This window comes from Pholcus phalangioides, unplaced genomic scaffold (genome assembly GCF_987345545.1).
Source record: "Pholcus phalangioides strain wild (caught in Gottingen) unplaced genomic scaffold, Ppha-v1.0 ptg000008l_1, whole genome shotgun sequence".
NCBI classification, from domain to species: Eukaryota; Metazoa; Arthropoda; class Arachnida; order Araneae; family Pholcidae; genus Pholcus; species Pholcus phalangioides.
The window spans coordinates 12,625,840-12,687,769 of NW_028301601.1; the positions used below are offsets into that span (position 1 = coordinate 12,625,840).

At 47.6% G+C, this 61,930-nt stretch overlaps 2 protein-coding genes and 17 non-coding genes across 19 annotated transcripts in view; 18 read left to right on the top strand and 1 right to left on the bottom strand.

Annotated features, from left to right (window-relative positions):
- Positions 1 to 6,893, top strand: part of LOC149083741 (tubulin alpha-1C chain-like) — a 13,281-nt gene extending 6,388 nt beyond the window's left edge. Inside the window, exons 2-6 of the mRNA XM_089234223.1 lie at positions 2,182 to 2,404; positions 2,515 to 2,816; positions 2,930 to 3,192; positions 3,297 to 3,561; positions 6,518 to 6,893. Of these exons, the coding sequence (XP_089090349.1) occupies positions 2,182 to 2,404; positions 2,515 to 2,816; positions 2,930 to 3,192; positions 3,297 to 3,561; positions 6,518 to 6,814 (1,350 nt within the window). The 3' untranslated portion in view covers positions 6,815 to 6,893. The remainder of the gene's footprint in view (positions 1 to 2,181; positions 2,405 to 2,514; positions 2,817 to 2,929; positions 3,193 to 3,296; positions 3,562 to 6,517) is intronic.
- A 4,352-nt stretch (positions 6,894 to 11,245) lies between these two features.
- On the bottom strand, positions 11,246 to 12,376 carry LOC149083742 (uncharacterized). The gene has a single exon (XM_089235219.1). The coding sequence runs from the start codon at positions 12,374 to 12,376 to the stop codon at positions 11,246 to 11,248; it is 1,131 nt and encodes a 376-aa protein (XP_089091345.1).
- Positions 12,377 to 20,019: 7,643 nt separating this feature from the next.
- LOC149083743 (small nucleolar RNA U3) lies at positions 20,020 to 20,225 on the top strand. Its single transcript, XR_016193132.1, has one exon. It is a non-coding gene; the product is annotated as a small nucleolar RNA U3 (small nucleolar RNA).
- Positions 20,226 to 27,484: 7,259 nt separating this feature from the next.
- On the top strand, positions 27,485 to 27,690 carry LOC149083744 (small nucleolar RNA U3). Its single transcript, XR_016193134.1, has one exon. It is a non-coding gene; the product is annotated as a small nucleolar RNA U3 (small nucleolar RNA).
- Positions 27,691 to 28,125: 435 nt separating this feature from the next.
- On the top strand, positions 28,126 to 28,331 carry LOC149083745 (small nucleolar RNA U3). The gene has a single exon (XR_016193135.1). It is a non-coding gene; the product is annotated as a small nucleolar RNA U3 (small nucleolar RNA).
- Positions 28,332 to 29,415: 1,084 nt separating this feature from the next.
- LOC149083746 (small nucleolar RNA U3) lies at positions 29,416 to 29,621 on the top strand. Its single transcript, XR_016193136.1, has one exon. It is a non-coding gene; the product is annotated as a small nucleolar RNA U3 (small nucleolar RNA).
- A 1,084-nt stretch (positions 29,622 to 30,705) lies between these two features.
- LOC149083747 (small nucleolar RNA U3) lies at positions 30,706 to 30,911 on the top strand. Its single transcript, XR_016193133.1, has one exon. It is a non-coding gene; the product is annotated as a small nucleolar RNA U3 (small nucleolar RNA).
- Positions 30,912 to 35,891: 4,980 nt separating this feature from the next.
- LOC149083748 (small nucleolar RNA U3) lies at positions 35,892 to 36,097 on the top strand. Its single transcript, XR_016193137.1, has one exon. It is a non-coding gene; the product is annotated as a small nucleolar RNA U3 (small nucleolar RNA).
- A 1,084-nt stretch (positions 36,098 to 37,181) lies between these two features.
- On the top strand, positions 37,182 to 37,387 carry LOC149083749 (small nucleolar RNA U3). The gene has a single exon (XR_016193138.1). It is a non-coding gene; the product is annotated as a small nucleolar RNA U3 (small nucleolar RNA).
- A 1,083-nt stretch (positions 37,388 to 38,470) lies between these two features.
- LOC149083750 (small nucleolar RNA U3) lies at positions 38,471 to 38,676 on the top strand. The gene has a single exon (XR_016193086.1). It is a non-coding gene; the product is annotated as a small nucleolar RNA U3 (small nucleolar RNA).
- Positions 38,677 to 41,711: 3,035 nt separating this feature from the next.
- Positions 41,712 to 41,917, top strand: LOC149083751 (small nucleolar RNA U3). Its single transcript, XR_016193087.1, has one exon. It is a non-coding gene; the product is annotated as a small nucleolar RNA U3 (small nucleolar RNA).
- A 1,730-nt stretch (positions 41,918 to 43,647) lies between these two features.
- Positions 43,648 to 43,853, top strand: LOC149083752 (small nucleolar RNA U3). The gene has a single exon (XR_016193139.1). It is a non-coding gene; the product is annotated as a small nucleolar RNA U3 (small nucleolar RNA).
- A 1,084-nt stretch (positions 43,854 to 44,937) lies between these two features.
- On the top strand, positions 44,938 to 45,143 carry LOC149083753 (small nucleolar RNA U3). Its single transcript, XR_016193140.1, has one exon. It is a non-coding gene; the product is annotated as a small nucleolar RNA U3 (small nucleolar RNA).
- A 1,407-nt stretch (positions 45,144 to 46,550) lies between these two features.
- On the top strand, positions 46,551 to 46,756 carry LOC149083754 (small nucleolar RNA U3). The gene has a single exon (XR_016193088.1). It is a non-coding gene; the product is annotated as a small nucleolar RNA U3 (small nucleolar RNA).
- A 3,035-nt stretch (positions 46,757 to 49,791) lies between these two features.
- Positions 49,792 to 49,997, top strand: LOC149083755 (small nucleolar RNA U3). The gene has a single exon (XR_016193089.1). It is a non-coding gene; the product is annotated as a small nucleolar RNA U3 (small nucleolar RNA).
- A 3,360-nt stretch (positions 49,998 to 53,357) lies between these two features.
- Positions 53,358 to 53,563, top strand: LOC149083756 (small nucleolar RNA U3). Its single transcript, XR_016193091.1, has one exon. It is a non-coding gene; the product is annotated as a small nucleolar RNA U3 (small nucleolar RNA).
- Positions 53,564 to 54,643: 1,080 nt separating this feature from the next.
- On the top strand, positions 54,644 to 54,849 carry LOC149083757 (small nucleolar RNA U3). Its single transcript, XR_016193141.1, has one exon. It is a non-coding gene; the product is annotated as a small nucleolar RNA U3 (small nucleolar RNA).
- A 1,729-nt stretch (positions 54,850 to 56,578) lies between these two features.
- On the top strand, positions 56,579 to 56,784 carry LOC149083758 (small nucleolar RNA U3). The gene has a single exon (XR_016193143.1). It is a non-coding gene; the product is annotated as a small nucleolar RNA U3 (small nucleolar RNA).
- Positions 56,785 to 58,517: 1,733 nt separating this feature from the next.
- On the top strand, positions 58,518 to 58,723 carry LOC149083759 (small nucleolar RNA U3). Its single transcript, XR_016193144.1, has one exon. It is a non-coding gene; the product is annotated as a small nucleolar RNA U3 (small nucleolar RNA).
- Positions 58,724 to 61,930: the final 3,207 nt, after the last annotated feature.

The window sequence follows — 61,930 nt, forward strand, 5'->3', positions numbered from 1 at the left end:
ACACTGGAGATCATCAGTTGTCATCAAAAACATTGTCAGAAGTGGACATAATCACCAATCGTGATTAAAATTCCGGAAGAAATTGTAGACAAAACGTTAAGCCTGGATGAATAATTTATAGCATGCCCCTAATTATCATGATACAATTTGCATTGTAAAAACGCTGCGTGTATCCACGACTTTAGATATTAAAAATTCAAATAAGCATCGTTGAAAAAAACTGGACAAATGAATTTTAAAAAAATCGGAACGAAAATTACAGGAATGTCCCGTAATACGGGACACAAGTGGTCCGTCTAATTGTGTTTAAGACATTTTACTGGTCCTTGTTTTCAGATAGGTTGAGAAATACTGATTTAGAGACCTCTGCACCTCATTTTAGTTACTAACATCTGGATTTCCAGGTGTTGTTCACCCATTAAAAGAAAAACGTGTCTTGGGGAAAAAAATGATAGCTGGTGTTATATCGAGAGAGCGTAGGAAGATCTAGGCCTATGCGTGGGATGCAATGTCTGTACATTGTATGGAATATCGTGTGTGGGTAGGAAGTAGTCACCTTCGAAGACGATGCTGTTACTCCTTCGCAGTAGGAGGAAGAGGTCGATCACACACATTTGCACTATTTTAATCCATAAAAGGCAGTGATGGTGGTGCGTTTTCGAACCTCGTCGGCCTTGATTAGAAACGTGTGGGCCGTTTGCTCCACGGGATGGCCCAGTCTATCTCGCTGATTATGATAAGTAGTAGTTATATAGTGGGCGTTAATTGAACAGGAAAGAATCAATTCTGATATGACAAGGAACGGAAATTTTGTAGCGTTATGTCTGCTGTTCCAGGCTGGACGCTGAATAAGGGGGAAGGGGCCTCCAATTTTTTTTTTCCACGGGCGTTTTTTTCCAATATCTAGCATGAAAAAAGTTTTATTGGGGTACATTATGACTACACAGTGTAATATGCTGGTCGGCGTCCATACGTGAAAGGTCTCCGCTGCACTGTGTGCTAACCTGAGATAGACTTGAAGGTCTTGGGGGCATGATGATGTGAGATCACCCACACACGTCTTTGATATTAAGGGGGGGGGGGACACCTATGACTTCCTCCCCGACTCTGCAGGCTGCCTTTCTCAGGTTTATCTCACTGGCTCACGTGGACAGCCCACCAGATGTGCTATAATTCGTCATTCACTTCACTCTATCACTTTTTTTTTTTGCGCACATGGAATCAAAGAAAATGGTTATTCTGCATAGCTCGGGGGTCTTCAACCTTTCAGGCATAGCGGGCCAAACTGACACTTTTCACGAAGCCCGCGGGCCACCATTTCGTATTTAGAATTCTAAGACGGAATTCAGATTCAAAAGGGCTTAGCGTAATGTTAATGGAAAGGTCAGTGGGTTCCCGATTTGAACAGGCCCCCCCCCCCCTCAAATTAATTGAAGACTTTAACTTTATTTTCTGAAATTATTTCTTTCAACAATTCTGAAACAGTTTCTGAATGATTAATTCTTTTATTAATTCTGGTATAATTTTAAATAGTTCTCAAATTATTCATTTTGTTAATTCTGGAATTACTTTTCCATTGATTCTGATATTGTTTTCTTCTTTAATTCTTGAAATTATTTCTTACATTAATTATGAATTTTTTCACCAATTCATAATAATTATGAAATCATTTCTTTTACTACATCGTTTTTCAAAATTTTCAGTAGATTCGGTGATTATGTATGACTTTTTGGATGCCATAAGTTCGACTGAGGCCCCGCCCTGTCTGTCCTTAGAAGATACACACAGTATGTCCAGATGGACGTGGGCCACTGTGGAAGGCTTTTTTTGTGGATGCCGACTTTTCTTTCCTTAATTACATGAAATCAGGGGCCTTCAAAAGGTGTTTACCTCCTCTACACCCCCCCCCCCCCCAATACTTACTATAATATTAATTTACCAAACTCACATATAGCATTACTGATGAAACGTGGAAAGCATCTTAACATCAGGGCATCGATTTATTTTTAATTTAATCGTCTTTCAATGTTTTAGCTGTTGAGAAGAGCTCCGAGGGCCACACGTTGAAGACCCCTCACATACCTAATTGATTAACGGCTTGGAGGTGTGCGTTGTTTAAATTTTATCGCTTTGATATTTTTGTACCGAATCGATTAATACACCTCCCCCATTTCTTTCTAGCGTGAATGTATCAGTGTCCACATCGGCCAGGCTGGAGTGCAGATCGGCAATGCATGCTGGGAACTGTACTGCCTCGAGCACGGAATCCAACCCGACGGCAACATGCCCAGTGACAAGGCAGTCGGAACCGGTGACGATTCCTTCACCACCTTCTTCAGTGAGACTGGAGCCGGGAAACATGTCCCCAGGGCTGTTTTCGTGGATCTGGAGCCCACTGTCGTTGGTAAGTATTATTCCATATAATATTCACAAATCGAATCCCATGGAACAGTTCATTCACTGAGCTGTTGCAAGTATAGTGACACTGACCGTGAGTTTTCCCCTTTTTCACAGATGAAGTCAGGTCCGGTGGGTACAGGCAGCTCTACCACCCCGAACAATTGATCACGGGAAAAGAGGACGCAGCTAACAATTACGCAAGGGGACACTACACTATCGGCAAGGAAATCGTTGACTTGGTCTTGGACAGGATCCGCAAGCTAGCTGACATGTGCACCGGTCTTCAGGGCTTCCTCATCTTCCACAGCTTCGGAGGAGGAACCGGTTCTGGTTTCACATCGCTGTTGATGGAAAGGTTGTCTGTGGATTACGGAAAGAAATCCAAATTGGAATTCTCCGTTTATCCGGCTCCCCAGGTAATCATAGATCCACATTGAAACATGTTGATGGCAGCCATTGCGTTCGCGAACCAATTTTCCTGCTTTTCGGTAACGCAACGCTAATTCTTGTTGTGTATATATATCCGTAGGTTTCCACAGCTGTTGTAGAGCCGTACAACTCGATCCTGACCACGCATACCACCCTTGAACATTCCGACTGTGCTTTTATGGTAGACAACGAGGCTATTTACGACATCTGCAGGCGAAACCTTGACATCGAGCGGCCGACGTACACCAACCTGAACAGGTTGATAAGCCAGATCGTATCTTCCATCACCGCGTCGCTGCGATTTGATGGTGCCTTGAATGTCGATCTCACTGAATTCCAGACCAACTTGGTGCCATACCCAAGGTTATTATTGTCTTCATTCGCATCTCTCAACCAAATAGTACTCGTGTAAGTTCATCCGTTTGAATCTTGAGAGGTCTCAATAATTTGTTTTTTCTTGATTACAGAATCCATTTCCCATTGGTGACTTACGCCCCTGTGATTTCGGCCGAGAAAGCGTACCACGAGCAGCTGACCGTTTCGGAAATCACCAACGCGTGCTTCGAACCGGCCAACCAGATGGTGAAATGCGATCCGCGTCATGGCAAGTACATGGCCTGTTGCATGCTGTACAGAGGTGACGTCGTACCCAAGGATGTCAACGCTGCGATCGCTGCCATCAAGACCAAGAGGACCATTCAGTTTGTCGACTGGTGCCCTACCGGTTTCAAGGTACAGATATATAATTTTATGCAGTAATTTGAACGGTGCGATGCTTTTCGTCTGTGCTTGCGCATCTGTGCCAGCGAAAAAAAAATCTCGTTTTAACGAAAATTTTTCTAATCCCCCCCCAGATAAGTTTACATTAGAAAGATGCAGAGATCTGAAATTCCTTTATAACGAAATGATTTCTCCTCTCTCTTGGAGTTCGTTATAACGGGATTCGACTGTAATTGATCTCATTTCTCTTCACAACTTCAAATGATGTGTAGTAGCCCTCTCTGTAAGGCCGGCCGTTCCTGGCGGGAAGGGGGTTCCAAGGGGGGGGGGGGTAGAGGAATATTCAGGACCGATTTCCCTGAAATGGAAGTGACGTGATCAAGCTCACCAGTTTGGCACTGTTTTCTCAAAAGTGGGGAGATATCGCTGTGTGGAAATGTGCTGGATCTTACTAGGAGGTTGATAGCAGATACAATATGTGATCCTGTGGAGAGGCCCGACTTTGACTTGATGAGGTTCCAAGTCAAATTGAGCATTGGGGAGAGTGCATGGCTAGGGCCAAAGATGTTCAATTTCTTATTGAATATATGTTGTTTTAATTTTGGGTCCTTGGACCAATGCCACGCTTGCTGATAAAGACATGAGGCCCAGCCTATGGGTTAGTTCAGTAAGTGGCAAAACTTTGCCCTACTCATGGTTCATCTGCGACTCCCCAGAATACTCTTGCTTTATAAAAGAACCACCTCAAAGCATAAACAGGCACATACAGATCAACATTTCCAGTTCGTCGTGATGCCCCTGACAAAAGTTGGTGATGCTTCTATGAGCCGCGACGCACACTGAGAATCACTGGGTTAGTTCAACAAGCAAGCGATGAGAAAGATTCTAGTCAGGATCCCATCTTATAGCCGACAACAACGCAGGCATATTGCCTTGGGGTAAATTTTGGTTAGGACAGGACTATCTCCAAAATACGCAAACATTGGCTTTTACAACAAATTATAGTTGTTTGCAAGCATGTCATTGCTTTACGTTTCTCGCAACGTTGTTTTTTATCATGCGTAGTTTTACGCTCTGGATTGACAAGATTAAGTTTCATCTTATTGTTAATTAGCGATTTGTTTTGGCGCATTTTGACCAAATTGGACCTTGCGCCAATGAACCCAAAATCCAATCCTCTCCAAAATACCTAGGAAAAGATATGCAGCTGCAGTTTTGAGTTCTGCAGAGAAGTTGAGTTCTTAAGATACCCCATCCCTAACCAGGGCAGCATTATCAATATAGTCTAGCGGACTAGGAACCGCTAGACTACATTGATAATGCTGCCCTGGTTAGGGATGGGGTATCTTAAGAAAATCCCTGACCAGGAGAGGTGATGTCTATATGTTAATGAAATATATTTATAATATGGCATTTATGAATCGACAAAATTGTAAGCTAGGGCTTTGGGTTTTCAGTGCCTTTTTAATTATTATTATTATTTTTTTTTTTTTGCTATTCGGTGCGGATATTAGTGAGTGGAACTAGGGGGGGGGGGACAAGGGAGCCAACTGTCCCCTTTTAGGGGGGAACAAAGAACACTAAAGTTGTGGGGGCTGCAAAATAATGTTTGTCCATGGCAGCAGAATTATGTTTGCCCTTTGCATCAAAAATCCTAGTTTGGCTGAAGCAATGAGCCGAGGGTACGTTCAAGCCTGAAAAAATTAATATTGATTGCGATTAAAGTTGAAAAGTCCCTCATGAACCAAAGGAGCCCCCATGGGCTTGCATTATTGCTGTAAGGCAACCCTAGATCAAAATAATCGAAATGTTGGATGGATCAACTCTTCTGACCTTGTTAAAATTTGACTCGCACTGTAGAATGAGAGTCGCGTGACGCACTATACGTGTACATGTACCGTTTCATTCGTGGGGCCATGAAGCGGTGCCGTCTGCTACAAATCTTAAGGCATGGGCTCACCCGCTCGGGGGCCTCAAGAGAAAAGGGGACCTTACAAAAATGGGATCTGGTTGAGATTTTCGAAAATTTGCCTGGTAAGGCCTCAGAAAAATCATTTGGCCCGGGGGCTCATGATGCTCTTAAGACGGCCCTGCCATGAGGAGGAGCCCCACACGAGGCTGCCCCGGGATGATTCTCGTCATTTTTTTTCCTTCCTATTTTTCACACTATAAATTTACCTTGGACTGCCAAAGATTCCAGTCTAAGAGCCTAGTTGCAGGTTGTCACCGCCCAGTCGCTTAGCCGGGGCAATGGCTGAATATGGAAATTGTCCATAGCGGTGGCCTAAAAGGAAAAAAGTTGTCGGGGGGGGGGGGAAAGCACGGTTTAATTTCATCACTTTGCTTCTGTTATTAAATATTGCACTATACTTTTCATGCACATATTAGGACCATCTTGTCTTTGGTAAGGTCCTTGCACCAATCAGGGCCGTCTTAACGCATATGACCCACCCGGTATTGAACGGAGGGCCTCATCATGATTGAACCTGGCACTATGATTTTCGAAAAGCATGCTAATTGGTGGGCTGATACTTCCGAAAAGAACCGTAGACCAGGAGCGTCTGAGGTGTTTCACACCTTTGGGTGCTCATCTTGAGCATTGTGTAGGAAATTTTGATTTCTGAATTAATTCTGGGAGGTAGGTGGGTGCTCGGGTCCTACCACAAATTACTCGTGCGATCACAACACCCCTGGCTCCGACACCACTTCATTAGACCAACACCACCACCACCGTGGGACCATCGTGATGGCTTGAGACGGCCCTGGCACAAAAAGCATGTTATACTCAAATTCATGCCAACATTTCTAATGAATTTTCTTTTCTTCTTTTTTATGGCTGTCATGCAAATGTAGTACAGTATAACAGTGTGTATCATTTTAAATTGACTTTAATGAATTTCATTGTCGTTGATTGTCTTCTTAACCGAACGGAACTGAAGAGTGTCGTTTCTTGATGTTCCTTCTGCAGGTTGGCATCAACTACCAGCCCCCGACCGTGGTGCCCGGTGGCGACCTGGCGAAGGTACCCAGAGCCGTGTGCATGTTGTCCAACACCACGGCTATCGCCGAGGCTTGGGCTAGACTCGACCACAAGTTCGATCTGATGTACGCCAAGCGAGCTTTCGTCCACTGGTACGTTGGCGAAGGTATGGAGGAAGGTGAATTCTCAGAGGCCAGGGAAGACATGGCTGCCCTCGAGAAGGATTACGAGGAGGTCGGAATGGACTCTAACGATGGGGTTGACGATGAGGGCGATGAATATTAGTGACTAGTATCGATTTGCCTCTTTTTTTGTCACCTCGGTACTTACGAAATGGAATAAATGAAAGCTTTTCAAAAGTGAAGTCTTGATTGATTATGAGTTTGTTGTTTACCCTCCCTCTAGCGGGGAGATCAATAAATTCTAGGCCAGTGGTCTGGAGGCCAATTTTCGTTCAGTACAAATTCACTGAAAAAAAATCATTTCAATACGCATAACGTGTCTTGCTTCTAGATGAGAGTTGAAAACTCTGGGTAAGACAGGGGAGCCACGAGAAAAAAAAATATGGTTCAAACGGGGCCACGGGCAAAAAAAGGTTAAGAAACACTGCTCTACACCATCGATTCCCAACGTGGGCGTTAACGCTCCCTGGGGGTGATGGAATGTTCCAGGGTGTGGTAGAAGCTACGGGATTCTATGAGTAGGTAAGCATAGGATTCTATGGGTTAGATTGGATCATTCAAGTGATCTCGAAATGTGCCGCGGACCATTTAAGTAACGTGAAGCTGTATCGCGGGTCACTTAAGTGATCTGGTAATGCGCCACTTGGTTCATTTTGGAAAAAAAATAAATAGGTTTGAGGTTCCCCGGACCCACATCAGATGACTCCTCCGAGGGCCATGCGTTGTGGACGCGCATGCTTTATGTATTACCATCTCATTAAATAAAATTCCACAAAAGTTGAAGCTGTAATTTAGTGCAAAGCCCGTTCATTTGTTAAGACAAGGTAAAAAAGTTCAAGAATTTTCTACCAGGTGGCGTTTTGATCGATATGATCGTGTAGCGCATCTTCGATTTAGTATACCTACACACTTCTTCCATCGCTCTTTCTTTATCCATCCAAAAGTTATGACCACTCGAAGATCTTGCATACAGTGACGTATGCGCACACAATCATTTTCAACCTCTAAGAATCATTTTGGGATGTCCGGGAGCAAGAAGGATAAATACTTGAGAGATAAACAACACTAGAAATTTCTCTTAATTTTGAATAACTCCTGAAATATGGCAGATATAATCATGAAAGTAGCGTAATGGTATAGCAATACGAGTAAGCGCCAAATGGTGAGGAAGTTTGGATCGCCGTCTGGTGGGAAAACTTTTTCCCCCACTATCTTCAAATCTAAGCACAAGATAGACAAAAAAATTTCAACAACCAGGTCGTAGATAGGTATTAAGTTACTGACAAATATACTTGGTTATGAATAATGTATATAATATACACTGAGTAGCCGTTTTATAATATGACCCACAGTTTTAAACAAATCAGCTATATATGGCATCACCCTGTTTGGTAATTTAGTTCTGCAATTTCGGGCACGTAAGCATAATACAGTGATACCTTGGCTAACGAAGGTGATTCGTTCCGGAATCGCGTTGGTTAGCCGAAACGTGTTTTCCTTTCACATACATTTCTATAGGAAAATCGTTTCAGCTTCCGTCCGAAATTTGAAGGTAAAACACCAAGGAGTGCTGTAAAAAAAACCCAAAAACTGATTGAAGGCTAGAATGAACAACTCCAAATGAGAATCTGCAGGAAGATTTTTTTTTTTATTTTACACTAACGTATTGTATGCCCATACTGAGTTGGCCTCTGACCTTGACGCGTAAAGGGAGGGTTCATTTTTGAAGGAGGGGGGAAAAAAGCTACCTAAAAGACGCCAACGAAAAATACTAACCTGCACCTTTTGCCTGCGACCTTTTTACCGAAAGAAGATGCATGGAATCGCCCATCGTGACGTTTCATGACATAGCCAGAGGACAACTCAGCGTGGGTGTACAATACAGGGGCGTAGCCAGAAATTTCGTTCGGGGGGGGGGGAACCACTTTCATTTCGGGGGTGGGACCAAAGTGAGAGAACAATGGATTTGGCCATCTTTTTCCCTTTTTTCGGTCATTTTCTCACGTTTCGGGGGGGGGGGGAGGACCACACCCCCAAGTCCTACCCCCCTCGCTACGCCCTTGGTACAATATACACACACAAACAGCACTAGCTTTAGTCTACTAAAGCTCGTATTAGCACAGCCCAATCGAGTTCGTAGGTGTGTCCCCCCATCCTCTTTTCTCAGCTCATTTCTGTGTCTTGTACATGCATGGGGGCCATTCAAGTATTACGTAAGCAGATTTTCACACCATTTTTGACCCCCCCCCTTGTCAGCAAAACACTGACTTCCCCCCCCCCCCCTGTCAGCAAAATTTCGTCAGCAGCTTAGAATATTTCATATCTTCAAAAAGGGTGGTTGATGACGTAAGCAACCTTCAAACCCCCCCCCCTCCCGTCATCAAAGTCAGCAAATCCGAAACCCCCTCTCCCCCCTCGATGCTGACGTAATATTTGAATGACCCCATATAGAAAGTCCAGACTGTTTAGTGGTTAATGCTGTAAAAACATAGGCTACCTTTTTTTTCAATGTATTTTCCATTTTGGCTGAATCTTTTCATTCTACATTTCGGGCTCTAAGTGGCAGTAATTCGGCTATTTTATGTGTTAGCGTGTGCATATCATATCAACGCAAATGTTTGTTAGCCGAGGCAGAAAAATCACGAAAAATCTTCATTATCCGAAAAATTTATAAGCCGAGGCGTTCCTTAGCCCCTCGGCTAAGTAGGTACCTTCGAATTCCTGAGGTATCAGTGTACTTGAATTTACACTTTTCGGTACAGATTTGGACACGAATTTGTTTAGGAAACGGACAAAAAAAGAAGGTGGGATTAATGTTTCTAATTCACGTTTCCGAGTGCAATATTCGCAGAGATATTTGAATTCAAAATTTGGAGAAAAGTTGCGAAACAACAGTATAAACGAGGGGAAAGAAACGTTGTCTGTTAGTTCATTGGGATAAGACCGGCTTAATGCGGTGAAAGGGCGGGCCGGATAACAGAAAAGCTCGATATGCCGGTTCTATAAATGCTCACTTCCTACCCCCCCCCCCCCCACCATATCATCAAAAGCACCATTTTAATACCAAAAACTACTCCTATTCATATTTCTGTGCCTATTACTGCAAAAGCCCGAAGTTGGACACTTCGTGAACTGCCCGGCCTAGTTGACCCGACCGATGTACAAAAGTCGGGCTTTGGTGTATAAAGTAAATGTTTGTTACGTACTGTAGTGCAGTGTTTCTTAACCTTTTTCAGCTCATGCCCCCCCCCCCATGGATCACATTTTTTCTCGTGCCCCCCCCCCCCCCGTCCTATCCAGGGCCCCCTCTACCCTTATCCAAGAAGTGAGATACTTTCTATTTTTAATTATGAATGAAATTTTAATAAATCAGATCAATCTCTGGAATCCTGGCTAGAAACGGATTAAAAAATGGCAGATTATCATCTCTCCCAGGAGTCAAATTATATTGTAAAAAACGGTCTGTATAAAATACGGGACGATCCAACGAACATGCACGATAAATCGACCCTCCCAACACATCAACCGTTGCCCTGGCGGCCCTCCATACTTAGCTGGAAGTAACAGCTTACATATGAAAATTAGATATAGTGCAGTCCCCCCCCCCCTCCATTATAGACATGAAAACCCGGGTCATGCCCACATAGACCCAAGGGTTAAGATGCTTCTGGTTCTATGGACGGATCTGATGAATTCTGAAAGTAGTAATATTTTTCAACCATGTTTCACTTTTAAAGCTTTTCTCTTCACAGTTCTCTGACATCCTTCACCACCTGTCGTGGATCACCTTTCTTCTGATTTTCTCCCGTGGCCCCCCCTAGAATATCCCAGGACCGCAAGGGAGCCATATGGCCCCAGGTTGAGAACCACACATACAAATTTTTAGCCATTTTTGACCCCCCCCCCCCTTGTCAGCAAAATTTCGTCATCAGCTCTGCCCCTCTGAAACCTAACGCATATTGGTGGGATCAGAGACGTACACGGGGGTGGGGGCACGAGAGGGGGGGGGGTTCTCTTGTGCCCCCTTTCCACGATCAAAAATTTATTTTTTTAATGCAAAAAAATAATTTTTTTTTTAAATTGAAGCTTCGGGAGAAAATACCTTTATATGTTATTATAATTAATCAATTTCAACGCCATTTGAAGGCTATGAACTCAAAATTTATCTTTAATAAATTCATTGCGACCCACTCTTCAAGCCATATAATGATGAATCGCATAAAGGCCAATTCAATTCAATTCAATTCGCCGACAATAGCCCCGGCAAATCGTCTAGGGACAATTTACTGCCGAATCCCTTTCGGGGGGGCTAATGCGGGTTTTTTATTGTTTATGAAAAAATATTTACAAAGCAAGACAAAAGAAAAATATTTACATGATATATACATTATATACATAAAGATTTCACGCCGCTATGTAAACCGACATTTTTCATTTTTTTTTTTTTTTTTTTTTATGCACAACCATTCATAGCCCTGATCACAGTTTGTCCCGGGGGGTCTCTTGGGCCGTGACTTGGTCGCTAACTTATTGTTCAATGGCGCCGTGTTGCTGCCAGTCTGCTGGATCTTCTCGTAGGCTGATCTGGTCTAGTTGTGTGGTTGCCTATGTCTATTCTCCTCCTGTGGAGTTTTTCAATGCCCTCTTTTTCGAGATAGCGCACGAGATTCTCAAGAGTTCGTGATTCTTTTTCGAGCCGGCTCATCCTCCTAAACCACTCCTTCACCAGCTCTTGCCTTGGTTTGATCAGGTGGAAGACTTTTGTGTAAGGGCAGCTGGTGGCATAGTGGAGTGGTGTGCCGACTTCTCCGCACATACATTTGTTGTTGTTAGATATTTTGAATCTCTCGAGGTAGCTGGGGAATGGTCCATGACCAGTAAAGAAAATGGCTTTCTCTCGGGACCATCCCACAGCCCTCCATCCGACTCGAGGTAGGATATCGTGAATCAGTCTGCCTGGGTGTTCAGGTTCGTCCCAGTCCTCCTGCCACATTTTTAATAAGTGACTTTTCAGAAGTCTTTTGGCATGGGAAGGGGGAAGCTTAATTAACATTGCGCTCTGAGCAGATTTGGTGGTTTTCTTGGCGAGCTTATCCACCAACTCGTTGCCATGGATACCAGAATGACCTCGCACCCAGTGCAGACTGACATTTCTGTTGGTGGTCAGGTAGTTGCGGATCTGTCTGGCATTGTGGTGTCGTGTGAGCGGGTCTCTTATTGCTTCCAGGCTAGCTCTGCTATCCGTGAAAATCCTTATTCTGTCCTCTGTTTTTATGGCTTGCTCTGTAGCCATTTTGAGGGCCCACAGCTCCGCTTGGAAGACACTGCAACCGTCCTGCAGCCTCGCGGCCCATTGATTGGTAGTGATTCCATCAGTCAGCCATATAAGGGCTGCTGCCGTCCCGTCCGCTGTTTGGGAGCCGTCTGTGTAGATTGCTTTGCATTTGGGGTCCACGAGTTGCTCATCGGTTGTTATCTGGGCATCGATGGGCTCACTGGCAGGGTGTTGGGTCCATCCTATCGCATTTCTTTCATAATTGGTTGAGTCAAGGTGTATTCCTGCTGACGTGATGTTTCTTCCCAGCCTGGTGAGTCTGGCGGATTTTGCAAGGAATTGCGTGATCAAGGCCAACGGAGGAGTACCTGCCAGCACCTGCATTGCCATGGTAGACGTCGTGCGGTAACATCTAGTCATGTACAGGAGAAATCCTCTTTGTGCGGAATTCAGCATGTGCTGCGTTCTAACCGTCATAGAGGACCCCCATGCGCATAAAGGCCCTTGGCCCGCGGACCAAATATGGCCCCGGGGGTTATCTGATGCGGCCTGCCCTCCTCAAACCTAATTTTGTAAAGAAATGAGCTAACCGGCACATCTACAGATCGCTTAAGTGTCTCGTGGTACAATTCGAGAACATTTAAGCGGCCCGTGGCACATTTTCAGATCACTTAAATGACCCGAGACACAGTTCCAGAACACTGAAGCGACCCGAGACACAGTTCCAGAACTCTCAAGCGATCCGAGACACAGTTCCAGAACAATTAAGCGATCCGTGACACAATTACAGATCCCTTGGGTGACATGTGACGTAGTTTTAGAGCACTTAAGTGGCCCTCAGTGCGGTTCTACACCACTCAAATTACCCGTGGCACATTTCCAGAGCACTTGAGCGGCCCGGGCACATTTCCAGAGCACTTAAGCGGCCCGGACACATTTCCAGATCACTTAAGCGGCCCGGACACATTGCCAGATCACTTAAGCGGCCCGGACACATTTCCATATCACTTGGATCCGCGAAACATTTAGAGGTCACTAAAGTGGCTCTGTAGGGCACTTATCAATAGGGGGGGGGGATGTTACTTCAAGTAGCCACAAACTATCGAAAGGTTTTTCTCGTGTTTGGCGCACCGAGTAAGATGCCATTAAGAATATTTCATATCCTGATAAAGGGTGGTTGATGACGTAAGCATCATCCAAACACCCTCTCCCCCACTTGTCACAAAAGTCAGCAAATCGGACTCCCCCCCCCCCCATCGATGATGACGTAATACTTGAACGGCCCCTAACATCCAGAAAATTCAATTTCTCAGTATATTTCAGGCCGAAAAAAATACCATCTCTTGATACAGAAACGACAACTGGGGCGAAAATTGTTGTATTTAATCCGTATGTGTCTCCACTCGGCGCTTCACGCTACTAATACGTGTTGTAAGGAATTGAAAAATGTCTCTGACGTATTGGTTAACGCACTTGCCCGGTATGCAAGGGGGACCCGGAGAAGACAAATCACTTTTCATTCCAAATATCAGTTTCGACATAACATCCACAAACTTCAATTTCTCACGGAGAAGGATAGTCGAGATTTTACTGTAATTAGAACACACTAGAATAAGAAATAATAGACGTTTTTCCCTCCGTGAAATACATTTCAATACATTGCGATTGGCTGTAGCTATTTCTCGCCATTGGCGATTTTTTTTCAGTGATTTCAGCGATAACTTTGCTTCAGCGCAGCTTTGCGTTCAGCAACGATTTTCCGCATTTAGTATATACCGTATATACTCGTGTATAAGCCGAGTTTTTTTTGTGGAAAAATTCGTTCCTCAAGTGGGGGGGGGGGGGGGGGTCGGCTTATACTCGGGTCAGTTTTTGATGAGAAAATATCGACCCCACAATCAGTAGTCATTTTTGTAGCAGTGTTCGAGAATCCGGCATTATTGGTATGGGATATGTTCAAACCCCACAGAACTGATAATGTCGAAGCCGAGGCAAAGAAATCGAAAACAACATCATTGGCTTTGATAGGGGCCGTTCAAGTATTACGTCATCATCGATGTGGGTGGGGGGGGGGTTTCCGATTTGCTGACAAGGGGGGGAGGGCGGGGTTTGGATAATGCTTACGTCATCAACCACCCTTCATGAAAATATGAGTTAGGATTCAGAGGGGCAGAGCTGATGACGAAATTTTGCTGACAAGGGGGAGGAGGGGGTCAGTAGTTTGCTGACTTTTGCTGACAAGGAAGGGGGAGGGGGTCAAAAATGGCTAAAAATTTGCTTACGTAATACTTGCACGGCCCCCATACCAGGTGGGCCAACGTCGATTGTACAGCCTTTAGATGTGAGCATCAACAAGCGTCTCAAAGACAATTTGAGGAATGATCAAGAAACTACAAACAGTGGTGCCTTGAAGAAACCTGACATTGGCCTAGTGTGCCAATGGGTACATGAGGCGTGGAATTCTGTTTCTGCCGATCCTTCAGAAAGTGTTGCGTCAGCAATGCGATGGACGGAACTGAAGATGGCTTATATACATGGGTTTTCAATTTATTGCGGTTTTGGTGGTCCTGAAGTTGGGGGGGGGGGGGTCGGCTTATACACGAGTATATACGGTAACCCGATTTCCAGTATTTTTCTCGAGGAAATATGACCCGCTCAGTCACAGTGATGCAGCTTTGCTCACCTTGGCATCGACTCTTGGAAAAAAACAAGTGATTTTCCACAATTTCCCCCGTATTAGAGATCTCAATATCCAGCGAGAAAATGTCGTCACCCCCTGAATGAAACCGAATCAAAACTCCACAAACATCCCCCCAAGAAAAAGAAAAGGTATGGACAAAAGTTCTCTCGATGCCCAACAATGCCCAACAACAAATTCCCAACAATGCCTTCAATACAACAATCGAAAAATAAAATCAACAGATTTACGATTCACGTCTTTGTTGAGCAGAAGTCGATTGAAGTCGGACGCAGCATCTGTTGGAAGTCAACAGACGGAATACGATAGCGGATCACAACAAGGGAATCCTCAGTTGGTCCGAGTCTCTCGAAGAGTGAAGACGTCCGCGTCTTGTGGCAGATTCCCCATTGGACATCTAAAGATATGCTGAACGGGGTGAGAGATTTCCATTTTCCCCCTTCATTTTTCACTAAAATTACTAGTCTTTAAATAACATTGGAATTCTTTAATTATCATAATAATCCGCGCTGATTATAGCCAAATAAATCGGTTATAACGGTTCTGATAATAATCCGTTGCGTTGATAGTTAGGTGCGACCGCGAATCATATATTTAGTGGTCTGGATATAACTTCCAACACAGCCTAGAGTGGAAGCCATATTATGGTTTAGTGGTGGTGGAGGTACGTGGTACCGTCTTATAGCAGGAGCCCGTTGCGGTGGGGGGGGGGGGGTGGAGGCTCAAGTTCAGACGGGCCCATGATGATGAGATCTCGTTTTAATTTTGCAGATTAAGTATATAGACGCTATGGTGGTCGAGTGGTCATAGTGACGGACTAGCGTCGCGAGGTCCCGGGTTCAAAACCCTACCGTCGCCACAGTGGTGGTCAGCTGAAGTTGGTTTTCTGCGGTTCCCAACTTCGAGGCGCGAATGCGAGCCGATCTCTCCGTTAAAAAGTATCGCCGAAACAGAGCAACAGGCCTACAACGTTACAATTATATTCATTCACTACACTTCATTCACTATGAGTTGAGAAAAAACTCGTAGTTTAAGAAATTGATTACAGATGGCAGCACTACACATAACAAGCATTACACAAAAAGAAACTTCACGGAAGGTTCACTATACATACACACACATTCCAACATGTGCCAATTCGTTAGAAGTTCCGCAGAGGAATATGGACGAGGTGCATGTTAGTAGTAGGTCAGGACATATTGTGGCTACAAAGCCAGTGAATTTTCATGGGTTCCTCTACAGCAGGGATTCTTAACCTTTTGTGTTTCACGGATCCTTTGTGCCAGCAAGAAGAAGACCAGGGACCTCCCCAGCGAGGACTCGGGTTCGAACCACACCATCGCCACAGTGGTGGTCGGCTGAAGTTTATTTTTCTGTGATTCCCACCTTCGAAGCGCAAATACTAGCCGACCTCCCAGTTAAAAAGTGTCGCACCACAGCGAGTAACAGGCCTACAACGATTCAGTCATTACACTTCACTCATAGTTGGAAAAATTGATGGCAGATGGCAACACTACACATAACAAACATTGCACAGAAACAAACTCCCCGTTAGGTTCATAACACGTACACGTGTAATCGTAAATTCGTAACATAACACGTACACGTAAATTCCAACATGTGCTAGTTCGTTTTAAGTTCCGCAGAGGAATATGGACGAGTTGCATGTGTGTGTGTGTGTGTGTGTGTGTGTGTGTATAGTAGTAGTAGTAGTAGGGATCTCCCCTCCACCAATGAGATTAAAGCAAAGAACTCCCTTTACAGAATAAGCACATAATAATGTAAAAATGATAACTTAATTGCTGTATCCTGGTTTTAGACCAGAAGTGTACGACCTCCGGCCCGCGAAAGGTGTTCGAGTGGAAAAGTATCAATAGAGTAAAAGGCTGACCACATGCATCTCTCATAAAAATACGGGAAATCGAGATCCATACGGGCCATCACCAATCATTGCCAAAAAATTGCCAAAATCAAGTATAATACTAATTATACCCAGGGAAAAAAAATTGTCAATGGGGATTAAATTAATTAAAGTTGCCAACTATCGCTGAAAAAATCGCCAATGTCGTTTGACGGCTACCGGAACCTTGAAATTGATTCAAATATCATTCACCAAAACAAAAAAACGTTTACGTTTCACAAATGTTTGAAATTAATATGTATTTATATTTGAATATAATTATTATAATCAGAGTCATAATTACCATCATATATAGCATAGTTTCCCAAACTTTTTGTTCCATCGCCCCTTTCTTCAGATAAATTTTTCCCTCGTCGCCCCTTCAACTCAAGCGAACCCATAGCATCCTATGTTATACCCGGGGCTTCTATCGCCCTCTTGGACCTTTCCATCGCCCACCAGGGGGCGATATTGCCCACTTTGGGAAACACTGATATATAGTTTACAATCTCAATCCTTCATTTCAGTCAAAAAATACAAATTCAAATAAAACTCGTTGCGAAGCGGGGGAAAACGGGACAAGCGAAGAAAAGGATTGATGAAATTATGGGAATGTGTCCTGCGAAATTATAGGGGTCGTATATTTTTCCAGTTTCCGAAAAAAATTGCGGTGCCCTGTCTGGGCACTAATGCTTAGTTAGGACCACGTGAAATCGGTACCAACCATAAGCTACTTCACTGGGGGGAAAAAAATGCTTATTGCAATTTTAAGTCGGAAAATTAAAAATTCAGATAAATTCGCAAAAATAATATAAAATTTTCAGTTATATTCCGTCCAGTCGAGTAATCTCGGGGAGTAGGGACAGTTCGAGCGAAGCCAAAACACTTAAAAGCCAGTCAAATAATTTCCAAAAAACTGCCAAATATCGGAAAAGCATCTCGTTTCGACTGTACTCCCTTCACAGCCGGGATGTGTGTATGAGGGTATGTTGACATAGTGCCTTCGGGCGCTTCAGCGCGGTGGGTTTCCTGGCGAGTACTACTCGGCTGGCAAATAAATTCATAAACAAAACTCTATAGATTATTATATCTATATTCCTATATCTTGGGGGGAAACCCCCCACCCCCCCGATTTCGGATAACGTCAAAAAAGGGCTCATCAGCATTTTTGCTGGAATAAGTTATCATCGGTGTCTGTATCGTCAATGACTTTCGAAACCTCCTTGACACTATATTGGTAGCCCGCCCTTTCCCCCAACTAAAGCTTTGTATACCGAAGACCCTTCTAAGATTATAACGTAAGAATATCGTTAAAGGCACGTCTTCATGCGCGCTATGCGTTCGTTGTCCTGCGTACGGCTGTCACAAAGTATTTCATCGCGAGCCAAGCAACGCACGAACGCCAAACTTGGGTGGGCCCCGCCGACGATGGAATCAGGAGAAGGGGCTTGCGTTGCGTCTCTTTGATTTTGTATAGCTACGGCTGCGGTCGGAACTGGGGAGGGGAAGAGAAAAGAAGATTTAAAAAAAAAAAAATAGTAAGAGCAAGAACACGCGAAATGAAGTGAAGTTTCTGGCAGTACCTATACGTTTGCGGACACTTGCTGCCCTCAAAGCGGGCCCCTTGGGAGCAAGAGCACGCGGGGAATTTGGAAAGGAAAATAACTGCGAACAGGGTTCGGGGCGAGTGAGAGTGTGTGGATACGCCCTTAGGTGCTATCATAAGCTATTCAATCATTACACTTCCCTCATAATTAGAAAAATTTATGGCAGATGGCAGCACTATTATGGAACAAACATTATACAGAAACAAACTTCGCGTTAGGTTCACAACACGCACATTCCAACATGTACCAATTCGTTTTGAGTTCTATAAGAGAAATATGGACGAGGTGCATGTGTATGGCTTATTAGTATGGCTATCACAAGCAGCCATCGATGTATGACGTATTTTCACTGACTAACCGAAACATCCTTTACATTTTTAGCGGGGGGGAGGGAGCATGAAAGAAGCAATGGGGGGAGGGTACTAAAACTTTCTAAGTTTCTAGTCATCTCGAATACACGGGACTCATGCACTTACTCAGTAGGGGGAAGAATGCATTGTGCGCAGGGGTGTTCAAAAACTCATGACGCATACGTTAGGGAGGGGGGTGATAGAAGCAAAAATTACCATACAACCCATACCCGGAAGTCGAGTGGTTAAGCGCTAGGGGTGCTCCCCAACGAACTGAACGAACCCGCAACCGTGCTGTGGATAACCGGCGAGTACATGAATCAGGAGAACGCCGGCGTGCATTACATGTACGTAGCAGAGATCGGCAATGCGAGGGATGTCTAAGGATTGCACCGAGAACCTTTCAACGATGGCACCAACAACTCTGCGTCATTGGAAGTTGTTGAATAAAACTTTGTCCTTTCATTCTGTCTCTGTCTTCTTTCTCCCCATTTCGTGACACAGCACGCACCGCCGTCTAGCGCTTAAGCACTTGAGTTCCATGCATGGGTTGAATGGTTATTTATTACCATTCCCCCTAACGTAAGGTCATGAGTTTCTGAAACACCCTGTATATATTATTATATCTGTATAACGATCCTGAAAACAACCGATTTCGAATAGGATAGCGTTCACTGCCTATACTAGCGTTTTTATTCAAAGATTAAGCTATCATCGAAGAGCGTATTTTCAATACTTGAAAATTATTCGTAGGCCCCATCTAAAGCTATATATACTCAGGACCTTCCTCAAATTATAGGCGATTCCTAACGTAAGAATTCTGTTAGGGTCCAACCCCCCCCCCTCCCCCTTCTCAATCGTATAACGCTATCATAAACAGCCATCGGTGCATAACGTCAGTAGTGACTTACCAAAATTAATGAATTAAAATTATTTTTCAGTGACTTATACCAAACAAAAGTAACCGTTCTCGTTGACTCTCAACTAAGCTTGGTACGCACAAAACCCTTTCAAGTCATGCTCGATTTGTACCTTAAAAATATTATTAGGTATTCATCCAGAGGATGACTTCTGGTTTTACCATATATCTGGTTTAGAAAGATACCAGTGCGGTGGTGCGGCCCCTTCCAAAGAGGTTCGAAGGTACCCTCGCACGGGCTTAGATGTGAAGCATTTTTTCATTTCACTATGGGGTGACTTGACAGAGTTTAGTTAATGGGAGTTTCATGCTTGCATCGAATGCTCGCCTACACGTCGACCGGTCTAAACAGGACTTCTGTGTTGAGCGGGCGAGGGCCTTCTTGTCCCGATCGACGAACTGTTTGGATTCGCGAGTCAAGAATCATCCCGGTGCTCTTGACGGAGTGTCTGAGGATTTCTCTCTCCCAAAAACCGTGTAGGGTGGTGGAAAGCACGAAAGGGATACCAGTCCGGTGATACCGGCCCCTTCCAAAGATATTAGTTTGTATATTCGTATAAATATCATATTTCATGGCATTAAAACAGTGTTATGATTTGTGAGTTCGCGTCTTACGAATTCTCTCATATTAAACCACGATGATGACGTGAGAATTTGAATCATGAGTGTGAAGCCGTCAGGTAGACTGTCACGGGTCTGCTGTCATTTACGATCGCTCCTGACATCCCAAAGGTGTTGTACGGGCGATAACTTATTCTGAGTGGTTCTCCCCCATTAGGTTTCTGGGCTTGTCAAATCTTAGAAATGCTCTTGTATCTATGTCTTATATGCGGTGGACTACGTCTGGCAGTAAAGTAAAGTAACGGTATGCTCGTACGAGTTTATATATAAAGCATTTAAACATTTCCCTCTGGGTTCACTTCAAAAACATTAGTTAATGGGTGTTTCATGCTGGCATCGAATGCTCGCCTACACGTCGACCGGTCTAAACAGGGCTTCTGTGTTGAGCGGGCAAGGGCCTTCTTGTCCCCATCGACGAACCGTTTGGATTCGCGAGTCAAGAATCATCCCGGTGTTCTTGACGGAGTGTCTGAGGCTTTTTCGCTCCTTCCGAAAATCGTGTAGGGTGGTGGAAAGCACTAGAGGGATACCAGTCCGGTGATACGGGCCCCTTCCAAAGAGGTTCGGTGGTACCCTCGAACTGGCTTAGATCTGAAGCATTTTATTATTTCAGTGTGGGGTCACTTGACAGATTTTAGTTAATGGGTGTTTCATGCTTGCATCGAATGCTCGCCTACACGTCGACCGGTCTAAACAGGGCTTCTGTGTTGAGCGGGCAAGGGCCTTCTTGTCCCGATCAACGAACCGTTTGGATTCGCGAGTCAAGAATCATCCCGGTGTTCTTGACGGAGTGTCTGAGGCTTTTTCGCTCCTTCCGAAAATCGTGTAGGGTGGTGGAAAGCACTAGAGGGATACCAGTCCGGTGATACGGGCCCCTTCCAAAGAGGTTCGGTGGTACCCTCCAACGGGCTTAGATGTGAAGCGTTTTATTATTTCAGTGTGGGGTCACTTGACAGATTTTAGTTAATGGGTGTTTCATGCTTGCATCGAATGCTCGCCTACACGTCGACCGGTCTAAACAGGGCTTCTGTGTGGAGCGGGCAAGGGCCTTCCTGTCCCGATCGACGAACCGTTTGGGTTCGCGAGTCAAGAATCATCCCGGTGTTCTTGACGGAGTGTCTGAGGCTTTTTCGCTCCTTCCGAAAATCGTGTAGGGTGGTGGAAAGCACTAGAAGGATACCTTTCCGGTGATACGGGCCCCTTCCAAAGAGGTTCGGTGGTACCCTCGAACGGGCTTAGATGTGAAGCATTTTATTATTTCAGTGTGGGGTCAATTGACAGAGTTTAGTTAATGGGATTTTCATGCTTGCATCGAATGCTCGCCTACACGTCGACCGGTCTAAACAGGGCTTCTTTGTTGAGCGGGAAAGGGCCTTCTTGTCCCGATCAACGAACCGTTTGGATTCGCGAGTCAAGAATCATCCCGGTGTTCTTGACGGAGTGTCTGAGGCTTTTTCGCTCCTTCCGAAAATCGTGTAGGGTGGTGGAAAGCACTAGAGGGATACCAGTCCGGTGATACGGGCCCCTTCCAAAGAGGTTCGGTGGTACCCTCGAACGGGCTTAGATGTGAAGCGTTTTATTATTTCAGTGTGGGGTCACTTGACAGAGTTTAGTTAATGGGATTTTCATGCTTGCATCGAATGCTCGCCTACACGTCGACCGGTCTAAACAGGGCTTCTTTGTTGAGCGGGCAAGGGCCTTCTTGTCCCGATCAACGAACCGTTTGGATTCGCGAGTCAAGAATCATCCCGGTGTTCTTGACGGAGTGTCTGAGGCTTTTTCGCTCCTTCCGAAAATCGTGTAGGGTGGTGGAAAGCACTAGAGGGATACCAGTCCGGTGATACGGGCCCCTTCCAAAGAGGTTCGGTGGTACCCTCGAACGGGCTTAGATTTGAAGCGTTTTATTATTTCAGTGTGGGGTCACTTGACAGATTTTAGTTAATGGGTGTTTCATGCTTGCATCGAATGCTCGCCTACACGTCGACCGGTCTAAACAGGGCTTCTGTGTTGAGCGGGCAAGGGCCTTCTCGTCCCGATCGATGAACCGTTTGGATTCGCGAGTCAAGAATCATCCCGGTGTTCTTGACGGAGTGTCTGAGGCTTTTTCGCTCCTTCCGAAAATCGTGTAGGGTGGTGGAAAGCACTAGAGGGATACCATTCCGGTGATACGGGCCCCTTCCAAAGAGGTTCGGTGGTACCCTCGAACGGGCTTAGATGTGAAGCGTTTTATTATTTCAGTGTGGGGTCACTTGACAGAGTTTAGTTAATGGGATTTTCATGCTTGCATCGAATGCTCGCCTACACGTCGACCGGTCTAAACAGGGCTTCTTTGTTGAGCGGGCAAGGGCCTTCTTGTCCCGATCAACGAACCGTTTGGATTCGCGAGTCAAGAATCATCCCGGTGTTCTTGACGGAGTGTCTGAGGCTTTTTCGCTCCTTCCGAAAATCGTGTAGGGTGGTGGAAAGCACTAGAGGGATACCAGTCCGGTGATACGGGCCCCTTCCAAAGAGGTTCGGTGGTACCCTCGAACGGGCTTAGATTTGAAGCGTTTTATTATTTCAGTGTGGGGTCAATTGACAGATTTTAGTTAATGGGTGTTTCATGCTTGCATCGAATGCTCGCCTACACGTCGACCGGTCTAAACAGGGCTTCTGTGTTGAGCGGGCAAGGGCCTTCTCGTCCCGATCGACGAACCGTTTGGATTCGCGAGTCAAGAATCATCCCGGTGTTCTTGACGGAGTGTCTGAGGCTTTTTCGCTCCTTCCGAAGATCGTGTAGGGTGGTGGAAAGCACTAGAGGGATACCATTCCGGTGATACGGGCCCCTTCCAAAGAGGTTCGGTGGTACCCTCGAACGGGCTTAGATGTGAAGCATTTTATTATTTCAGTGTGGGGTCACTTGACAGAGTTTAGTTAATGGGATTTTCATGCTTGCATCGAATGCTCGCCTACACGTCGACCGGTCTAAACAGGGCTTCTTTGTTGAGCGGGCAAGGGCCTTCTTGTCCCGATCAACGAACCGTTTGGATTCGCGAGTCAAGAATCCTCCCGGTGTTCTTGACGGAGTGTCTGAGGCTTTTTCGCTCCTTCAGAAAATCGTGTAGGGTGGTGGAAAGCACTAGAGGGATACCAGTCCGGTGATACGGGCCCCTTCCAAAGAGGTTCGGTGGTACCCTCGAACGGGCTTAGATTTGAAGCGTTTTATTATTTCAGTGTGGGGTCACTTGACAGATTTTAGTTAATGGGTGTTTCATGCTTGCATCGAATGCTCGCCTACACGTCGACCGGTCTAAACAGGGCTTCTGTGTTGAGCGGGCAAGGGCCTTCTCGTCCCGATCGACGAACCGTTTGGATTCGCGAGTCAAGAATCATCCCGGTGTTCTTGACGGAGTGTCTGAGGCTTTTTCGCTCCTTCCGAAAATCGTGTAGGGTGGTGGAAAGCACTAGAGGGATACCAGTCCGGTGATACGGACCCCTTCAAAAGAGGTTCGGTGGTACCCTCGACCGGGATTAGATCTGAAGCATTTTATTATTTCAGTGTGGGGTCATTTGACAGATTTTAGTTAATGGGTGTTTCATGCTTGCATCGAATGCTCGCCTACACGTCGACCGGTCTAAACAGGGCTTCTTTGTTGAGCGGGCAAGGGCCTTCTTGTCCCGATCAACGAACCGTTTGGATTCGCGAGTCAAGAATCATCCCGGTGTTCTTGACGGAGTGTCTGAGGCTTTTTCGCTCCTTCCGAAAATCGTGTAGGGTGGTGGAAAGCACTAGAGGGATACCAGTCCGGTGATACGGGCCCCTTCCAAAGAGGTTCGGTGGTACCCTCGAACGGGCTTAGATGTGAAGCGTTTTATTATTTCAGTGTGGGGTCACTTGACAGAGTTTAGTTAATGGGATTTTCATGCTTGCATCGAATGCTCGCCTACACGTCGACCGGTCTAAACAGGGCTTCTTTGTTGAGCGGGCAAGGGCCTTCTTGTCCCGATCAACGAACCGTTTGGATTCGCGAGTCAAGAATCATCCCGGTGTTCTTGACGGAGTGTCTGAGGCTTTTTCGCTCCTTCCGAAAATCGTGTAGGGTGGTGGAAAGCACTAGAGGGATACCAGTCCGGTGATACGGGCCCCTTCCAAAGAGGTTCGGTGGTACCCTCGAACGGGCTTAGATTTGAAGCGTTTTATTATTTCAGTGTGGGGTCACTTGACAGATTTTAGTTAATGGGTGTTTCATGCTTGCATCGAATGCTCGCCTACACGTCGACCGGTCTAAACAGGGCTTCTTTGTTGAGCGGGAAAGGGCCTTCTTGTCCCGATCAACGAACCGTTTGGATTCGCGAGTCAAGAATCATCCCGGTGTTCTTGACGGAGTGTCTGAGGCTTTTTCGCTCCTTCCGAAAATCGTGTAGGGTGGTGGAAAGCACTAGAGGGATACCAGTCCGGTGATACGGGCCCCTTCCAAAGAGGTTCGGTGGTACCCTCGAACGGGCTTAGATGTGAAGCGTTTTATTATTTCAGTGTGGGGTCACTTGACAGAGTTTAGTTAATGGAATTTTCATGCTTGCATCGAATGCTCGCCTACACGTCGACCGGTCTAAACAGGGCTTCTTTGTTGAGCGGGCAAGGGCCTTCTTGTCCCGATCAACGAACCGTTTGGATTCGCGAGTCAAGAATCATCCCGGTGTTCTTGACGGAGTGTCTGAGGCTTTTTCGCTCCTTCCGAAAATCGTGTAGGGTGGTGGAAAGCACTAGAGGGATACCAGTCCGGTGATACGGGCCCCTTCCAAAGAGGTTCGGTGGTACCCTCGAACGGGCTTAGATTTGAAGCGTTTTATTATTTCAGTGTGGGGTCACTTGACAGATTTTAGTTAATGGGTGTTTCATGCTTGCATCGAATGCTCGCCTACACGTCGACCGGTCTAAACAGGGCTTCTGTGTTGAGCGGGCAAGGGCCTTCTCGTCCCGATCGATGAACCGTTTGGATTCGCGAGTCAAGAATCATCCCGGTGTTCTTGACGGAGTGTCTGAGGCTTTTTCGCTCCTTCCGAAAATCGTGTAGGGTGGTGGAAAGCACTAGAGGGATACCATTCCGGTGATACGGGCCCCTTCCAAAGAGGTTCGGTGGTACCCTCGAACGGGCTTAGATGTGAAGCGTTTTATTATTTCAGTGTGGGGTCACTTGACAGAGTTTAGTTAATGGGATTTTCATGCTTGCATCGAATGCTCGCCTACACGTCGACCGGTCTAAACAGGGCTTCTTTGTTGAGCGGGCAAGGGCCTTCTTGTCCCGATCAACGAACCGTTTGGATTCGCGAGTCAAGAATCATCCCGGTGTTCTTGACGGAGTGTCTGAGGCTTTTTCGCTCCTTCCGAAAATCGTGTAGGGTGGTGGAAAGCACTAGAGGGATACCAGTCCGGTGATACGGGCCCCTTCCAAAGAGGTTCGGTGGTACCCTCGAACGGGCTTAGATTTGAAGCGTTTTATTATTTCAGTGTGGGGTCAATTGACAGATTTTAGTTAATGGGTGTTTCATGCTTGCATCGAATGCTCGCCTACACGTCGACCGGTCTAAACAGGGCTTCTGTGTTGAGCGGGCAAGGGCCTTCTCGTCCCGATCGACGAACCGTTTGGATTCGCGAGTCAAGAATCATCCCGGTGTTCTTGACGGAGTGTCTGAGGCTTTTTCGCTCCTTCCGAAGATCGTGTAGGGTGGTGGAAAGCACTAGAGGGATACCATTCCGGTGATACGGGCCCCTTCCAAAGAGGTTCGGTGGTACCCTCGAACGGGCTTAGATGTGAAGCATTTTATTATTTCAGTGTGGGGTCACTTGACAGAGTTTAGTTAATGGGATTTTCATGCTTGCATCGAATGCTCGCCTACACGTCGACCGGTCTAAACAGGGCTTCTTTGTTGAGCGGGCAAGGGCCTTCTTGTCCCGATCAACGAACCGTTTGGATTCGCGAGTCAAGAATCCTCCCGGTGTTCTTGACGGAGTGTCTGAGGCTTTTTCGCTCCTTCCGAAAATCGTGTAGGGTGGTGGAAAGCACTAGAGGGATACCAGTCCGGTGATACGGGCCCCTTCCAAAGAGGTTCGGTGGTACCCTCGAACGGGCTTAGATTTGAAGCGTTTTATTATTTCAGTGTGGGGTCACTTGACAGATTTTAGTTAATGGGTGTTTCATGCTTGCATCGAATGCTCGCCTACACGTCGACCGGTCTAAACAGGGCTTCTGTGTTGAGCGGGCAAGGGCCTTCTCGTCCCGATCGACGAACCGTTTGGATTCGCGAGTCAAGAATCATCCCGGTGTTCTTGACGGAGTGTCTGAGGCTTTTTCGCTCCTTCCGAAAATCGTGTAGGGTGGTGGAAAGCACTAGAGGGATACCAGTCCGGTGATACGGGCCCCTTCCAAAGAGGTTCGGTGGGACCCTCGAACGGGCTTAGATGTGAAGCGTTTTATTATTTCAGTGTGGGGTCACTTGACAGATTTAGTTAATGGGTGTTTCATGCTTGCATCGAATGCTCGCCTACACGTCGACCGGTCTAAACAGGGCTTCTTTGTTGAGCGGGCAAGGGCCTTCTTGTCCCGATCAACGAACCGTTTGGATTCGCGAGTCAAGAATCATCCCGGTGTTCTTGACGGAGTGTCTGAGGCTTTTTCGCTCCTTCCGAAAATCGTGTAGGGTGGTGGAAAGCACTAGAGGGATACCAGTCCGGTGATACGGGCCCCTTCCAAAGAGGTTCGGTGGTACCCTCGAACGGGCTTAGATGTGAAGCGTTTTATTATTTCAGTGTGGGGTCACTTGACAGAGTTTAGTTAATGGGATTTTCATGCTTGCATCGAATGCTCGCCTACACGTCGACCGGTCTAAACAGGGCTTCTTTGTTGAGCGGGCAAGGGCCTTCTTGTCCCGATCAACGAACCGTTTGGATTCGCGAGTCAAGAATCATCCCGGTGTTCTTGACGGAGTGTCTGAGGCTTTTTCGCTCCTTCCGAAAATCGTGTAGGGTGGTGGAAAGCACTAGAGGGATACCAGTCCGGTGATACGGGCCCCTTCCAAAGAGGTTCGGTGGTACCCTCGAACGGGCTTAGATTTGAAGCGTTTTATTATTTCAGTGTGGGGTCACTTGACAGATTTTAGTTAATGGGTGTTTCATGCTTGCATCGAATGCTCGCCTACACGTCGACCGGTCTAAACAGGGCTTCTGTGTTGAGCGGGCAAGGGCCTTCTTGTCCCGATCGGCGAACCGTTTGGTTTCGCGAGTTAAGAATCATCCCGGTGAAATTGACGGCGTGTCTGAGGCTTTTTCTGTCCCAAAAATCGTGTAGCGTGGTGGAAAGCTCGAAACGGATACCAGTCCAATGATTCGGGCCCCTTCCGAAGAGGTTCATTTGTATATTCGTATAAATATCATATTTCATGGGATTATAACTGTGTTATTATTTCTGAGTTCGTGTCTTACGGATTCTCTTTTCTCAAACCACGATGATGACGTGAGACTTTGCCTCATGAGTGTGAAGCCGTCAGGTAGACTGTCACGGGTCTGCTGTCATTTACGATCGCTCCTGACATCCCAAAGGTGTTCTTCGGGCGATAACTCGTTCTGAGTGGTTTTCCCCCATTAGGTTTCTGGGCTTGTCAAATCTTAGAAATGCTCTTGTACCTATGTCTTATATGCGGTGGACTACGTCTGGCAGTAAAGTAAAGTAACGGTATGCTCGTACGAGTTTATATATAAAGCATTTAAACATTTTCCTCTGGGTTCACTTCAAAAACATTAGTTAATGGGTGTTTCATGCTGGCATCGAATGCTCGCCTACACGTCGACCGGTATAAACAGGGCTTCTGTGTTGAGCGGGCAAGGGCCTTCTCGTCCCGATCGAAGAACCGTTTGGATTCGCGAGTCAAGAATCATCCCGGTGTTCTTGACGGAGTGTCTGAGGCTTTTTCTGTCCCAAAAATCGTGTAGCGTGGTGGAAAGCTCGAAACGGATACCAGTCCAATGATTCAGGCCCCTTCCGAAGAGGTTCATTTGTATATTCGTATAAATATCATATTTCATGGGATTATAACTGTGTTATTATTTCTGAGTTCGTGTCTTACGGATTCTCTTTTCTCAAACCACGATGATGACGTGAGACTTTGCCTCATGAGTGTGAAGCCGTCAGGTAGACTGTCACGGGTCTGCTGTCATTTACGATCGCTCCTGACATCCCAAAGGTGTTCTTCGGGCGATAACTCGTTCTGAGTGGTTTTCCCCCATTAGGTTTCTGGGCTTGTCAAATCTTAGAAATGCTCTTGTACCTATGTCTTATATGCGGTGGACTACGTCTGGCAGTAAAGTAAAGTAACGGTATGCTCGTACGAGTTTATATATAAAGCATTTAAACATTTTCCTCTGGGTTCACTTCAAAAACATTAGTTAATGGGTGTTTCATGCTGGCATCGAATGCTCGCCTACACGTCGACCGGTATAAACAGGGCTTCTGTGTTGAGCGGGCAAGGGCCTTCTCGTCCCGATCGAAGAACCGTTTGGATTCGCGAGTCAAGAATCATCCCGGTGTTCTTGACGGAGTGTCTGAGGCTTTTTCGCTCCTTCCGAAAATCGTGTAGGGTGGTGGAAAGCACTAGAGGGATACCATTTCGGTGATACGGGCCCCTTCCAAAGAGGTTCGGTGGTACCCTCGAACGGGCTTAGATGTGAAGCATTTTATTATTTCAGTGTTGGGTCACTTGACAGAGTTAAGTTAATGGGATTTTCATGCTTGCATCGAATGCTCGCCTACACGTCGACCGGTCTAAACAGGGCTTCTTTGTTGAGCGGGCAAGGGCCTTCTTGTCCCGATCAACGAACCGTTTGGATTCGCGAGTCAAGAATCATCCCGGTGTTCTTGACGGAGTGTCTGAGGCTTTTTCGCTCCTTCCGAAAATCGTGTAGGGTGGTGGAAAGCACTAGAGGGATACCAGTCCGGTGATACGGGCCCCTTCCAAAGAGGTTCGGTGGTACCCTCGAACGGGCTTAGATTTGAAGCGTTTTATTATTTCAGTGTGGGGTCACTTGACAGATTTAGTTAATGGGTGTTTCATGCTTGCATCGAATGCTCGCCTACACGTCGACCGGTCTAAACAGGGCTTCTGTGTTGAGCGGGCAAGGGCCTTCTTGTCCCGATCGACGAACCGTTTGGATTCGCGAGTCAAGAATCATCCCGGTGAAATTGACGGCGTGTCTGAGGCTTTTTCAGTCCCAAAAATCGTGTAGCGTGGTGGAAAGCTCGAAACGGATACCAGTCCAATGATTCGGGCCCCTTCCGAAGAGGTTCATTTGTATATTCGTATAAATATCATATTTCATGGGATTATAACTGTGTTATTATTTCTGAGTTCGTGTCTTACGGATTCTCTTTTCTCAAACCACGATGATGACGTGAGACTTTGCCTCATGAGTGTGAAGCCGTCAGGTAGACTGTCACGGGTCTGCTGTCATTTACGATCGCTCCTGACATCCCAAAGGTGTTCTTCGGGCGATAACTCGTTCTGAGTGGTTTTCCCCCATTAGGTTTCTGGGCTTGTCAAATCTTAGAAATGCTCTTGTACCTATGTCTTATATGCGGTGGACTACGTCTGGCAGTAAAGTAAAGTAACGGTATGCTCGTACGAGTTTATATATAAAGCATTTAAACATTTTCCTCTGGGTTCACTTCAAAAACATTAGTTAATGGGTGTTTCATGCTGGCATCGAATGCTCGCCTACACGTCGACCGGTATAAACAGGGCTTCTGTGTTGAGCGGGCAAGGGCCTTCTCGTCCCGATCGAAGAACCGTTTGGATTCGCGAGTCAAGAATCATCCCGGTGTTCTTGACGGAGTGTCTGAGGCTTTTTCGCTCCTTCCGAAAATCGTGTAGGGTGGTGGAAAGCACTAGAGGGATACCATTTCGGTGATACGGGCCCCTTCCAAAGAGGTTCGGTGGTACCCTCGAACGGGCTTAGATGTGAAGCATTTTATTATTCCAGTGTGGGGTCACTTGACAGAGTTTAGTTAATGGGATTTTCATGCTTGCATCGAATGCTCGCCTACACGTCGACCGGTCTAAACAGGGCTTCTTTGTTGAGCGGGCAAGGGCCTTCTTGTCCCGATCAACGAACCGTTTGGATTCGCGAGTCAAGAATCATCCCGGTGTTCTTGACGGAGTGTCTGAGGCTTTTTCGCTCCTTCCGAAAATCGTGTAGGGTGGTGGAAAGCACTAGAGGGATACCAGTCCGGTGATACGGGCCCCTTCCAAAGAGGTTCGGTGGTACCCTCGAACGGGCTTAGATTTGAAGCGTTTTATTATTTCAGTGTGGGGTCACTTGACAGATTTAGTTAATGGGTGTTTCATGCTTGCATCGAATGCTCGCCTACACGTCGACCGGTCTAAATAGGGCTTCTGTGTTGAGCGGGCAAGGGCCTTCTTGTCCCGATCGACGAACCGTTTGGATTCGCGAGTCAAGAATCATCCCGGTGAAATTGACGGCGTGTCTGAGGCTTTTTCAGTCCCAAAAATCGTGTAGCGTGGTGGAAAGCTCGAAACGGATACCAGTCCAATGATTCGGGCCCCTTCCGAAGAGGTTCATTTGTATATTCGTATAAATATCATATTTCATGGGATTATAACTGTGTTATTATTTCTGAGTTCGTGTCTTACGGATTCTCTTTTCTCAAACCACGATGATGACGTGAGACGTTGCCTCATGAGTGTGAAGCCGTCAGGTAGACTGTCACGGGTCTGCTGTCATTTACGATCGCTCCTGACATCCCAAAGGTGTTCTTCGGGCGATAACTCGTTCTGAGTGGTTTTCCCCCATTAGGTTTCTGGGCTTGTCAAATCTTAGAAATGCTCTTGTACCTATGTCTTATATGCGGTGGACTACGTCTGGCAGTAAAGTAAAGTAACGGTATGCTCGTACGAGTTTATATATAAAGCATTTAAACATTTTCCTCTGGGTTCACATCAAAAACATTAGTTAATGGGTGTTTCATGCTGGCATCGAATGCTCGCCTACACGTCGACCGGTATAAACAGGGCTTCTGTGTTGAGCGGGCAAGGGCCTTCTCGTCCCGATCGAAGAACCGTTTGGATTCGCGAGTCAAGAATCATCCCGGTGTTCTTGACGGAGTGTCTGAGGCTTTTTCGCTCCTTCCGAAAATCGTGTAGGGTGGTGGAAAGCACTAGAGGGATACCATTTCGGTGATACGGGCCCCTTCCAAAGAGGTTCGGTGGTACCCTCGAACGGGCTTAGAAGTGAAGCATTTTATTATTCCAGTGTGGGGTCACTTGACAGAGTTTAGTTAATGGGATTTTCATGCTTGCATCGAATGCTCGCCTACACGTCGACCGGTCTAAACAGGGCTTCTGTGTTGAGCGGGCAAGGGCCTTCCTGTCCCGATCGACGAACCGTTTGGATTCGCGAGTCAAGAATCATCCCGGTGTTCTTGACGGAGTGTCTGAGGCTTTTTCGCTCCTTCCGAAAATCGTGTAGGGTGGTGGAAAGCAGTAGAGGGATACCAGTCCGCTGATACGGGCCCCTTCCAAAGAGGTTCGGTGGTACCCTCGAACGGGCTTAGATTTGAAGCGTTTTATTATTTCAGTGTGGGGTCACTTGACAGATTTTAGTTAATGGGTGTTTCATGCTTGCATCGAATGCTCGCCTACACGTCGACCGGTCTAAACAGGGCTTCTGTGTTGAGCGGGCAAGGGCCTTCTTGTCCCGATCGACGAACCGTTTGGATTCGCGAGTCAAGAATCATCCCGGTGTTCTTGACGGAGTGTCTGAGGCTTTTTCGCTCCTTCCGAAAATCGTGTAGGGTGGTGGAAAGCACTAGAGGGATGCCAGTCCGGTGATACGGACCCCTTCAAAAGAGGTTCGGTGGTACCCTGGAACGGGCTTAGATCTGAAGCATTTTATTATTTCAGTGTGGGGTCACTTGACAGATTTTAGTTAATGGGTGTTTCATGCTTGCATCGAATGCTCGCCTACACGTCGACCGGTCTAAACAGGGCTTCTGTGTTGAGCGGGCAAGGGCCTTCTTGTCCCGATCGACGAACCGTTTGGATTCGCGAGTCAAGAATCATCCCGGTGTTCTTGACGGAGTGTCTGAGGCTTTTTCGCTCCTTCCGAAAATCGTGTAGGGTGGTGGAAAGCACTAGAGGGATACAAGTCCGGTGAAACGGACCCCTTCCAAAGAGGTTCGGTGGTACCCTCCAACGGGCTTAGATCTGAAGCATTTTATTATTTCAGTGTGGGGTCACTTGACAGAGTTTAGTTAATGGGATTTTCATGCTTGCATCGAATGCTCGCCTACACGTCGACCGGTCTAAACAGGGCTTCTGTGTTGAGCGGGCAAGGGCCTTCTTGTCTCGATCGACGAACCGTTTGGATTCGCGAGTCAAGAATCATCCCGGTGTTCTTGACGGAGTGTCTGAGGCTTTTTCGCTCCTTCCGAAAATCGTGTAGGGTGGTGGAAAGCACTAGAGGGATACCAGTCCGGTGATACGGACCCCTTCAAAAGAGGTTCGGTGGTACCCTCGACCGGGATTAGATCTGAAGCATTTTATTATTTCAGTGTGGGGTCATTTGACAGATTTTAGTTAATGGGTGTTTCATGCTTGCATCGAATGCTCGCCCACACGTCGACCGGTCTAAACAGGGCTTCTTTGTTGAGCGGGCAAGGGCCTTCTTGTCCCGAACGACGAACCGTTTGGATTCGCGAGTCAAGAATCATCCCGGTGTTCTTGACGGAGTGTCTGAGGCTTTTTCGCTCCTTCCGAAAATCGTGTAGGGTGGTGGAAAGCACTAGAGGGATACCAGTCCGGTGAAACGGACCCCTTCCAAAGAGGTTCGGTGGTACCCTCGAACGGGCTTAGATCTGAAGCATTTTATTATTTCAGTGTGGGGTCACTTCACAGAGTTTAGTTAATGGGATTTTCATGCTTGCATCGAATGCTCGCCTACACGTCGACCGGTCTAAACAGGGCTTCTGTGTTGAGCGGGCAAGGGCCTTCTTGTCTCGATCGACGAACCGTTTGGATTCGCGAGTCAAGAATCATCCCGGTGTTCTTGACGGAGTGTCTGAGGCTTTTTCGCTCCTTCCGAAAATCGTGTAGGGTGGTGGAAAGCACTAGAGGGATACCATTTCGGTGATACGGGCCCCTTCCAAAGAGGTTCGGTGGTACCCTCGAACGGGCTTAGATGTGAAGCATTTTATTATTCCAGTGTGGGGTCACTTGACAGAGTTTAGTTAATGGGATTTTCATGCTTGCATCGAATGCTCGCCTACACGTCGACCGGTCTAAACAGGGCTTCTGTGTTGAGCGGGCAAGGGCCTTCCTGTCCCGATCGACGAACCGTTTGGATTCGCGAGTCAAGAATCATCCCGGTGTTCTTGACGGAGTGTCTGAGGCTTTTTCGCTCCTTCCGAAAATCGTGTAGGGTGGTGGAAAGCAGTAGAGGGATACCAGTCCGCTGATACGGGCCCCTTCCAAAGAGGTTCGGTGGTACCCTCGAACGGGCTTAGATTTGAAGCGTTTTATTATTTCAGTGTGGGGTCACTTGACAGATTTTAGTTAATGGGTGTTTCATGCTTGCATCGAATGCTCGCCTACACGTCGACCGGTCTAAACAGGGCTTCTGTGTTGAGCGGGCAAGGGCCTTCTTGTCCCGATCGACGAACCGTTTGGATTCGCGAGTCAAGAATCATCCCGGTGTTCTTGACGGAGTGTCTGAGGCTTTTTCGCTCCTTCCGAAAATCGTGTAGGGTGGTGGAAAGCACTAGAGGGATGCCAGTCCGGTGATACGGACCCCTTCAAAAGAGGTTCGGTGGTACCCTGGAACGGGCTTAGATCTGAAGCATTTTATTATTTCAGTGTGGGGTCACTTGACAGATTTTAGTTAATGGGTGTTTCATGCTTGCATCGAATGCTCGCCTACACGTCGACCGGTCTAAACAGGGCTTCTGTGTTGAGCGGGCAAGGGCCTTCTTGTCCCGATCGACGAACCGTTTGGATTCGCGAGTCAAGAATCATCCCGGTGTTCTTGACGGAGTGTCTGAGGCTTTTTCGCTCCTTCCGAAAATCGTGTAGGGTGGTGGAAAGCACTAGAGGGATACAAGTCCGGTGAAACGGACCCCTTCCAAAGAGGTTCGGTGGTACCCTCCAACGGGCTTAGATCTGAAGCATTTTATTATTTCAGTGTGGGGTCACTTGACAGAGTTTAGTTAATGGGATTTTCATGCTTGCATCGAATGCTCGCCTACACGTCGACCGGTCTAAACAGGGCTTCTGTGTTGAGCGGGCAAGGGCCTTCTTGTCTCGATCGACGAACCGTTTGGATTCGCGAGTCAAGAATCATCCCGGTGTTCTTGACGGAGTGTCTGAGGCTTTTTCGCTCCTTCCGAAAATCGTGTAGGGTGGTGGAAAGCACTAGAGGGATACCAGTCCGGTGATACGGACCCCTTCAAAAGAGGTTCGGTGGTACCCTCGACCGGGATTAGATCTGAAGCATTTTATTATTTCAGTGTGGGGTCATTTGACAGATTTTAGTTAATGGGTGTTTCATGCTTGCATCGAATGCTCGCCCACACGTCGACCGGTCTAAACAGGGCTTCTTTGTTGAGCGGGCAAGGGCCTTCTTGTCCCGAACGACGAACCGTTTGGATTCGCGAGTCAAGAATCATCCCGGTGTTCTTGACGGAGTGTCTGAGGCTTTTTCGCTCCTTCCGAAAATCGTGTAGGGTGGTGGAAAGCACTAGAGGGATACCAGTCCGGTGAAACGGACCCCTTCCAAAGAGGTTCGGTGGTACCCTCGAACGGGCTTAGATCTGAAGCATTTTATTATTTCAGTGTGGGGTCACTTCACAGAGTTTAGTTAATGGGATTTTCATGCTTGCATCGAATGCTCGCCTACACGTCGACCGGTCTAAACAGGGCTTCTGTGTTGAGCGGGCAAGGGCCTTCTTGTCTCGATCGACGAACCGTTTGGATTCGCGAGTCAAGAATCATCCCGGTGTTCTTGACGGAGTGTCTGAGGCTTTTTCGCTCCTTCCGAAAATCGTGTAGGGTGGTGGAAAGCACTAGAGGGATACCAGTCCGGTGATACGGACCCCTTCAAAAGAGGTTCGGTGGTACCCTCGACCGGGATTAGATCTGAAGCATTTTATTATTTCAGTGTGGGGTCATTTGACAGATTTTAGTTAATGGGTGTTTCATGCTTGCATCGAATGCTCGCCTACACGTGGACCGGTCTAAACAGGGCTTCTGTGTTGAGCGGGCACGGGCCTTCTTGTCCCGATCGACGAACCGTTTGGATTCGTGAGTCAAGAATCATCCCGGTGTTCTTGACGGAGTGTCTGAGGCTTTTTCGCTCCTTCCGAAAATCGTGTAGGGTGGTGGAAAGCACTAGAGGGATACCAGTCCGGTGATACGGGCCCCTTCCAAAGAGGTTCGGTGGTACCCTCGAACGGGATTAGATCTGAAGCATTTTATTATTTCAGTGTGGGGTCATTTGACAGATTTTAGTTAATGGGTGTTTCATGCTTGCATCGAATGCTCGCCTACACGTCGACCGGTCTAAACAGGGCTTCTGTGTTGAGCGGGCAAGGGCCTTCTTGTCCCGATCGACGAACCGTTTGGATTCGCGAGTCAAGAATCATCCCGGTGAAATTGACGGCGTGTCTGAGGCTTTTTCTGTCCCAAAAATCGTGTAGCGTGGTGGAAAGCTCGAAGCGGATACCAATGATTCGGGACCCTTCCGAAGAGGTTCGTTTGTATATTCGTATAAATATCATATTTCATAGGATTATAACTGTGTTATGATTTCTGAGTTCGTGTCTTACGGATTCTCTTTTCTCAAACCACGATGATGACGTGAGACTTTGCCTCATGAGTGTCAAGCCGTCAGGTAGACTGTCACGGGTCTGCTGTCATTTACGATCGCTCCTGACACCCCAAAGGTGTTCTTCGGGCGATAACTCGTTCTGAGTGGTTTTCCCCCATTAGGTTTCTGGGCTTGTCAAATCTTAGAAATGCTCTTGTATCTATGTCTTATATGCGGTGGACTACGTCTGGTTGTAAAGTAAAGTAACGGTATGCTCGTACGAGTTTATATATAAAGCATTTAAACATTTCCCTCTGGGTTCACTTCAAAAACATTAGTTAATGGCTGTCTCATGCTGGCATCGAATGCTCGTCTACACGTCGACCGGTCTAAACAGGGCTTCTGTGTTGAGCGGGCAAGGGCCTTCTTGTCCCGATCGACGAACCGTTTGGATTCGCGAGTCAAGAATCATCTCGGTGTTCTTGACGGATTGTCTGAGGCTTTTTCGCTCCTTCCGAAAATCGTGTAGGGTGGTGGAAAGCACTAGAGGGATACCAGTCCGGTGATACGGACCCCTTCCAAAGAGGTTCGGTGGTACCCTCGAACGGGCTTAGACCTGAAGCATTTTATTATTTCAGTGTGGGGTCATTTGACAGATTTTAGTTAATGGGTGTTTCATGCTTGCATCGAATGCTCGCCTACACGTCGACCGGTCTAAACAGGGCTTCTGTGTTGAGCGGGCAAGGGCCTTCTTGTCCCGATCGACGAACCGTTTGGATTCGTGAGTCAAGAATCATCCCGGTGTTCTTGACGGAGTGTCTGAGGCTTTTTCGCTCCTTCCGAAAATCGTGTAGGGTGGTGGAAAGCACTAGAGGGATACCAGTCCGGTGATACGGGCCCCTTCCAAAGAGGTTCGGTGGTACCCTCGAACGGGCTTAGATGTGAAGCGTTTTATTATTTCAGTGTGGGGTCACTTGACAGATTTAGTTAATGGGTGTTTCATGCTTGCATCGAATGCTCGCCTACACGTCGACCGGTCTAAACAGGGCTTCTGTTTTGAGCGGGCAAGGGCCTTCTTGTCCCGATCGACGAACCGTTTGGATTCGCGAGTCAAGAATCATCCCGGTGAAATTGACGGCGTGTCTGAGGCTTTTTCTGTCCCAAAAATCGTGTAGCGTGGTGGAAAGCTCGAAACGGATACCAGTCCAATGATTCGGGACCCTTCCGAAGAGGTTCGTTTGTATATTCGTATAAATATCATATTTCATAGGATTATAACTGTGTTATGATTTCTGAGTTCGTGTCTTACGGATTCTCTTTTCTCAAACCACGATGATGACGTGAGACTTTGCCTCATGAGTGTCAAGCCGTCAGGTAGACTGTCACGGGTCTGCTGTCATTTACGATCGCTCCTGACACCCCAAAGGTGTTCTTCGGGCGATAACTCGTTCTGAGTGGTTTTCCCCCATTAGGTTTCTGGGCTTGTCAAATCTTAGAAATGCTCTTGTATCTATGTCTTATATGCGGTGGACTACGTCTGGTTGTAACGTAAAGTAACGGTATGCTCGTACGAGTTTATATATAAAGCATTTAAAAATTTCCCTCTGGGTTCACTTCAAAAACATTAGTTAATGGCTGTCTCATGTTGGCATCGAATGCTCGCCTACACGTCGACCGGTCTAAACAGGGCTTCTGTGTTGAGCGGGCAAGGGCCTTCTTGTCCCGATCGACGAACCGTTTGGATTCGCGAGTCAAGAATCATCTCGGTGTTCTTGACGGCTTGTCTAAGGCTTTTTCGCTCCTTCCGAAAATCGTGTAGGGTGGTGGAAAGTACTAGAGGGATACCAGTCCGGTGATACGGACCCCTTCCAAAGAGGTTCGGTGGTACCCTGGAACGGGCTTAGACCTGAAGCGTTTTATTATTTCAGTGTGGGGTCACTTGACAGATTTAGTTAATGGGTGTTTCATGCTTGCATCGAATGCTCGCCTACACGTCGACCGGTCTAAACAGGGCTTCTTTGTTGAGCGGGCAAGGGCCTTCTTGTCCCGATCAACGAACCGTTTGGATTCGCGAGTCAAGAATCATCCCGGTGTTCTTGACGGAGTGTCTGAGGCTTTTTCGCTCCTTTCGAAAATCGTGTAGGGTGGTGGAAAACACTAGAGGGATACCAGTCCGGTGATACGGGCCCCTTCCAAAGAGGTTCGGTGGTACCCTCGAACGGGCTTAGATGTGAAGCGTTTTATTATTTCAGTGTGGGGTCACTTGACAGATTTAGTTAATGGGTGTTTCATGCTTGCATCGTATGCTCGCCTACACGTCGACCGGTCTAAACAGGGCTTCTGTGTTGAGCGGGCAAGGGCCTTCTTGTCCCGATCGACGAACCGTTTGGATTCGCGAGTCAAGAATCATCCCTGTGAAATTGACGGCGTGTCTGAGGCTTTTTCTGTCCCAAAAATCGTGTAGCGTGGTGGAAAGCTCGAAACGGATACCAGTCCAATGATTCGGGACCCTTCCGAAGAGGTTCGTTTGTATATTCGTATAAATATCATATTTCATAGGATTATAACTGTGTTATGATTTCTGAGTTCGTGTCTTACGGATTCTCTTTTCTCAAACCACGATGATGACGTGAGACTTTGCTTCATGTGTGTCAAGCCGTCAGGTAGACTGTCACGGGTCTGCTGTCATTTACGATCGCTCCTGACACCCCAAAGGTGTTCTTCGGGCGATAACTCGTTCTGAGTGGTTTTCCCCCATTAGGTTTCTGGGCTTGTCAAATCTTAGAAATGCTCTTGTATCTATGTCTTATATGCGGTGGACTACGTCTGGTTGTAAAGTAAAGTAACGGTATGCTCGTACGAGTTTATATATAAAGCATTTAAACATTTCCCTCTGGGTTCACTTCAAAAACATTAGTTAATGGCTGTCTCATGCTGGCATCGAATGCTCGCCTACACGTCGACCGGTCTAAACAGGGCTTCTGTGTTGAGCGGGCAAGGACCTTCTTGTCCCGATCGACGAACCGTTTGGATTCGCGAGTCAAGAATCATCCCGGTGCTCTTGACGGAGTGTCTGAGGCTTTTTCGCTCCTTCCGAAAATCGTGTAGGGTGGTGGAAAGCACTAGAGGGATACCAGTCCGGTGATACGGACCCCTTCCAAAGAGGTTCGGTGGTACCCTCGAACGGGCTTAGACATGAAGCATTTTATTATTTCAGTGTGGGGTCACTTGACAGATTTTAGTTAATGGGATTTTCATGCTTGCATCGAATGCTCGCCTACACGTCGACCGGTCTAAACAGGGCTTCTTTGTTGAGCGGGCAAGGGCCTTCTTGTCCCGATCAACGAACCGTTTGGATTCGCGAGTCAAGAATCATCCCGGTGATCTTGACGGAGTGTCTCAGGCTTTTTCGCTCCTTCCGAAAATCGTGTAGGGTGGTGGAAAGCACTAGAGGGATACAAAGTCCGGTGATACGGGCCCCTTCCAAAGAGGTTCGGTGGTACCCTCGAACGGGCTTAGATGTGAAGCGTTTTATTATTTCAGTGTGGGGTCATTTGACAGATTTTAGTTAATGGGTGTTTCATGCTTGCATCGAATGCTCGCCTACACGTCGACCGGTCTAAACAGGGCTTCTGTGTTGAGCGGGCAAGGGCCTTCTTGTCCCGATCAACGAACCGTTTGGATTCGCGAGTCAAGAATCATCCCGGTGTTCTTGACGGAGTGTCTGAGGCTTTTTCGCTCCTTCCGAAAATCGTGTAGGGTGGTGGAAAGCACTAGAGGGATACCACTCCGGTGATACGGGCCCCTTCCAAAGAGGTTCGGTGGTACCCTCGAACGGGCTTAGATGTGAAGCGTTTTATTATTTCAGTGTGGGGTCACTTGACAGATTTTAGTTAATGGGTGTTTCATGCTTGCATCGAATGCTCGCGTACACGTCGACCGGTCTAAACAGGGCTTCTGTGTTGAGCGGGCAAGGGCCTTCTTGTCCCGATCGACGAACCGTTTGGATTCGCGAGTCAAGAATCATCCCGGTGTTCTTGACGGAGTGTCTGAGGCTTTTTCGCTCCTTCCGAAAATCATGTCGGGTGGTGGAAAGCACTAGAGGGATACCAGTCCGGTGATACGGGCCCCTTCCAAAGAGGTTCGGTGGTACCCTCGAACGGGCTTAGATGTGAAGCGTTTTATTATTTCAGTGTGGGGTCACTTGAAGATTTTAGTTAATGGGTGTTTCCTGCTTGCATCGAATGCTCGCCTACACGTCGACCGGTCTAAACAGGGCTTCTGTGTTGAGCGGTCAAGGGCCTTATTGTCCCGATCGACGAACCGTTTGGATTCGTGAGTCAAGAATCATCCCGGTGTTCTTGACGGAGTGTCTGAGGCTTTTTCGCTCCTTCCGAAAATCGTGTAGGGTGGTGGAAAGCACTAGAGGGATACCAGTCCGGTGATACGGACCCCTTCCAAAGAGGTTCGGTGGTACCCTCGAACGGGCTTAGATCTGAAGCATTTTATTATTTCAGTGTAGGGTCAATTGACAGATTTTAGTTAATGGGTGTTTCATGCTTGCATCGAATGCTCGCCTACACGTCGACCGGTCTAAACAGGGCTTCTGTGTTGAGCGGGCAAGGGCCTTCTTGTCCCGATCGACGAACCGTTTGGATTCGCGAGTCAAGAATCATCCCGGTGTTCTTGACGGAGTGTCTGAGGCTTTTTCGCTCCTTCCGAAAATCGTGTAGGGTGGTGGAAAGCACTAGAGGGATACCAGTCCGGTGAAACGGAACCCTTCCAAAGACGTTCGGTGGTACCCTCCAACGGGCTTAGATCTGAAGCATTTTATTATTTCAGTGTGGGGTCACTTGACAGATTTTAGTTAATGGGTGTTTCATGCTTGCATCGAATGCTCGCCCACACGTCGACCGGTCTAAACAGGGCTTCTTTGTTGAGCGGGCAAGGGCCTTCTTGTCCCGAACGATGAACCGTTTGGATTCGCGAGTCAAGAATCATCCCGGTGTTCTTGACGGAGTGTCTGAGGCTTTTTCGCTCCTTCCGAAAATCGTGTAGGGTGGTGGAAAGCACTAGAGGGATACCAGTCCGGTGAAACGGACCCCTTCCAAAGAGGTTCGGTGGTACCCTCGAACGGGCTTAGATCTGAAGCATTTTATTATTTCAGTGTGGGGTCACTTGACAGAGTTTAGTTAATGGGATTTTCATGCTTGCATCGAATGCTCGCCTACACGTCGACCGGTCTAAACAGGGCTTCTGTGTTGAGCGGGCAAGGGCCTTCTTGTCTCGATCGACGAACCGCTTGGATTCGCGAGTCAAGAATCATCCCGGTGTTCTTGACGGAGTGTCTGAGGCTTTTTCGCTCCTTCCGAAAATCGTGTAGGGTGGTGGAAAGCACTAGAGGGATACCAGTCCGGTGATACGGACCCCTTCAAAAGAGGTTCGGTGGTACCCTCGAACGGGATTAGATCTGAAGCATTTTATTATTTCAGTGTGGGGTCATTTGACAGATTTTAGTTAATGGGTGTTTCATGCTTGCATCGAATGCTCGCCTACACGTCGACCGGTCTAAACAGGGCTTCTGTGTTGAGCGGGCAAGGGCCTTCTTGTCCCGATCGACGAACCGTTTGGATTCGTGAGTCAAGAATCATCCCTGTGAAATTGACGGCGTGTCTGTGGCTTTTTCTGTCCCAAAAATCGTGTAGCGTGGTGGAAAGCTCGAAACGGATACCAGTCCAATGATTCGGGACCCTTCCGAAGAGGTTCGTTTGTATATTCGTATAAATATCATATTTCATAGGATTATAACTGTGTTATGATTTCTGAGTTCGTGTCTTACGGATTCTCTTTTCTCAAACCACGATGATGACGTGAGACTTTGCTTCATGTGTGTCAAGCCGTCAGGTAGACTGTCACGGGTCTGCTGTCATTTACGATCGCTCCTGACACCCCAAAGGTGTTCTTCGGGCGATAACTCGTTCTGAGTGGTTTTCCCCCATTAGGTTTCTGGGCTTGTCAAATCTTAGAAATGCTCTTGTATCTATGTCTTATATGCGGTGGACTACGTCTGGTTGTAAAGTAAAGTAACGGTATGCTCGTACGAGTTTATATATAAAGCATTTAAACATTTCCCTCTGGGTTCACTTCAAAAACATTAGTTAATGGCTGTCTCATGCTGGCATCGAATGCTCGCCTACACGTCGACCGGTCTAAACAGGGCTTCTGTGTTGAGCGGGCAAGGGCCTTCTTGTCTCGATCGACGAACCGTTTGGATTCGCGAGTCAAGAATCATCCCGGTGTTCTTGACGGAGTGTCTGAGGCTTTTTCGCTCCTTCCGAAAATCGTGTAGGGTGGTGGAAAGCACTAGAGGGATACCAGTCCGGTGATACGGACCCCTTCAAAAGAGGTTCGGTGGTACCCTCGACCGGGATTAGATCTGAAGCATTTTATTATTTCAGTGTGGGGTCATTTGACAGATTTTAGTTAATGGGTGTTTCATGCTTGCATCGAATGCTCGCCCACACGTCGACCGGTCTAAACAGGGCTTCTTTGTTGAGCGGGCAAGGGCCTTCTTGTCCCGAACGACGAACCGTTTGGATTCGCGAGTCAAGAATCATCCCGGTGTTCTTGACGGAGTGTCTGAGGCTTTTTCGCTCCTTCCGAAAATCGTGTAGGGTGGTGGAAAGCACTAGAGGGATACCAGTCCGGTGAAACGGACCCCTTCCAAAGAGGTTCGGTGGTACCCTCGAACGGGCTTAGATCTGAAGCATTTTATTATTTCAGTGTGGGGTCACTTCACAGAGTTTAGTTAATGGGATTTTCATGCTTGCATCGAATGCTCGCCTACACGTCGACCGGTCTAAACAGGGCTTCTGTGTTGAGCGGGCAAGGGCCTTCTTGTCTCGATCGACGAACCGTTTGGATTCGCGAGTCAAGAATCATCCCGGTGTTCTTGACGGAGTGTCTGAGGCTTTTTCGCTCCTTCCGAAAATCGTGTAGGGTGGTGGAAAGCACTAGAGGGATACCAGTCCGGTGATACGGACCCCTTCAAAAGAGGTTCGGTGGTACCCTCGACCGGGATTAGATCTGAAGCATTTTATTATTTCAGTGTGGGGTCATTTGACAGATTTTAGTTAATGGGTGTTTCATGCTTGCATCGAATGCTCGCCTACACGTGGACCGGTCTAAACAGGGCTTCTGTGTTGAGCGGGCACGGGCCTTCTTGTCCCGATCGACGAACCGTTTGGATTCGTGAGTCAAGAATCATCCCGGTGTTCTTGACGGAGTGTCTGAGGCTTTTTCGCTCCTTCCGAAAATCGTGTAGGGTGGTGGAAAGCACTAGAGGGATACCAGTCCGGTGATACGGGCCCCTTCCAAAGAGGTTCGGTGGTACCCTCGAACGGGATTAGATCTGAAGCATTTTATTATTTCAGTGTGGGGTCATTTGACAGATTTTAGTTAATGGGTGTTTCATGCTTGCATCGAATGCTCGCCTACACGTCGACCGGTCTAAACAGGGCTTCTGTGTTGAGCGGGCAAGGGCCTTCTTGTCCCGATCGACGAACCGTTTGGATTCGCGAGTCAAGAATCATCCCGGTGAAATTGACGGCGTGTCTGAGGCTTTTTCTGTCCCAAAAATCGTGTAGCGTGGTGGAAAGCTCGAAGCGGATACCAATGATTCGGGACCCTTCCGAAGAGGTTCGTTTGTATATTCGTATAAATATCATATTTCATAGGATTATAACTGTGTTATGATTTCTGAGTTCGTGTCTTACGGATTCTCTTTTCTCAAACCACGATGATGACGTGAGACTTTGCCTCATGAGTGTCAAGCCGTCAGGTAGACTGTCACGGGTCTGCTGTCATTTACGATCGCTCCTGACACCCCAAAGGTGTTCTTCGGGCGATAACTCGTTCTGAGTGGTTTTCCCCCATTAGGTTTCTGGGCTTGTCAAATCTTAGAAATGCTCTTGTATCTATGTCTTATATGCGGTGGACTACGTCTGGTTGTAAAGTAAAGTAACGGTATGCTCGTACGAGTTTATATATAAAGCATTTAAACATTTCCCTCTGGGTTCACTTCAAAAACATTAGTTAATGGCTGTCTCATGCTGGCATCGAATGCTCGTCTACACGTCGACCGGTCTAAACAGGGCTTCTGTGTTGAGCGGGCAAGGGCCTTCTTGTCCCGATCGACGAACCGTTTGGATTCGCGAGTCAAGAATCATCTCGGTGTTCTTGACGGATTGTCTGAGGCTTTTTCGCTCCTTCCGAAAATCGTGTAGGGTGGTGGAAAGCACTAGAGGGATACCAGTCCGGTGATACGGACCCCTTCCAAAGAGGTTCGGTGGTACCCTCGAACGGGCTTAGACCTGAAGCATTTTATTATTTCAGTGTGGGGTCATTTGACAGATTTTAGTTAATGGGTGTTTCATGCTTGCATCGAATGCTCGCCTACACGTCGACCGGTCTAAACAGGGCTTCTGTGTTGAGCGGGCAAGGGCCTTCTTGTCCCGATCGACGAACCGTTTGGATTCGTGAGTCAAGAATCATCCCGGTGTTCTTGACGGAGTGTCTGAGGCTTTTTCGCTCCTTCCGAAAATCGTGTAGGGTGGTGGAAAGCACTAGAGGGATACCAGTCCGGTGATACGGGCCCCTTCCAAAGAGGTTCGGTGGTACCCTCGAACGGGCTTAGATGTGAAGCGTTTTATTATTTCAGTGTGGGGTCACTTGACAGATTTAGTTAATGGGTGTTTCATGCTTGCATCGAATGCTCGCCTACACGTCGACCGGTCTAAACAGGGCTTCTGTTTTGAGCGGGCAAGGGCCTTCTTGTCCCGATCGACGAACCGTTTGGATTCGCGAGTCAAGAATCATCCCGGTGAAATTGACGGCGTGTCTGAGGCTTTTTCTGTCCCAAAAATCGTGTAGCGTGGTGGAAAGCTCGAAACGGATACCAGTCCAATGATTCGGGACCCTTCCGAAGAGGTTCGTTTGTATATTCGTATAAATATCATATTTCATAGGATTATAACTGTGTTATGATTTCTGAGTTCGTGTCTTACGGATTCTCTTTTCTCAAACCACGATGATGACGTGAGACTTTGCCTCATGAGTGTCAAGCCGTCAGGTAGACTGTCACGGGTCTGCTGTCATTTACGATCGCTCCTGACACCCCAAAGGTGTTCTTCGGGCGATAACTCGTTCTGAGTGGTTTTCCCCCATTAGGTTTCTGGGCTTGTCAAATCTTAGAAATGCTCTTGTATCTATGTCTTATATGCGGTGGACTACGTCTGGTTGTAACGTAAAGTAACGGTATGCTCGTACGAGTTTATATATAAAGCATTTAAAAATTTCCCTCTGGGTTCACTTCAAAAACATTAGTTAATGGCTGTCTCATGTTGGCATCGAATGCTCGCCTACACGTCGACCGGTCTAAACAGGGCTTCTGTGTTGAGCGGGCAAGGGCCTTCTTGTCCCGATCGACGAACCGTTTGGATTCGCGAGTCAAGAATCATCTCGGTGTTCTTGACGGCTTGTCTAAGGCTTTTTCGCTCCTTCCGAAAATCGTGTAGGGTGGTGGAAAGTACTAGAGGGATACCAGTCCGGTGATACGGACCCCTTCCAAAGAGGTTCGGTGGTACCCTCGAACGGGCTTAGACCTGAAGCGTTTTATTATTTCAGTGTGGGGTCACTTGACAGATTTAGTTAATGGGATTTTCATGCTTGCATCGAATGCTCGCCTACACGTCGACCGGTCTAAACAGGGCTTCTTTGTTGAGCGGGCAAGGGCCTTCTTGTCCCGATCAACGAACCGTTTGGATTCGCGAGTCAAGAATCATCCCGGTGTTCTTGACGGAGTGTCTGAGGCTTTTTCGCTCCTTCCGAAAATCGTGTAGGGTGGTGGAAAGCACTAGAGGGATACCAGTCCGGTGATACGGGCCCCTTCCAAAGAGGTTCGGTGGTACCCTCGAACGGGCTTAGATGTGAAGCATTTTATTATTTCAGTGTGGGGTCACTTGACAGATTTAGTTAATGGGTGTTTCATGCTTGCATCGAATGCTCGCCTACACGTCGACCGGTCTAAACAGGGCTTCTTTGTTGAGCGGGCAAGGGCCTTCTTGTCCCGATCAACGAACCGTTTGGATTCGCGAGTCAAGAATCATCCCGGTGTTCTTGACGGAGTGTCTGAGGCTTTTTCGCTCCTTTCGAAAATCGTGTAGGGTGGTGGAAAACACTAGAGGGATACCAGTCCGGTGATACGGGCCCCTTCCAAAGAGGTTCGGTGGTACCCTCGAACGGGCTTAGATGTGAAGCGTTTTATTATTTCAGTGTGGGGTCACTTGACAGATTTAGTTAATGGGTGTTTCATGCTTGCATCGTATGCTCGCCTACACGTCGACCGGTCTAAACAGGGCTTCTGTGTTGAGCGGGCAAGGGCCTTCTTGTCCCGATCGACGAACCGTTTGGATTCGCGAGTCAAGAATCATCCCTGTGAAATTGACGGCGTGTCTGAGGCTTTTTCTGTCCCAAAAATCGTGTAGCGTGGTGGAAAGCTCGAAACGGATACCAGTCCAATGATTCGGGACCCTTCCGAAGAGGTTCGTTTGTATATTCGTATAAATATCATATTTCATAGGATTATAACTGTGTTATGATTTCTGAGTTCGTGTCTTACGGATTCTCTTTTCTCAAACCACGATGATGACGTGAGACTTTGCTTCATGTGTGTCAAGCCGTCAGGTAGACTGTCACGGGTCTGCTGTCATTTACGATCGCTCCTGACACCCCAAAGGTGTTCTTCGGGCGATAACTCGTTCTGAGTGGTTTTCCCCCATTAGGTTTCTGGGCTTGTCAAATCTTAGAAATGCTCTTGTATCTATGTCTTATATGCGGTGGACTACGTCTGGTTGTAAAGTAAAGTAACGGTATGCTCGTACGAGTTTATATATAAAGCATTTAAACATTTCCCTCTGGGTTCACTTCAAAAACATTAGTTAATGGCTGTCTCATGCTGGCATCGAATGCTCGCCTACACGTCGACCGGTCTAAACAGGGCTTCTGTGTTGAGCGGGCAAGGACCTTCTTGTCCCGATCGACGAACCGTTTGGATTCGCGAGTCAAGAATCATCCCGGTGCTCTTGACGGAGTGTCTGAGGCTTTTTCGCTCCTTCCGAAAATCGTGTAGGGTGGTGGAAAGCACTAGAGGGATACCAGTCCGGTGATACGGACCCCTTCCAAAGAGGTTCGGTGGTACCCTCGAACGGGCTTAGACATGAAGCATTTTATTATTTCAGTGTGGGGTCACTTGACAGATTTTAGTTAATGGGATTTTCATGCTTGCATCGAATGCTCGCCTACACGTCGACCGGTCTAAACAGGGCTTCTTTGTTGAGCGGGCAAGGGCCTTCTTGTCCCGATCAACGAACCGTTTGGATTCGCGAGTCAAGAATCATCCCGGTGATCTTGACGGAGTGTCTCAGGCTTTTTCGCTCCTTCCGAAAATCGTGTAGGGTGGTGGAAAGCACTAGAGGGATACAAAGTCCGGTGATACGGGCCCCTTCCAAAGAGGTTCGGTGGTACCCTCGAACGGGCTTAGATGTGAAGCGTTTTATTATTTCAGTGTGGGGTCATTTGACAGATTTTAGTTAATGGGTGTTTCATGCTTGCATCGAATGCTCGCCTACACGTCGACCGGTCTAAACAGGGCTTCTGTGTTGAGCGGGCAAGGGCCTTCTTGTCCCGATCAACGAACCGTTTGGATTCGCGAGTCAAGAATCATCCCGGTGTTCTTGACGGAGTGTCTGAGGCTTTTTCGCTCCTTCCGAAAATCGTGTAGGGTGGTGGAAAGCACTAGAGGGATACCACTCCGGTGATACGGGCCCCTTCCAAAGAGGTTCGGTGGTACCCTCGAACGGGCTTAGATGTGAAGCGTTTTATTATTTCAGTGTGGGGTCACTTGACAGATTTTAGTTAATGGGTGTTTCATGCTTGCATCGAATGCTCGCGTACACGTCGACCGGTCTAAACAGGGCTTCTGTGTTGAGCGGGCAAGGGCCTTCTTGTCCCGATCGACGAACCGTTTGGATTCGCGAGTCAAGAATCATCCCGGTGTTCTTGACGGAGTGTCTGAGGCTTTTTCGCTCCTTCCGAAAATCATGTCGGGTGGTGGAAAGCACTAGAGGGATACCAGTCCGGTGATACGGGCCCCTTCCAAAGAGGTTCGGTGGTACCCTCGAACGGGCTTAGATGTGAAGCGTTTTATTATTTCAGTGTGGGGTCACTTGAAGATTTTAGTTAATGGGTGTTTCCTGCTTGCATCGAATGCTCGCCTACACGTCGACCGGTCTAAACAGGGCTTCTGTGTTGAGCGGTCAAGGGCCTTATTGTCCCGATCGACGAACCGTTTGGATTCGTGAGTCAAGAATCATCCCGGTGTTCTTGACGGAGTGTCTGAGGCTTTTTCGCTCCTTCCGAAAATCGTGTAGGGTGGTGGAAAGCACTAGAGGGATACCAGTCCGGTGATACGGACCCCTTCCAAAGAGGTTCGGTGGTACCCTCGAACGGGCTTAGATCTGAAGCATTTTATTATTTCAGTGTAGGGTCAATTGACAGATTTTAGTTAATGGGTGTTTCATGCTTGCATCGAATGCTCGCCTACACGTCGACCGGTCTAAACAGGGCTTCTGTGTTGAGCGGGCAAGGGCCTTCTTGTCCCGATCGACGAACCGTTTGGATTCGCGAGTCAAGAATCATCCCGGTGTTCTTGACGGAGTGTCTGAGGCTTTTTCGCTCCTTCCGAAAATCGTGTAGGGTGGTGGAAAGCACTAGAGGGATACCAGTCCGGTGAAACGGACCCCTTCCAAAGACGTTCGGTGGTACCCTCCAACGGGCTTAGATCTGAAGCATTTTATTATTTCAGTGTGGGGTCACTTGACAGATTTTAGTTAATGGGTGTTTCATGCTTGCATCGAATGCTCGCCCACACGTCGACCGGTCTAAACAGGGCTTCTTTGTTGAGCGGGCAAGGGCCTTCTTGTCCCGAACGATGAACCGTTTGGATTCGCGAGTCAAGAATCATCCCGGTGTTCTTGACGGAGTGTCTGAGGCTTTTTCGCTCCTTCCGAAAATCGTGTAGGGTGGTGGAAAGCACTAGAGGGATACCAGTCCGGTGAAACGGACCCCTTCCAAAGAGGTTCGGTGGTACCCTCGAACGGGCTTAGATCTGAAGCATTTTATTATTTCAGTGTGGGGTCACTTGACAGAGTTTAGTTAATGGGATTTTCATGCTTGCATCGAATGCTCGCCTACACGTCGACCGGTCTAAACAGGGCTTCTGTGTTGAGCGGGCAAGGGCCTTCTTGTCTCGATCGACGAACCGCTTGGATTCGCGAGTCAAGAATCATCCCGGTGTTCTTGACGGAGTGTCTGAGGCTTTTTCGCTCCTTCCGAAAATCGTGTAGGGTGGTGGAAAGCACTAGAGGGATACCAGTCCGGTGATACGGACCCCTTCAAAAGAGGTTCGGTGGTACCCTCGAACGGGATTAGATCTGAAGCATTTTATTATTTCAGTGTGGGGTCATTTGACAGATTTTAGTTAATGGGTGTTTCATGCTTGCATCGAATGCTCGCCTACACGTCGACCGGTCTAAACAGGGCTTCTGTGTTGAGCGGGCAAGGGCCTTCTTGTCCCGATCGACGAACCGTTTGGATTCGTGAGTCAAGAATCATCCCTGTGAAATTGACGGCGTGTCTGTGGCTTTTTCTGTCCCAAAAATCGTGTAGCGTGGTGGAAAGCTCGAAACGGATACCAGTCCAATGATTCGGGACCCTTCCGAAGAGGTTCGTTTGTATATTCGTATAAATATCATATTTCATAGGATTATAACTGTGTTATGATTTCTGAGTTCGTGTCTTACGGATTCTCTTTTCTCAAACCACGATGATGACGTGAGACTTTGCTTCATGTGTGTCAAGCCGTCAGGTAGACTGTCACGGGTCTGCTGTCATTTACGATCGCTCCTGACACCCCAAAGGTGTTCTTCGGGCGATAACTCGTTCTGAGTGGTTTTCCCCCATTAGGTTTCTGGGCTTGTCAAATCTTAGAAATGCTCTTGTATCTATGTCTTATATGCGGTGGACTACGTCTGGTTGTAAAGTAAAGTAACGGTATGCTCGTACGAGTTTATATATAAAGCATTTAAACATTTCCCTCTGGGTTCACTTCAAAAACATTAGTTAATGGCTGTCTCATGCTGGCATCGAATGCTCGCCTACACGTCGACCGGTCTAAACAGGGCTTCTGTGTTGAGCGGGCAAGGACCTTCTCGTCCCGATCGACGAACCGTTTGGATTCGCGAGTCAAGAATCATCCCGGTGCTCTTGACGGAGTGTCTGAGGCTTTTTCGCTCCTTCCGAAAATCGTGTAGGGTGGTGGAAAGCACTAGAGGGATACCAGTCCGGTGATACGGACCCCTTCCAAAGAGGTTCGGTGGTACCCTCGAACGGGCTTAGACATGAAGCATTTTATTATTTCAGTGTGGGGTCACTTGACAGATTTTAGTTAATGGGATTTTCATGCTTGCATCGAATGCTCGCCTACACGTCGACCGGTCTAAACAGGGCTTCTTTGTTGAGCGGGCAAGGGCCTTCTTGTCCCGATCAACGAACCGTTTGGATTCGCGAGTCAAGAATCATCCCGGTGATCTTGACGGAGTGTCTCAGGCTTTTTCGCTCCTTCCGAAAATCGTGTAGGGTGGTGGAAAGCACTAGAGGGATACAAAGTCCGGTGATACGGGCCCCTTCCAAAGAGGTTCGGTGGTACCCTCGAACGGGCTTAGATGTGAAGCGTTTTATTATTTCAGTGTGGGGTCATTTGACAGATTTTAGTTAATGGGTGTTTCATGCTTGCATCGAATGCTCGCCTACACGTCGACCGGTCTAAACAGGGCTTCTGTGTTGAGCGGGCAAGGGCCTTCTTGTCCCGATCAACGAACCGTTTGGATTCGCGAGTCAAGAATCATCCCGGTGTTCTTGACGGAGTGTCTGAGGCTTTTTCGCTCCTTCCGAAAATCGTGTAGGGTGGTGGAAAGCACTAGAGGGATACCACTCCGGTGATACGGGCCCCTTCCAAAGAGGTTCGGTGGTACCCTCGAACGGGCTTAGATGTGAAGCGTTTTATTATTTCAGTGTGGGGTCACTTGACAGATTTTAGTTAATGGGTGTTTCATGCTTGCATCGAATGCTCGCGTACACGTCGACCGGTCTAAACAGGGCTTCTGTGTTGAGCGGGCAAGGGCCTTCTTGTCCCGATCGACGAACCGTTTGGATTCGCGAGTCAAGAATCATCCCGGTGTTCTTGACGGAATGTCTGAGGCTTTTTCGCTCCTTCCGAAAATCATGTCGGGTGGTGGAAAGCACTAGAGGGATACCAGTCCGGTGATACGGGCCCCTTCCAAAGAGGTTCGGTGGTACCCTCGAACGGGCTTAGATGTGAAGCGTTTTATTATTTCAGTGTGGGGTCACTTGAAGATTTTAGTTAATGGGTGTTTCCTGCTTGCATCGAATGCTCGCCTACACGTCGACCGGTCTAAACAGGGCTTCTGTGTTGAGCGGTCAAGGGCCTTATTGTCCCGATCGACGAACCGTTTGGATTCGTGAGTCAAGAATCATCCCGGTGTTCTTGACGGAGTGTCTGAGGCTTTTTCGCTCCTTCCGAAAATCGTGTAGGGTGGTGGAAAGCACTAGAGGGATACCAGTCCGGTGATACGGACCCCTTCCAAAGAGGTTCGGTGGTACCCTCGAACGGGCTTAGATCTGAAGCATTTTATTATTTCAGTGTAGGGTCAATTGACAGATTTTAGTTAATGGGTGTTTCATGCTTGCATCGAATGCTCGCCTACACGTCGACCGGTCTAAACAGGGCTTCTGTGTTGAGCGGGCAAGGGCCTTCTTGTCCCGATCGACGAACCGTTTGGATTCGCGAGTCAAGAATCATCCCGGTGTTCTTGACGGAGTGTCTGAGGCTTTTTCGCTCCTTCCGAAAATCGTGTAGGGTGGTGGAAAGCACTAGAGGGATACCAGTCCGGTGAAACGGACCCCTTCCAAAGACGTTCGGTGGTACCCTCCAACGGGCTTAGATCTGAAGCATTTTATTATTTCAGTGTGGGGTCACTTGACAGATTTTAGTTAATGGGTGTTTCATGCTTGCATCGAATGCTCGCCCACACGTCGACCGGTCTAAACAGGGCTTCTTTGTTGAGCGGGCAAGGGCCTTCTTGTCCCGAACGATGAACCGTTTGGATTCGCGAGTCAAGAATCATCCCGGTGTTCTTGACGGAGTGTCTGAGGCTTTTTCGCTCCTTCCGAAAATCGTGTAGGGTGGTGGAAAGCACTAGAGGGATACCAGTCCGGTGAAACGGACCCCTTCCAAAGAGGTTCGGTGGTACCCTCGAACGGGCTTAGATCTGAAGCATTTTATTATTTCAGTGTGGGGTCACTTGACAGAGTTTAGTTAATGGGATTTTCATGCTTGCATCGAATGCTCGCCTACACGTCGACCGGTCTAAACAGGGCTTCTGTGTTGAGCGGGCAAGGGCCTTCTTGTCTCGATCGACGAACCGCTTGGATTCGCGAGTCAAGAATCATCCCGGTGTTCTTGACGGAGTGTCTGAGGCTTTTTCGCTCCTTCCGAAAATCGTGTAGGGTGGTGGAAAGCACTAGAGGGATACCAGTACGGTGATACGGACCCCTTCAAAAGAGGTTCGGTGGTACCCTCGAACGGGATTAGATCTGAAGCATTTTATTATTTCAGTGTGGGGTCATTTGACAGATTTTAGTTAATGGGTGTTTCATGCTTGCATCGAATGCTCGCCTACACGTCGACCGGTCTAAACAGGGCTTCTGTGTTGAGCGGGCAAGGGCCTTCTTGTCCCGATCGACGAACCGTTTGGATTCGTGAGTCAAGAATCATCCCGGTGTTCTTGACGGAGTGTCTGAGGCTTTTTCGCTCCTTCCGAAAATCGTGTAGGGTGGTGGAAAGCACTAGAGGGATACCAGTCCGGTGATACGGGCCCCTTCCAAAGAGGTTCGGTGGTACCCTCGAACGGGATTAGATCTGAAGCATTTTATTATTTCAGTGTGGGGTCATTTGACAGATTTTAGTTAATGGGTGTTTCATGCTTGCATCGAATGCTCGCCTACACGTCGACCGGTCTAAACAGGGCTTCTGTGTTGAGCGGGCAAGGGCCTTCTTGTCCCGATCGACGAACCGTTTGGATTCGCGAGTCAAGAATCATCCCGGTGAAATTGACGGCGTGTCTGAGGCTTTTTCTGTCCCAAAAATCGTGTAGCGTGGTGGAAAGCTCGAAACGGATACCATTCCAATGATTCGGGCCCCTTCCGAAGAGGTGTGTTTGTATATTCGTATAAATATCATATTTCATGGGATTATAACTGTGTTATGATTTCTGAGTTCGTGTCTTACGGATTCTCTTATCTCAAACCACGATGATGACGTGAGACTTTGCCTCATGAGTGTCAAGCCGTCAGGTACACTGTCACGGGTCTGCTGTCATTTACGATCGCTCTTGACATCCCAAAGGTGTAGTACGGGCGATAACTTATTCTGAGTGGTTCTCCCCCATTAGGTTTCTGGGCTTGTCAAATCTTAGAAATGCTCTTGTATCTATGTCTTATATGCGGTGGACTACGTCTGGCAGTAAAGTAAAGTAACGGTATGCTCGTACGAGTTTATATATAAAGCATTTAAACATTTTCCTCTGGGTTCACTTCAAAAACATTAGTTAATGGGTGTTTAATGCTGGCATCGAATGCTCGCCTACACGTCGACCGGTCCAAACAGGACTTCTGTGTTGAGCGGGCAATGGCCCTCTTGTCCCGATCGACGAACCGTTTGGATTCGCGAGTCAAGAATCATTCCGGTGCTCTTGACGGAGTGTCTGAGGGTTTTTCGCTCCTTCCGAAAATCATGTAGGGTGGTGGAAAGCACTACAGGGATACCATTCCGGTGATACCGGCCCTTTCCAAAGAGGTTCGGTGGTACCCTCGAACGGGCTTAGATGTGAAGCGTTTTATTATTTCAGTGTGGGGTCACTTGACAGAGTTTAGTTAATGGGATTTTCATGCTTGCATCGAATGCTCGCCTACACTTCGACCGGTCTAAACAGGGCTTCTGTGTTGAGCGGGCAAGGGCCTTCTTGTCCCGATCGACGAACTGTTTGGATTCGCGAGTCAAGAATCATCCCGGTGTTCATGACGGAGTGTCTGATGCTTTTTCACTCCTTCCGAAAATCGTGTAGGGTGGTGGAAAGCACTAGAGGGATACCAGTCCGGTGATACGGGCCCCTTCCAAAGAGGTTCGGTGGTACCCTCGAACGGGATTAGATCTGAAGCATTTTATTATTTCAGTGTGGGGTCATTTGACAGATTTTAGTTAATGGGTGTTTCATGCTTGCATCGAATGCTCGCCTACACGTCGACCGGTCTAAACAGGGCTTCTGTGTTGAGCGGGCAAGGGCCTTCTTGTCCCGATCGACGAACCCATTGGATTCGCGAGTCAAGAATCATCCCGGTGAAATTGACGGCGTGTCTGAGGCTTTTTCTCTCCCAAAAATCGTGTAGCGTGGTGGAAAGCTCGAAACGGATACCAATGATTCGGGACCCTTCCGAAGAGGTTCGTTTGTATATTCGTATAAATATCATATTTCATAGGATTATAACTGTGTTATGATTTCTGAGTTCGTGTCTTACGGATTCTCTTTTCTCAAACCACGATGATGACGTGAGACTTTGCCTCATGAGTGTCAAGCCGTCAGGTAGACTGTCACGGGTCTGCTGTCATTTACGATCGCTCCTGACACCCCAAAGGTGTTCTTCGGGCGATAACTCGTTCTGAGTGGTTTTCCCCCATTAGGTTTCTGGGCTTGTCAAATCTTAGAAATGCTCTTGTATCTATGTCTTATATGCGGTGGACTACGTCTGGTTGTAAAGTAAAGTAACGGTATGCTCGTACGAGTTTATATATAAAGCATTTAAACATTTCCCTCTGGGTTCACTTCAAAAACATTAGTTAATGGCTGTCTCATGCTGGCATCGAATGCTCGTCTACACGTCGACCGGTCTAAACAGGGCTTCTGTGTTGAGCGGGCAAGGGCCTTCTTGTCCCGATCGACGAACCGTTTGGATTCGCGAGTCAAGAATCATCTCGGTGTTCTTGACGGATTGTCTGAGGCTTTTTCGCTCCTTCCGAAAATCGTGTAGGGTGGTGGAAAGCACTAGAGGGATACCAGTCTGGTGATACGGACCCCTTCCAAAGAGGTTCGGTGGTACCCTCGAACGGGCTTAGACCTGAAGCATTTTATTATTTCAGTGTGGGGTCATTTGACAGATTTTAGTTAATGGGTGTTTCATGCTTGCATCGAATGCTCGCCTACACGTCGACCGGTCTAAACAGGGCTTCTGTGTTGAGCGGGCAAGGGCCTTCTTGTCCCGATCGACGAACCGTTTGGATTCGTGAGTCAAGAATCATCCCGGTGTTCTTGACGGAGTGTCTGAGGCTTTTTCGCTCCTTCCGAAAATCGTGTAGGGTGGTGGAAAGCACTAGAGGGATACCAGTCCGGTGATACGGGCCCCTTCCAAAGAGGTTCGGTGGTACCCTCGAACGGGCTTAGATGTGAAGCATTTTATTATTTCAGTGTGGGGTCACTTGACAGATTTAGTTAATGGGTGTTTCATGCTTGCATCGAATGCTCGCCTACACGTCGACCGGTCTAAACAGGGCTTCTTTGTTGAGCGGGCAAGGGCCTTCTTGTCCCGATCAACGAACCGTTTGGATTCGCGAGTCAAGAATCATCCCGGTGTTCTTGACGGAGTGTCTGAGGCTTTTTCGCTCCTTCCGAAAATCGTGTAGGGTGGTGGAAAGCACTAGAGGGATGCCAGTCCGGTGATACGGACCCCTTCAAAAGAGGTTCGGTGGTACCCTCGAACGGGCTTAGATCTGAAGCATTTTATTATTTCAGTGTGGGGTCATTTGACAGAGTTTAGTTAATGGGATTTTCATGCTTGCATCGAATGCTCGCCTACACTTCGACCGGTCTAAACAGGGCTTCTGTGTTGAGCGGGCAAGGGCCTTCTTGTCCCGATCGACGAACTGTTTGGATTCGCGAGTCAAGAATCATCCCGGTGTTCATGACGGAGTGTCTGATGCTTTTTCACTCCTTCCGAAAATCGTGTAGGGTGGTGGAAAGCACTAGAGGGATACCAGTCCGGTGATACGGGCCCCTTCCAAAGAGGTTCGGTGGTACCCTCGAACGGGATTAGATCTGAAGCATTTTATTATTTCAGTGTGGGGTCATTTGACAGATTTTAGTTAATGGGTGTTTCATGCTTGCATCGAATGCTCGCCTACACGTCGACCGGTCTAAACAGGGCTTCTGTGTTGAGCGGGCAAGGGCCTTCTTGTCCCGATCGACGAACCCATTGGATTCGCGAGTCAAGAATCATCCCGGTGAAATTGACGGCGTGTCTGAGGCTTTTTCTCTCCCAAAAATCGTGTAGCGTGGTGGAAAGCTCGAAACGGATACCAATGATTCGGGACCCTTCCGAAGAGGTTCGTTTGTATATTCGTATAAATATCATATTTCATAGGATTATAACTGTGTTATGATTTCTGAGTTCGTGTCTTACGGATTCTCTTTTCTCAAACCACGATGATGACGTGAGACTTTGCCTCATGAGTGTCAAGCCGTCAGGTAGACTGTCACGGGTCTGCTGTCATTTACGATCGCTCCTGACACCCCAAAGGTGTTCTTCGGGCGATAACTCGTTCTGAGTGGTTTTCCCCCATTAGGTTTCTGGGCTTGTCAAATCTTAGAAATGCTCTTGTATCTATGTCTTATATGCGGTGGACTACGTCTGGTTGTAAAGTAAAGTAACGGTATGCTCGTACGAGTTTACATATAAAGCATTTAAACATTTCCCTCTGGGTTCACTTCAAAAACATTAGTTAATGGCTGTCTCATGCTGGCATCGAATGCTCGCCTACACGTCGACCGGTCTAAACAGGGCTTCTGTGTTGAGCGGGCAAGGGCCTTCTTGTCCCGATCGACGAACCGTTCGGATTCGCGAGTCAAGAATCATCTCGGTGTTCTTGACGGATTGTCTGAGGCTTTTTCGCTCCTTCCGAAAATCGTGTAGGGTGGTGGAAAGCACTAGAGGGATACCAGTCTGGTGATACGGACCCCTTCCAAAGAGGTTCGGTGGTACCCTCGAACGGGCTTAGACCTGAAGCATTTTATTATTTCAGTGTGGGGTCATTTGACAGATTTTAGTTAATGGGTGTTTCATGCTTGCATCGAATGCTCGCCTACACGTCGACCGGTCTAAACAGGGCTTCTGTGTTGAGCGGGCAAGGGCCTTCTTGTCCCGATCGACGAACCGTTTGGATTCGTGAGTCAAGAATCATCCCGGTGTTCTTGACGGAGTGTCTGAGGCTTTTTCGCTCCTTCCGAAAATCGTGTAGGGTGGTGGAAAGCACTAGAGGGATACCAGTCCGGTGATACGGGCCCCTTCCAAAGAGGTTCGGTGGTACCCTCGAACGGGCTTAGATGTGAAGCATTTTATTATTTCAGTGTGGGGTCACTTGACAGATTTAGTTAATGGGTGTTTCATGCTTGCATCGAATGCTCGCCTACACGTCGACCGGTCTAAACAGGGCTTCTTTGTTGAGCGGGCAAGGGCCTTCTTGTCCCGATCAACGAACCGTTTGGATTCGCGAGTCAAGAATCATCCCGGTGTTCTTGACGGAGTGTCTGAGGCTTTTTCGCTCCTTCCGAAAATCGTGTAGGGTGGTGGAAAGCACTAGAGGGATGCCAGTCCGGTGATACGGACCCCTTCAAAAGAGGTTCGGTGGTACCCTCGAACGGGCTTAGATCTGAAGCATTTTATTATTTCAGTGTGGGGTCATTTGACAGATTTTAGTTAATGGGTGTTTCATGCTTGCATCGAATGCTCGCCTACACGTCGACCGGTCTAAACAGGGCTTCTGTGTTGAGCGGGCAAGGGCCTTCTTGTCCCGATCGACGAACCGTTTGGATTCGTGAGTCAAGAATCATCCCGGTGTTCTTGACGGAGTGTCTGAGGCTTTTTCGCTCCTTTCGAAAATCGTGTAGGGTGGTGGAAAACACTAGAGGGATACCAGTCCGGTGATACGGGCCCCTTCCAAAGAGGTTCGGTGGTACCCTCGAACGGGCTTAGATGTGAAGCGTTTTATTATTTCAGTGTGGGGTCACTTGACAGATTTAGTTAATGGGTGTTTCATGCTTGCATCGTATGCTCGCCTACACGTCGACCGGTCTAAACAGGGCTTCTGTGTTGAGCGGGCAAGGGCCTTCTTGTCCCGATCGACGAACCGTTTGGATTCGCGAGTCAAGAATCATCCCTGTGAAATTGACGGCGTGTCTGAGGCTTTTTCTGTCCCAAAAATCGTGTAGCGTGGTGGAAAGCTCGAAACGGATACCAGTCCAATGATTCGGGACCCTTCCGAAGAGGTTCGTTTGTATATTCGTATAAATATCATATTTCATAGGATTATAACTGTGTTATGATTTCTGAGTTCGTGTCTTACGGATTCTCTTTTCTCAAACCACGATGATGACGTGAGACTTTGCTTCATGAGTGTCAAGCCGTCAGGTAGACTGTCACGGGTCTGCTGTCATTTACGATCGCTCCTGACACCCCAAAGGTGTTCTTCGGGCGATAACTCGTTCTGAGTGGTTTTCCCCCATTAGGTTTCTGGGCTTGTCAAATCTTAGAAATGCTCTTGTATCTATGTCTTATATGCGGTGGACTACGTCTGGTTGTAAAGTAAAGTAACGGTATGCTCGTACGAGTTTATATATAAAGCATTTAAACATTTCCCTCTGGGTTCACTTCAAAAACATTAGTTAATGGCTGTCTCATGCTGGCATCGAATGCTCGCCTACACGTCGACCGGTCTAAACAGGGCTTCTGTGTTGAGCGGGCAAGGACCTTCTTGTCCCGATCGACGAACCGTTTGGATTCGCGAGTCAAGAATCATCCCGGTGTTCTTGACGGAGTGTCTGAGGCTTTTTCGCTCCTTCCGAAAATCGTGTAGGGTGGTGGAAAGCACTAGAGGGATACCAGTCCGGTGATACGGACCCCTTCCAAAGAGGTTCGCTGGTACCCTCGAACGGGCTTAGACATGAAGCATTTTATTATTTCAGTGTGGGGTCACTTGACAGATTTTAGTTAATGGGATTTTCATGCTTGCATCGAATGCTCGCCTACACGTCGACCGGTCTAAACAGGGCTTCTTTGTTGAGCGGGCAAGGGCCTTCTTGTCCCGATCAACGAACCGTTTGGATTCGCGAGTCAAGAATCATCCCGGTGATCTTGACGGAGTGTCTCAGGCTTTTTCGCTCCTTCCGAAAATCGTGTAGGGTGGTGGAAAGCACTAGAGGGATACCAGTCCGGTGATACGGGCCCCTTCCAAAGAGGTTCGGTGGTACCCTCGAACGGGCTTAGATGTGAAGCGTTTTATTATTTCAGTGCGGGGTCATTTGACAGATTTTAGTTAATGGGTGTTTCATGCTTGCATCGAATGCTCGCCTACACGTCGACCGGTCTAAACAGGGCTTCTGTGTTGAGCGGGCAAGGGCCTTCTTGTCCCGATCGACGAACCGTTTGGATTCGTGAGTCAAGAATCATCCCGGTGTTCTTGACGGAGTGTCTGAGGCTTTTTCGCTCCTTCCGAAAATCGTGTAGGGTGGTGGAAAGCACTAGAGGGATACCACTCCGGTGATACGGGCCCCTTCCAAAGAGGTTCGGTGGTACCCTCGAACGGGCTTAGATGTGAAGCGTTTTATTATTTCAGTGTGGGGTCACTTGACAGATTTAGTTAATGGGTGTTTCATGCTTGCATCGAATGCTCGCCTACACGTCGACCGGTCTAAACAGAGCTTCTTTGTTGAGCGGGCAAGGGCCTTCTTGTCCCGATCAACGAACCGTTTGGATTCGCGAGTCAAGAATCATCCCGGTGTTCTTGACGGAGTGTCTGAGGCTTTTTCGCTCCTTCCGAAAATCGTGTAGGGTGGTGGAAAGCACTAGAGGGATACCAGTCCGGTGATACGGACCCCTTCAAAAGAGGTTCGGTGGTACCCTCGAACGGGCTTAGATCTGAAGCATTTTATTATTTCAGTGTGGGGTCATTTGACAGATTTTAGTTAATGGGTGTTTCATGCTTGCATCGAATGCTCGCCTACACGTCGACCGGTCTAAACAGGGCTTCTTTGTTGAGCGGGCAAGGGCCTTCTTGTCCCGATCGACGAACCGTTTGGATTCGCGAGTCAAGAATCATCCCGGTGTTCTTGACGGAGTGTCTGAGGCTTTTTCGCTCCTTCCGAAAATCGTGTAGGGTGGTGGAAAGCACTAGAGGGATACCAGTCCGGTGATACGGACCCCTTCCAAAGAGGTTCGGTGGTACCCTCGAACGGGCTTAGACATGAAGCATTTTATTATTTCAGTGTGGGGTCACTTGACAGATTTAGTTAATGGGATTTTCATGCTTGCATCGAATGCTCGCCTACACGTCGACCGGTCTAAACAGGGCTTCTTTGTTGAGCGGGCAAGAACCTTCTTGTCCCGATCGACGAACCGTTTGGATTCGGGAGTCAAGAATCATCCCGGTGTTCTTGACGGAGTGTCTGAGGCTTTTTCGCTCCTTCCGAAAATCGTGTAGGGTGGTGGAAAGCACTAGAGGGATACCACTCCGGTGATACGGGCCCCTTCCAAAGAGGTTCGGTGGTACCCTCGAACGGGCTTAGATGTGAAGCGTTTTATTATTTCAGTGTGGGGTCACTTGACAGATTTAGTTAATGGGTGTTTCATGCTTGCATCGAATGCTCGCCTACACGTCGACCGGTCTAAACAGGGCTTCTTTGTTGAGCGGGCAAGGGCCTTCTTGTCCCGATCAACGAACCGTTTGGATTCGCGAGTCAAGAATCATCCCGGTGTTCTTGACGGAGTGTCTGAGGCTTTTTCGCTCCTTCCGAAAATCGTGTAGGGTGGTGGAAAGCACTAGAGGGATACCAGTCCGGTGATACGGACCCCTTCAAAAGAGGTTCGGTGGTACCCTCGAACGGGCTTAGATCTGAAGCATTTTATTATTTCAGTGTGGGGTCATTTGACAGATTTTAGTTAATGGGTGTTTCATGCTTGCATCGAATGCTCGCCTACACGTCGACCGGTCTAAACAGGGCTTCTTTGTTGAGCGGGCAAGGGCCTTCTTGTCCCGATCGACGAACCGTTTGGATTCGCGAGTCAAGAATCATCCCGGTGTTCTTGACGGAGTGTCTGAGGCTTTTTCGCTCCTTCCGAAAATCGTGTAGGGTGGTGGAAAGCACTAGAGGGATACCAGTCCGGTGATACGGACCCCTTCCAAAGAGGTTCGGTGGTACCCTCGAACGGGCTTAGACATGAAGCATTTTATTATTTCAGTGTGGGGTCACTTGACAGATTTAGTTAATGGGATTTTCATGCTTGCATCGAATGCTCGCCTACACGTCGACCGGTCTAAACAGGGCTTCTTTGTTGAGCGGGCAAGTGCCTTCTTGTCCCGATCAACGAACCGTTTGGATTCGCGAGTCAAGAATCATCCCGGTGTTCTTGACGGAGTGTCTGAGGCTTTTTCGCTCCTTCCGAAAATCGTGTAGGGTGGTGGAAAGCACTAGAGGGATACCAGTCCGGTGATACGGGCCCCTTCCAAAGAGGTTCGGTGGTACCTCGAACGGGCTTAGATGTGAAGCGTTTTATTATTTCAGTGTGGGGTCATTTGACAGATTTAGTTAATGGGTGTTTCATGCTTGCATCGAATGCTCGCCTACACGTCGACCGGTCTAAACAGGGCTTCTGTGTTGAGCGGGCAAGGGCCTTCTTGTCCCGATCGACGAACCGTTTGGATTCG

What these genes read in the sequence shown, in the direction of transcription:
- LOC149083742 (XM_089235219.1), bottom strand. Translation starts at nt 12,376, where the DNA reads ATGGCAATGCAGGTGCTGGCAGGTACTCCTCCGTTGGCCTTGATCACG.